This window comes from Chenopodium quinoa, unplaced genomic scaffold (assembly GCF_001683475.1).
Source record: "Chenopodium quinoa cultivar QQ74 unplaced genomic scaffold, ASM168347v1, whole genome shotgun sequence".
In the NCBI taxonomy this organism is placed as follows: domain Eukaryota; kingdom Viridiplantae; phylum Streptophyta; class Magnoliopsida; order Caryophyllales; family Amaranthaceae; genus Chenopodium; species Chenopodium quinoa.
In genome coordinates, this window is record NW_018745684.1 from 5,977,073 (window position 1) to 6,048,796 (window position 71,724).

Genomic DNA, 71,724 nt, shown 5'->3' on the forward strand with positions numbered 1-71,724 from the left:
TATTCTCATATATAAATGGAATTATTCTTTAGTTAATCAAAACAAAAGAATAGTGGTTCCTCACATTAGCAAATGGGGTTATATTTTTCAATTTTTCTTGATATTACTTATATGATGAATTGTTTTACGGACAAAATGGGTTACTCACTCAGGCCTCGTTCACTTCACCTTATTTTTGCTTAACTGAAATTATTATTACTGAACTGAAATCATTTTTGCTGAACTTAAATTATTTTTACTGCACTGAAATTATTTTTACTGATTTTCTATTATATTTCTTCTTTAAAGTTACTAAATTTTACTGAACTGAACTTAATTTTGCTGAACTGAAATTATTTTTACTGAACTAAGCTTATTTTTACTGAACTGAAATTATTTTTACTTAATATTATTTTTTTAAGGTAAAGTGAACAGGATCTTACTCAGCTCTATGAATAAATAAAGTTACTCTTATTACTCCCTTTGTTTTTAAATACTTACTTCATTTCTACTTTTTGCACTATTTATTTGTCCTACTTTGACTAATGTTTTATTCATATATAAGAAAAAATTTAGTCTTGTGGGTGCTTGTTGGAATTGTCTCAATGAGTAGATTATTAATTTTCAATTGTTAGAATTTATACTTATTGATAATTAAAAATATTATTGATCAAAGATTAGCATCGGTATACATGCTCAAGAGAAATGGAGCAAGTATTTTAAAACGAAAGGAGTAACAAATATCATACTACCTCCACTTTTTTGTTGACACGTTTTAACTTTAGCATGCATTATTCACACTCTACTCTTAGACCATGTTCTGTGATTTATACATAATGAAAAATATACTTATGTGGGGTCTTGTTAGATTTGTCACAATATATATTTAAAAAATATTTTGCTTATCGATAGAACTTGTGCATTAGCATACGAGACTAAAGAAACATGTCAACTAAATAAATTTGGATGAAATCTATATTAAGGATTTTAATATCTATTCAATATATCTTTATACGCCTATTAAGTTGGCCACCATAAATTCTTAAATTATTTCCTTAGGAAAAAAAAAAAGGTAAGTTGGCTAGCTAAAACAAGGGGAGATCAAAAATAGGTCGGACTGAAGAGAATCAAGCCGGACTCTAAATGGAGAAACTAAAATTTTCAGTCTTCGGTTGTATCCGGTCCAAAATCCATGCAAAAATTGATCACATTTACGGTTTAATTTTAGGAAAAATTTATGGGGTTCATCCCACCTTTGGGCCATTCGTTTTTAATAATCCCATCTTTGGATTATTTTTTAATAATCTGACCTTTACCCCCAATTCTTTTTTAATGGTCCCAACCGGTCATGTAGCCTGTTATAACAGGTTACATGAGACGTGGCGGCCTGTGATTGGTCAAAATTTTTTTTTAAAAAAAAGTTAAATTTATTTAAAGAAAAAATTAAAAAAAAAAAATTAATTACAAACCAGCCTAAGCCACCACCCTTCCCAGCCAAAAACCACCATCTCCCTCTCCTATCCCACCGAAAACCACCGAACAACCACCACAGCCCCACCCCCTTCATATGAAACCACCGCAACCCCACTCCCCCTTCACCTGAAACCACCCCTTCCACTCCCAAATCCGACCACCCCACCCTCTTTCCCTCTCAAATCCGACCACCCCACCTTCTTCCCTTCTGAAATCCGACCACCCACCCCCTTCCCCTCCCAAATCAGACAACCCCACCCCCTTCCCCTCTGAAATCCGACCACCCCACTCCTTTTCCCTTTGAAATCCGAGCAGTCCACCCCCCTCCTTGCCGTCGTCGTCCACCGCAACCCTAAACCTTTGAAAAAAATCCGGTTTCGGGGTTAGGGTGATTTCCCGTTTCCGTTTGAGGTGGTTTCGGGGTATGGGAAGGGGGCTGCAGTTTCGAAGGATGGGAAGGGGCTGTGATTTACCGGCATGGGGGAGTGAGGGGGGTAGGGGTTCGTGATGGTTGCGTTCGGGTGGGGGGGTTTAGGGTGGTGGTTATAGTGGGGATGGGGCTGGGTTGCAAATGGGGGTTTGGGGTGGTGATAATGGCTGGGACTTGTGGAGGAGGTGGCTGGGACTTGTGGAGGAGGTGGCTGGGTTGTCGTTTTTTTGTTTTTTTTTTTTAATTTAAAATTTTAGACAAATTGTATAGTGACACGTGTATTTTAAACCAAAAAAAAAATATTTACCTCTTCAACCGGTTACTGGTCACCCAGGACCATTAAAAAAGAATTAGGGGTAAAGGTCGGATTATTAAAAAATAAACCAAAAGTGGGATTATTAAAAACGAACGGTTCAAAGGTGGGATTATTCCCATGAATTTTTCCTTAATTTTATGAAAAAAGAGCATGTATAATTCCCTATGCAAGAAATATTTTTATATACTACATATGGAGTAAATAAGTTATTTTATGTCCCCTAAAAAAAAAGTTATGTTATGCAATACGTTCAAATTAGGCATTAAAAAATCATTTACTTCTTACTTAGCCCGAATTTTGGACCATTTATATCAGTTTGGTCTAATTTTGTTCTGGCCCGGTCTTAAACTAGTGAATAACCCTAGTTAAAATGACATTAAATAACAATTATTTCAACACTTAAAATTTGTTAATTATATTGAATAAACTCAAATTATTAAAAAATTTAATTAATCTATAAAATCAACCATAAAACCAAACATTTAGATCATTCAAATTATTCGTATCTTTAACAGTAGTTTTTTAGGAGAAAAATCTAATTATTACAACAATTATTGAACCATAAATCTCATGAGGAAAAGGTATAGTTTATATATGTAACTAGTTTTATACCCCGGGCAACGCCTATTTTATTTTAAGATAATTTTTTTATCTATATGACTATATGCATGCTATAATTTAAAACGTATCATTGGTACACACAATGTTATGTAAAAGGTGCATATATATAACTTATGTGCGACTATTTTATTTCCCTAAAAAATCTTCAAACTTTGGCGGATCTTGATTTAATTTAATATTATTCGCAACGTCCTTAAAAAATTTATGAAGTACAATATAACAATTGGTTGTGAACTTTATATTATTAGTTGATTTAAATAATCTTAAATCATTTTAAATTACCTTTTAAAACAAATTTCATAATATAAAAGTAGACTTATAAGGTATTTATTGAAGGTTATAATTTATTTTGTACATAAGAAATGTTGGTAGTTTTTGTTCTTTTTTTTTTAAAAAAATAATCTAAAATTAAAAAATACATATTAAATTAAACTAAAAATAAATCATGATTATTAGTACCATTGCAACGTATGTTGCTTCCCCCAACTAACAAATTAAACCTTGTTGTGCTAAAAAATACCCAACATTCAAATTATAAATCCTCTTGAATCCTCTACTAGCCAAGCACTCCAATATCCTTCACCATATTGTCAATTTGTCAATCATCTTTAACTTAATAACCTACATTTTTCTTATTTAGATTTTATTTTGTTTGATATTTTGTTTAGTTGACTTAACACTATACATATCAATTCATCACATTAATGCTTATTTGACGTGTGCGACATGGTGAGAAGTTATGACTTTATTTAAATTGAATTTTATAATTTAATTTATACACTCCAAATTATTTTTATTGAACTTAAATTAAATATTTAATTATTATTTTTATTAATACACTCATAACTATTTTGAAAATATGTATAGTGATATTTAATTCATAATAATATAAATATTTAATTCATAACATAAAAATAATATTTAATTCATAACATAAAAATATCAAAAATTTTAATATTTTTATGTGATGAACTCATAATAATAAAAATATGTATAGTGATATTTTCAATAATTTATATATTTATATTATTTTTTTATTTATACACTCCAAATAATTTATACACTCCAAATAATAAAAATAATTTAAGTTCAATAAAAACTCCATACAACATTTTTTATCTTAAAAAAACTATCCAAAATTCAGTTACTTTGTATCATATGTATCACAATAATATCTATTTGTCGCCTACTTGACGCGACACTTGGCGAAAAACTGGAATGCTAAGTGTCGATGTCTCATGGCCTGGCTATGAGACCGACTTTATATATTAATGATATGATATGATGGTCAAAATCTTTAAAAGAAACACAATAACATTACTCTAACTTCAACTTGACATGATAACATAAAACTAAAAAATTACATGAAATAATGTTTTCACTTAAATAAATTTTGTTTAAATGTTTATAATTTATTTAATAAATTAAGATTATAAATTGTATTGAATTACATATTTTTTTTTCACCTAGGTTGTAATCAAGCTGAGAAACAACTCATTAGAGTAAATAGGTATATTTTCGTCTTATTCATATAATATATAGGGTAGTATTGTAATTAAACTCATTTATCCCTTTCTTCCCCTTCTTCCTCTTTCATTACAGTCATCCCACCTCAAACGCAACAACACACCACCACCATCTATGGTGGTTAAAAATTCTGCTGCGAAGAAGATGCTTCCCCTAAAGGATTGATATGACATATGACCCTACTTGACACTCTTTGTTACTAGGATTTTATTTTGTTTCGCTGCGAAACGACTTTTAGGGTTTGACATTAATGTTGAGGAAGGAAGAAAAAGAGGAGGCAACGTGGCCGGGAGGAAGCTAAGAATTGAAGAAGATCAGAGGACGAATGGATCGACAGGATCGATCGAAAGACGGAGAGATGGTGCTAGTTGTGATGGTTTTCGGGTGGTCGAGGTGACTGTGATGATGGTGGTGGCTTAATGGTGGAAGAAGGATTTGGTTTATTTTTATAAAAAATAAAACTAAAAAAAAAAATTTAAATAAAACATACACCCAAATCCACGTCATCACTATTTTTGTTAATCAGCTTGATGAACCGTTGGCTCGTACTTATGCATTATTTCTCAATTTTCCTATCATAACATAAAATTGAGTCATGATTCAATTTATGTTATCTTAGCTTTACCAAAAGGTTGCCATAAATTTAAACACATTGAAACTTTCTTATATAACTCACAAATTTATGTTAGTTTTTCTCCCAATAATACAACCTTTCAATTGTAACCTAGGTTTTTGTTTGTTTATACACTCCTTTATCTTCATCAAATTAATAAATTGTATAGCAAAATCACTCCAAATTAATAAGTTTTTATAAGGTTAATCTACGATGTACATGATGTGTGCCATATTTTCATGACACCAAAAATTTATGCACGTGACCCACACACGAAATGACAATTAAGGAAAACAAGTATATTCAAAAAAAGTAAAATCAAGTAGTAATCTTATTTGTGGACACAATATAACTTATTTTTTCTTTCAAAAATATAATTATAACCAATTTTTGCATTGAATTGAAGCTTTGAAAATGATATATCGGCTAGCTAGCTACTTTTCTTCCATAGGGTAGATAGCAAAGTTTGTTATATGTCTGACTTCTAAAGTTCATATCAGTAATTTATAGAGTGGCTTAAAGGCCAACAAAAAATGTAAAACCAATTTAAAACAACTAGATATTTTCTTGAACCATTAATTACGATCAAATAACACAGGTGTCTCCACCACTCACCTCTAAATTAGCCAAAGTGTCTGATTATTATCATTTCATCATGATATCCCTTCTCTTTTTTATCTCCTTCCTCCTCCAATTAAGATCCTAAAAAAAATTGTTGTTCTAGGGGCTACTGCCAACTTTTCTGTCCATGGTACGCCCCTAATTTATTTTTTTATTACTCTACTAGTTATTTAATAAACCTCCATTTTCTTTCTATTAGCTTAGAGAGTTTTTCCATCTAATTTTTAACCATAGATCAGATTTAGGCCTTGTTTAGTTCATCTTATTTTAACTTATTTCAGAAAAAATAAGTTCAGATCAGATCAGATCAGAAAAAATAAGTTCAGATTAGATCATTGTTTTATGTGTAGTTTTTAATCGCTAAGTATCTTTAAATTCGTAATGAAAAAAATTGTGAAAATTACATATTAATAAAATACACATTATTACGAATCTAACAAGATTCCAATTGATATATTTTTTTCTTGTAGATTATCGTAAAGTTTGGTCAAATCAGACAATCAGATCAGATCAGACCAGACCAGATCAGATCAGATAAGTTCAGATCAGACCAGATTAGATCAGATATTAGACCTAGTCAGACTAGTTCAGATCAGCAAAAATAAGGTGAACCAAACAAGCACTTATACCTCTCTTTTTGAGAGTTGAGGCTATGAAAAATGATGATGGGGCGAGTATATTGTTACATACTTACTCTGTGGAACTTTCAAATGTCAAATGTTTAGGGATTAATTTGGGAAAATATGTAAACAAATATTAATGAAGGAAAAATAAAACTTGTACATATTTATGAGGACAAACATGTAAATGCACATTTTAAATGGTATAATTGGCACTACACTATTTATAAGAGTAATCTTGTACTTTTTATAAGGCATGGATAGGAATATTATTGGCAGAGTTATGTTGGGGCATGGTGGGTTAAAGTTATAATTTTGTGATTAAAAAAATGATGTTTAAGAAACATATAGTTTAATTATAAATTGGATTGTTTAATGTAATTTAAATTGTAATTATATATTCGTTTGACAAAATCAAATTGTTTCATCTATTCGGTTGTTGTATGTGTTATCGTAGGTTCTTTATTATTCTTTTCATCGCGTACCGTGTGTTATTGGACGTTTCCCTTATTTTTATTTTTTTTATTTTTTTTTTCCATAAAAGATGGTTCATAAAAAAAAAAAAAAAATCCAAGTTTATAGCTAACAATTTGCATAATATTATTATTATTTTTTTTTACGGAAAACGGTCAAAACAATATTATTACTTAAAGCGAAGTGTCCAAATCACCCATTACAATAAGATTTATATCATTAGGAAAACTCTAAGATCAGCAAAAGAAGAGCTTAATTTGGCTAGAGCATGGGCCACACCGTTACCACTTCGCTTGACAAAGGAGAAAGAACACGAGATGCATAATATCAAATTGAAGAGATTGATTCTTATATATACACCTAGATGCAAATTACACCCAATTTAATCTAATCTAATCTAATATTATATTATATCACTATCATATAAAGCCGGTCTCGCAGGGAGGCCACGAGGACAACGACACTTGACATTCCTGTTTTTCGCCAAGTGTCGTGCCATGTAACCGATAAATAGAAATTATTGTGACACATATGATACTTAGTAAATGAATTTTGGATAATTTTTCTTAAGATAAAAATATTGTATAGAGATTTATTATCAATATACTTCTAATATTTCATGTATACAAAATTAATCACAACTTTTAATAAATATTTTATAACTCGATTCTATTTCCATCATAATTCTACCAAAATAAGTAAACAAGTTATGCCTCCCTTTCTCTCTTCTCTCCCCTCCCTCTTCTAGGATTTTAATTTTTTTTGGCCGTTTAGGCCGGAAATAGTCTAATTTCTTCGGACCCTTTTTCTTTGATTTAATTCACTTATTTGTTATTTGTTTTGTATTGTTTTGCTTTGTTTTGTTCTCTCCGTTTGTGAGAGTCTGTCCCAATTTTTTGGGTTTTTTCCAATTTTCTGGGATTTTGATTCTCATCTATGGATGAGAATTTTATTTTTAGGATTTTGATAATAATTGAGAAGGTGATTTGATTTGGATTCATATGGGTTTAGGGTTCGTCATCAACTCTACGATCAAAACATCAACGCGGATTGCGAAGGTCTCTACTTGAAAAGATGCAAAGAAATCGAAAATCACTGCTCGCGTTAAGTTTGAAGCGGTGGAGTGTGAGCTATGCCCGATATGCAAAATAGTTATGATTTTGATTGTAAAATTTATGTTATTTTCTCTAGATCTGTGGTTTACAAATCTTTATTATTATTGTAGATGTTGTATGGCTATTTATTAATGATAATATACTTCTTCTTGTCAAAAAAAAAAAAAATATTTCCATCATAAAATCCATTTTAAAAAGTTCTTTAAAATAAAATTCATTTATAATATATTTAATTTATTTTAAAAAATAAATTACACTATTTGAAAAAATAATTTAAATTCATTACAAATAATTTCAAGTCAATAATAACATAGATATCTATTCGCAAACAAAACTACAAAAAGTACACTATTATTTAATTATATAAGTGATATAACATCATATGTCTAAATATCCTACATTATCAAAATGGGTTTATTTGACCATATTTAGCATTCAAGTAAAATGGTTTATACTGAAATTTTATCAACAATCTGGAAATTGCCCGGGCACAAACCTAGTATATATATATATATATATATATATATATATATATAAAAGGGAGTTTTTTTCCCGAGTTTTTAGAGAGCCACGTAGGATTTAATTTTTTTACGCGCCATGTGGATTATAGATTTTAGTTGTAGCCAATTAGATAATAGATTATTAATTTCTTTTAGAATTAAATAATTCAAATGCCACGTAAACAAAATTGGCGAATGAGATTTTTAAGTTTAAATTAATTAAATATATAATATTATCTTTTGATATTAGGAATTTTATCTAAATATATAACAAATTTTAGCGCATAAATACAAAAATAAATTATTTTAAAAAATTCAAATTTAATTTTCTTAGCGCGCCATGTGGATTATAGATTTTAGTTGTAGCCAATTAAATAAGAGATCATTAATTTCTTTTAGAATTAAATAATTTAAATGTCACGTAAGCAAAATTGGCGAATGAGATTTTTAAGTTTAAACTAATTAAATATTTAATATTATCTTTTGATATTAGGAATTTTATCTAAATATATAACAAATTTTAGCACATAAATACAAAAAAAAAAAAATTACTTTAAAAAATTTAAACAAATCATGCATCACACAGATTTCATTTACTATATCATATCACTAATATATAAAGCCGGTCTCGCAGCCAGGCCACGAGACATCGACACTAGGCATTTCAGTTTTTCGCCAAGTGTCGAGTCACGTAACCAACAAATAGGTATTATTGTGACACATAGAATGATAAATGAGCGAATTTTGAATAGATTTTTAAAGAGAAAAATGTTGTATAATGTTTTATTATTGATATACTTCTAATATTTCATATACACAAAATTAATTATAACTTTTAATAAATATCTTATAACTCAGTACTATTTCCATCATAAAATTCATCTTAAAAAGTTCTTTAAAATGAGATCCATTTATAATATATTTTAATAAAAACAGAAAATCAATAAAAATAACTTTTAATAAGAAAAAATAATTTTAGTTTGGTAAAAATACTTTCAATTCATTAGAAATAATTTAAGTGCAATGTAAAAATATCAAGTTAATAATAACATTATATCGATTTACAAATAAAACTAAAAAAGTACACTATTATATAAATGTAAGTGATATGATATCGTATGTCTAAATATTTAACAATATCAAAAGGGGTTATATGATCGTAATTAACATTCAAGTTAAAAAGTTTAGGACAAATCGGGCATCGCTCGGGCACAAAACTAGTATATATAAAGGGGAGTTTTTTCCCGAGTTTTTAGAGAGCCACGTGGGATGGATTAAATTTCTTAACGCACCATGTAGGATTATACAAAAAAAAAAAAAAAAAAGAAAAGAAAAGAGATCTATAATTTCTTTTAGAATAAAATAATTCAAATGCCTCATAAGCAAAATTGGCGAGTAAGATTTTAAAGTTTAAATTAATTAAATATAAAATATTATATTTTGAGCTAGATTAGGAATTTAATCTAAATCTAATATATATATATATATATAAAATAGGCATTTTTCAAGAGCATTCGGCGGGCCACATAAGCTAAGGTATATTTTCGACCAATTAAAAATTAAATTTCTATTTTATTTTGGAATTAAAAAATTCGTTTGCCACCTAAACAAAAGTGACGAATGAGATTTAAGAGTTTTGCCACGTAAATAAAAACAACGAATATTGATTTATTAGGACTTAATATATTTAAAAAACTAAAAATTATCTTTTAAAATAATCATCTTTAATTTAGATATAGGATTTATATACCTACTATTATAAGATAAATTTTTGATAGTATTTATAATAAGAAATAAAAATTATTCCTTAATTATAATTAAATTAAAATTTGTGATATTTACCATTATAAATTGACTCATCATATGACACCAACAAAATTTCGTATCAATACAAACCAAACCAAGCAAATTTTGTGTCATTAATTTTGTGTCAGTTTTATTAGGTCATCAATGGCTGGGTAATTCTTAGCCTAATTTTTAAAACCCATGTTTAAATTTATATTTATGATTATTAATTAAATTGTGTTTATTTGGGATACTTAATGATTATATGTTTATGTTTTGTTTACTGAATTTTGTTTTTACATGCAGATCTAATTTAATCAGAGAATTATATTCGAGCAAAAATCTTTGGAATATCAAAGTACGATTTTCTCACCTGATGATCCTATTGGATGAGGAGGTATTATATCTTTATAAATCGTTTACATTTATTAAATCTTTTAATGAACCTTTTAGTTTTTATCAATTAATTTATGATTAAACCAATTTTTTTTTGTGATTTAGGTGGCTTAATTAAGTCATAAAATTAACTTAATTTTTTATTTTTAATTACAGAGTAATTACGTTCATGCCTCAATTAAAGTCAACTTTGTTCTACAATTTTATTCAAAATTGATTGAAGGAAAAGTTTACTTCATTAGATACTTTTCAGTCGTTACAAATAAGAAGCAATATTGTCAGCGACAACAAAATAATGATTCAATTTTCCAAAATACTATTGTTTGGCCGATTGGGGATGATATAAAAATTCCAATGCATAGATTTAATTTTGTATAATTACAATTTTTAGATTAATTTCACAACAATTATTCACTTTCTAGTAAATAATTTAATTTATTTTATAAGACTATAAAGATTAATTTTATATAACTTTTTTTTTTGCTAACATGTTTAATTTATCCACTTTTATCAGATGGAAGAGATATGGCTGTGAACAAAGTTGGTGATCCTTTGAAAAAAAATTTAATACAAATTTTCTTACATCGAAATATTACATCTAATAACTATTAATTTTAATGTTCTTATCAAAATATTTATTAGGGGAATAAATTACATAAAATTAATAAAAAATTATCCTTAAAAAACAATAGCAAAGTAATTAAAAATATTATGAGTTTGATCTAATTACAAATTTTTTTTTATGAGATTTTATGTATAAAAAATAGTGGGATATTAGGATTTAAATTATTAAAAAAAATAAAAATTATCTTATGAAATTAATGGTTTTATTTAAATACCCGATTAATAAGATGTTTTTTTCATAAAAAAAAAAATTAAACTTATAACGCAATAAAAAAAACTTTACCTTCTTTAAACATTTTATGTCTAAAAAATTGAAAAGACAGATAATTTGTTAGAGATCAAGAGATCATAAGAAATATACAAAATGATATATAGATTTGAGAGTTTAATTTCAAGGGTAAAAAGCAACAAATAATGATTTAGGATTTAAATTATTTTAAAAATAAAAATTATTACCTTTTCACATTATAGATTTTATCCTAATATGTAATCAATGAAATATCATATTTACAATTTTTTTTTCTTTTTTTGAAAGATATCATATTATTGTCATATAACTAACAACAACGAATAAAATACAAAACGACAATAAATTAAGTCGCATTATAAATTACATTAAAAAAATTATACTTTTGTAATTGGCAATATTATTTTAATTAAATTATTATTTTTTTTGTTTTTTTTGTCTGAAATTATTAAATTGTAAAATAAATCAAATAATTATAAAAAATATAAAAAAAATAAAAAAATAAAAAAACTTAGAGTATATAGGAAAATATCTTTTTTTGAGATATATGTATGAAAAATCGTGCATCGCACGGGGTTTGATCTAGTATATAATGAATGAGAGGAAATACACAATTTATTTTAAAATAAAAATATTAATTAATAATACGTATAGCAAATAAAATAATAAATATTATCACATAAATACAAAAAAATATTTGTTTTAAAAAATAATAAACAAACCGTGCATCGCACAGGCTTCATCTAGTATCAAATAAAGAGATACGAAATAGCTTTTTTTATACAACCGACTGGATTCAAAGTACACCCATTAATATTTCCTTTGCTCAATTTTGATAAAATTTTAATTAAAAAGGAATGAAGGTGGTAACATTTATTACTTTTAGAGAATGACTCTTTGTGAAGTATTGATTTCTATTTTTATAAATAATGTATTATTATTAATTGATACTCAAAATGTCATTGATGGGCGCCTGGACGGTGCATGGTGAATTGGTGACCTAATGTCTATAAAATCCTAGATCCGTCACTATATAGGAATATTATTACTTGCAATCAATGTAACAATTAGTGAATTAGCTTTCACTCCAGTTGGTGCACGAGCACCTACTTAGCACAACATGTATCCACCATTTGGCATATGAGGATGATATCAATGGCAGCAATCCATGATTGGCGTGGTCATGCTTTCTTAATCATAACTGTTAGGCTATGAATTAAAACTTAGGTGTTTGCTGGTAGTTGTGATGTTAATTTTCTGGTGTTTTTATCTTTATTTCCAAACGGTAGTAAGAGCAGCTACTTATATAGTTGCTGGATTTTCTCCTTAGGGAGCAGGATGTATTTCAACATTTTCTAGTTTATGAGTATTTCCCTTTCTGCTAAAAAAAAATAAAAAATATCCACCATTTGGCTAGTTAATTAGTGTAGAATTCTCATACAGGACAAGATAGTAGATTATTAACAAAATGGAACCGAATTAGGAGGTTCAAAAACTTCAAATGGAAAACAAACTAATTTAACTAGTAATTAAATGAAAAGATCACAATTTTCATGTATTATTTTGAAATTATTGTTGACAAGTTGGAGAGGTTGTTATATATATTCGAGTGTACCATACACCCATGAGTATTTGTTCTCATTTTGTTGATTGTTTTTCATTTTATCATCAAATGAAGAGTAATAACAAACCTTAGGTTAGTTGGATGTACGGTACACCCGGGTGTATATAACAAATTCTAAGTGTTTCCACTTGTGAAAAAGGTCTCTATATGTTCTGTAAAAGATAAGTCAAGATCAATGTCTAAATTTCATGCAATGTTAATTTGCATGAGTAGCACTATAGCAGAAATCATGCAAAAAGCTATAGTATTGAATAAGAAATTATGTTAATTATCAGAACATGTTCATCCAATTTAATCATTTTGCCTCCTAAAAATTGTTATCTTCAATCAAAAACTATGAAGATTAACCTATCACCCAAATAATTTAACATAATTTTGGTACTTTTTTGTTGGTCAAAAGGCAAAAACAAGTGTTTGCATTAATTGATCCTTTTGCTTTTTCCTTACTAAAATTTTAATAGACCCTAGAAATCATCACCCACTTGGGAAAGAAGCTGGTAACCTTCCAATCAAACTTCAGCAAAAGATGGAGAAATAAAGAAAGTAGTGAACACTTTAACGACTTATCTGTTAGAGCTTGGGAGTGGTTTTAGGAAACAGTTCCAAACATGGAACTGTTAATTTTTGTTATACAGGTTTTATTATATTACACGGAGATGATACACATATAACTATTGTATGTGGGCCAAACATACAATACCAATTAAATATTGTCAACTCACCATTAGCTAAAAAAATGGGAGGGAAAATTGGATGGGAATTTTTTTTGGTATTTGGCGCTATAATAAGAAGTAAGCGGGATATTCTATGGGGGAATTTCTTTCGCGCCATACTATCATGTTACTAAATAAATATTTTACGTTACTAAACAAATATTATTACATTATCAATAAATAAAAATTTGTTAGTATAGATAATAAAGTCCTAATCAGTATCATTAATGAAGAGAGATGTTTATTAGGTAAATTGAACAATATGTCATTAATTTGATGATATTTCATAGACTACAAATCAAAAAATAAATATTCAAACATACCAAAAAGCACAAATTTATAGTTTTATAACATACAAATTAAAGTTCATATGGAACTTAATTGCTAATAACTTGATTGAATTTACATATTCAAGATAATTTCGACTATTTTGTTAATAATTGTGCAGATGTATCACCACATCATTTACTACTCCCTCCGTCCCCGAAACTTCGACCCTTTTGGGTTGATTTCGCGGGTATTAAGAAGTTAAATTGGAAGTGTAAGAGTGTATGAGGAAACTAAGAAAAGTACATTGAAAAGGGAAATTTACATTGGAATTGCAAAAAAATAGAGAGAGAAAGTAATAAAAGTATATAGAAAAAGCAAAATTTGCATGGGGAAGCTAATTTTGCACAAATATTATTGCAAATTAAAGGGTATTAAAATGCAAATGGGATGAACATTTTGAGACTAAAATTAGGCCATAAGGGTCGAAGTTTCGGAGACAGAGGGAGTATATCATTTCATTTAATTCACAAGCGATGGAATTTCAACATATTAATCTTTTAAACAAATGCTTTAATACTTCTCTCACCATACATGAAGCTATTTCAAACAATAACACGAAATCAAAGTCACTATAAGTACTAACGATCTTATTGAGTTAGAATAAAGTGTTACATGGTTTATTTTAGAAATTTGAGGGTTTAACTCAAATAATTGAGAGTTTAAATCTAATCACTATGGGTTACGCACAATCAAATCACTATGTGCTTTTGACAACTTTCTTGAATCATAAAATGTTTTCAAAAAAGTATCATTTTTGCAAACGATAAAAACTTTCGGTTAATGTAGTTTTATTTTTTGTTACTCCCTCCGTCCCTTTATTCAAAGCCTACTTCTAATATTTATTATTACTCACATAATAAAGAGAAATAAACTTCTAATTTAGGGACGGAGGGAGTACTAATTTATGTGGACAATTATAAAATTCATACTAAGGGCAGTGGGAAAAAATATTGACATTAAAGGTTTAGGTTTAGGTTCAAACCCAATACCGAATTGGCAAAGTAACAATTTTATCAGTAGTCTAATAAGTAATCAAGAGTGCGGAATATTCACCATGTTATCATTTTGCGAAAACTATTACTTATATATTGTTCATTGCATCGTTGGTTATTGATCTTCTACTTACATATTAAACAGTTTTTGTTACCAATTATTTACTAACAAATTACAATATTGACTTCTTCCACTTTCGACGTTCTATTGCCTGGAATTATATTTCAGCCATTTTTGAAGTTTTTATGTTTCTTGATTCTTCTATATTATTAAGATAATTAATAATGTCATCATTAATTGATGATCTTATATCCCATGAATCTCGAATACTAATAATTAAGATGTTATCTTTCAACACTTTGAAAAAAAAAAAATCTGCATTCAATTTGAAGTATAATGGAGACGATACAAATTGAGGGGGAAAAAAAATTCAAATTAACCTTCAACGTATAATTGTCCATGTTCATTAGCTGGTTTATTAATTTTTTTGGTTTATAAAATTCATTGAATCATATGAATGAAGATTATTTTTTCTTACCTTTGCAAAAAAATTTTTAAAAAAAAAAAAATGAATGAAGATTATGAAACCCAGTATTTTGAAAAAAAAGAATAAGAAATCCAAACATTTGAAAAATTGAAGATCAATTAATTTGTAGAATATGAAGCCCATACATAATTGAAGTCGACATCAAGAAGGTGATGAGTTCTTGCAGGAAAAAAAAGGTTTCAATAGAGAAAGCTGAACATCAACGCAAAAGTTGAACAACCCAAATTAAATGAAAAAATTAACAGCAAAATATTTTTTTTTTTTTTTTTTTGGTAAAAAATTTTGGTACATTAAACATATAGGATATGACATGTTTATTTGAAATTCAAATTTTAATGTTTAAGAAATTCATTTGAATTCAAATGAATTATGAATATAAGTGGAAAATAAGGCCCAATTTATTGCCCAATTTATGAGTGTCATGTCAAGTTGTATGTGGGGCTCACATACAACAGTTGTATACTTGTATGTGTAGCCTTTTATATATTATACGCAATCCTAAGTATCATCGATAGATACATTTTCGAGAATATCAAGCAATGTTTGATCTAGTGGAAAGGTTAGCATTTTACATTTGGTTGTGAGATCAAATTACATTAGAGGGTCACTTTGAGGTGAGAATACCAATACCTTCCCACCCTCCCCAATCCTCACCAACCCTAATAACACTTCTAATGGGCCTTGCCCGCTAATTTTGATCGAATTGATTTGTAAGAGGTAAGGACTCCTTACCTACCCAAAAAAAATATTTTTAGAGCATTATCAATTTCGAAAATTACGACAAACTCACACACCAATTAGGATTATTATTACACTGTTATCGATATGAATATGTAATGCTCAAGACAATATAACAATTTTATGTTACATAGAATTAAAAAAAAAAAACAAAAAAAAAAAAGTACTAGCTAGCAAAATTTATATGAAGATATCAGTAACAATCTATAGTCACACCTAAGCAGCTTTAAAAATGCATGTCTTTATGTCAGAAATGCATGAGGATAAGCTAATTGAATCTGAGGGTGAGTGTCTGAATTGAGAGCAGCTGCATAATTTCATACGTCAGACATGCATATCAAGTTGTGGTTGTAAGTTTGTAACCTAAAGAGGTAAAAGAGATATGCCCTAATTGTACCTTTGGTAATTTGGATGTGCTCTAAATGTTATGCATGAATAGTTAAATACATATATGTAATGAGAATAACAGCTGTTGAATTGACTACCTTAATATTTTGATGATTGACTTACATAAAACAAACTCTGACTAATGATGTTTATGAGTCTTGGTTGAACAGAAAGATTCAGGTACAAAAGTACATGTTCCGGAGTAGGAACAAAAGAGTTTGGAAGACTTGACGAAAAATGCAAGCTTTCAAGATATCCTCGTAAACTCCATATACTTAGTATATTCTTGTACGTACTTAAGAAGCCTAAGTGTTGAAAGGAATTAATAGAGAAACTCGAAGTTCCTGAAGGAACCTGGAGTTCCCGAAGGAACTTGACGGATGACTTAGAAAAGTTTTTAAACGACAATTTTAAAACAGTTTTCAAAATCCTTAATTTAAGGAATAGATAAAATCAGTTGGAAAAGATTGAGATAAAATCAGTTTGAGAAGATTTATTTTATAAATAAATAAAACCTAAATAATTCTTTAATTTAAAAGATAAGTTTATTTCAAATTAATTAATTATCTAATTATTTTTTAAATAAATATTCATCTTTTTTAATAAATATTCTTTTAAACTGTTTTTGACTTGGTAAAATTCTGTTTGCTTAAATCAAGGATGCACGTTGAACTTGGGAGACAAGTTAGTGAAATCATGATCCTTAACTTCCTCAACTTACATCCTAACTTCCCAGTTAAGGTGAACGTGGGATTGAGGGGGAAGTGGGAACATGATTGAGGCTTGGATAATCTCCTTATAAAAAGAGTTTAACGTTGATGTTTGAAGGTGTGGAAAAACAATTTAAGTATTCTGAGCATAAGAGTTTCTAAGTGTTTAAAGAGAAGTTCCTTCCATCCATAAATCTCTTAAGTGCAATAGGGAAATCCTTGTAATTACTTTGTAATTGGGATTGGGGTTTGTGAGAGTTGTAAGTGTGTGGCTTGAGGGAGTTCATCACATTGTACAAGTGATTCAGAGTCGAATCACAGAGAGTGTGAAACTGCGATTGAGGGATCGTAGTAGGGATACTTGAGTTCCTCACGGAACTTGAGTCTAGACAGAATATTAGCGAGTGTATATCATCTTTACATAGTGAAAGTATTCATTGCCTATCTCGAGTGTCTTTTCTCTCTTAGTAGAAAGTTTAATTCCGCAAAATTTTATAAAGTCTACAATTCATCTCCCCTCTTGTAGTAGACGTTGTTCTAACAACAGCTAAGTACTTTCTCCAAGTATAAACATAGAAGGGTAACTTAAAGAGAAAAAACAATGTTTACAGGTTTTCATAGGTAAACGAATAACAGGTAAAGATAGTTGTGGGTTGTGTTGGATCATGCCTCGTACCAAGCTTGCGTATATTGTATTTACCCTTGGCTCATGATCATGTCAGAAACTTAAAGAAAGGTAGCCAAGGAATATCCCAATACCACTTACCATTATGTCATGTTGCCAAATTTTACTTATTTTAATTTACTTTATCAATGTGTTGTATTGTTTCCAAATATTTCACAAATTTGAACTAGGGCTCAATGCCTCAACATGCACAATGAGCCAATGACATTGTCAAGTCATGTCTAACTTAGATAGAGTGCCATATTTTTTAAAGTATGACCATAACCTACCTCAACCAATGCCATTTTTACAATATCCCAACATTTCTACGCAAAAATTTAGCATTTTGAGATCTCTCTGTAAATATTTAATATTATACTCTGAATAAAATAATTACTCCATATTACATAATACTTTCTCTGTTTCTTTTTACTTGCAACACACTTTTTAGGCACGCAGTTTTAGGATATAATTAGTGCATGTAAACAAGCGTTTTATCAAAAAAAATCTAACATGAGGATTAGAGTAGAGTTAGGTATCATGTGTAAAAATTATTTTGAATAACTTGTCCGTTTACATTATATAATCTCGATCTTAAAATGCATGCCACAAGGTTGTGTTGCAACTAATTAAAAACGGAGGAAGTATAATGTATACATAATTGCAACATCTATGAAATTATAGTTAAAAGTCCCTCCATTTCTTTTATATGTCCCTATTTGGACAACGCACATGTGTCAATACCCTTTAGCTAATATTCTTGAAGCAATCATCAATACAGATCAAACAGAACCTAATATCCCTCTAATTATGATTAGTTACAAGATTCGAAACAAGAACATAAAAAAGAAAGAGAAATGAGAGGAGTAAAATTTTAATGGCCCAATGGGCCTCAAAAGGTGAAAGCACAAAAGATCTACAAAGGGAGCTGTAATCTCTAACCACGTGACACATGCTTGTGACATGCTCCTCTACAGTTAATATATTTAATAGTTCAAAATTTTTCTTAAGAATGTTTAAACAGGGGAAGATTGAGCGCAAATCATCAGTAAATTTATACATGCTCCTCTACAATTAATATGCACCTCAGCTCTCAGGTGCATATTTCAAACCACTCTCCCTCCCAATTAAGCAAATCAATCGAGATCGATATCTCTACTAGCAGAGACTGGCTTGCAATAGAGACCATTTTAGGCTTGATTCATGTGGTGGCATATTGAGAAATTAAACCATTACTTTTCTTAGAAAAGGTGACAGCTTTTTTCCAAGCATCTTAAAATCAAGTATACGCTTTTTACCAATGAGCACGACGCCAAGACATATTCAGGATGCCATCCTCTTCTTGTGTCTAATTCAAAATTCTCATGTTAAGAGCTTCAAGGCCTTTAATCAATGACTGGCCACTAAATTATGGATATAAACTACAAAGTCAAGCCTAGACTATCAAACAGCTTTTTCGCCATTATCACCAGCAGAGTACAGAGATGATATGCAATAGGTAAGCTCACCAACAGGCAAAATTTATACAGATTAGCTGCTGTTGCATATTGCTTGGAGCTGTAAACGAGGACTACTCGCTCAAAAAGGACACTGCAATGCATCAGTTATCAGCACCCCAGCCATTTCCACATCTACTTAGAATTAATGTAATCAGAAGAAAAAAGAATCATCAGTTGCTATCTGGCTCACCTGCAGATCTCAGACTCCAACCTCCAGGTCCAGCCTTGCGCTCACCCCGCTTTCTCTTAATCTTAGAAGTCAAACAAGACTTTAATGTTGTTTTTTCCTGAATCACAGCATCTACAGTCCCGGAATCAGGCGCTAATCCATTGCCAGCTCCGAGACTTGAAATATGCTGCTCTTTATTTTCTAGATTATTATACTCGTCTATCGATTGGTCAATAACTCCAGAAGACACGTGCCCATCTTGCATTGCTCTGTTCTGTATATGCGTATCATCCAAAATCTGCTGATCAACAGCAAGAAGTATCAAATTGAAAGATTCGAGATTAAAGTCTGAAACCCAGAAGAGGGGAGGGAGGGGCAAAATAATTGAAGTTTTTTAAGGGAGTATAAAAACTTGAGTCACATACGTGTAGTGTTCTGCAAAATAAACTTTTTACGCACTAGACAAGGTATGAAAGAAACCTTACATTTTCACCTGACTCTAATATCTGTGGCTGCTGATGTATAGTAACATTTGCTGCAGAAAGTAACCCTACTGTGCTTTCTATAATATCAGGAATCTGAGTACCATCTCCATAATCAGAGACCAAACTCTCAGGCAAGTCCAGACCACCAATTTCAAAGTCTGTTATGTCATGAGGGATTTCAATGCCCCCAATAGACAAATTGTCTCCATCGCCAGCGGAGAAAGCAGGGCTTTGTGCAGCACTTGTCTGAGCATCGTAAGGTGCAAGAAGACTTAGGTTTTCTGAAGAGGAGAATTTCACACCATTTTTTAACATCACCGTATCAAAATGGGTTCTAAGCCTCTGAACTTTAGATTGCACTGTTTCAATCTGTCGGAGAATCTGTTCTATGGAATCCTCCCCATCTTTTAACCAATCATCATCCATGCTGAATTCTTCATTCTTAGGACATACATCTGAAAGCAGCATCATAAGAAAGTACAATTATATTTCCTTCCTAAAATAAAACATCAACACAAAATTATACGATGGTTGCTATCAAAAAGATAATCAACGGTAATGTGTAAGCAGAAACTTATTAAAATAAGTTGTTCATTACACATACCAGAAATGTACAATCAAAGTTGCACATTATTCACCAAATACAAGTGAAAAGCCAATTGGAATGTACCAGTGTTAACATATTCGCTATGCCCCTGCAAATTACAAATTCATTTGCCTTTACAGCTTCCTTGGTTACTTAGTGTTAGTCTTTTACTCCTATCAACGTTTTCTAACATGGAAGGTTTGACGCCTAGCTAGATACTTTTGTATTTTCTCTGACCTGAGTTTTACTTGCACTAGGATAGAAATACAGCTATCATCATGACAGAAAATGGACCCTGGGGAAATTCTGCCTTTCACAATTTCAACTCCAGTAGCATAAACAAACTATGAATAGATATCAGGAGAGCCTCACTAGCCACAAACATTAGACTATTCTGCGTGAAAAATAAATAAAAACTTGAGAAGCTTAGAAAGAAAGACAGCACAGCTTGCAAGCCACTCATAGTAATTTTGTATTTACTCCTTGTATTGCATGTAATGAAAGTAATTTTGCTGCCAAGACATGGGGCAAAAAGATGGAACACAAAATTTGCATGTTCATCAAAAGAGGATCATGTGCTGAGAATCACCAAGGCACCAAGTACTACTCACAAAGAAAGGAATATCCACAGCATGACAGCCAAAAGGTTTCCTAACTTGTTACCCACTTTTATAACCCAAAATTAGCAGTACTCCCGCAACAAGGAAGACATGATCTTTAAATTAAGAATCCTTGAACTACCTAGAAATCTAGCACTGAAAACATGAGAAGCCTCAGTCATCTCAGAATGCTGAGAAAAAACATCATGAGTAGGCAGTAGCAGCTTTGTTAAGTAAGCCTGCACACGTATTCTTATTGATTTACCAAATCTATTTCATATTCACATCCATCCTTTCTCACCTCAACTCCCAACTAGCTACAAGGATGAAAAAATGGGTTATATACCTATACCAAGTCTATAACCCTAATGACACATGGCATTCTTTTCATGCAACTACCATATTTTTTCTTTGTTTAATACTCCGTAATTTTTACTCCTCCCCATCTTCTCCTCTTCCTCTTTTCAGTTTCACAACCCCTTCCCCTTCCAATTTCCCTTTAATATATATATATATATACTACGTAATTACTTTATGCTTCCTCCGTTCTTTTTTAGTTGACATGTTTCTTTTATCACATTTGTCAATGCATAAATTCAACCATTAATATCTATAATCATCAAGATGTAAAAATAAGTTTTAAAAGTTGATTTTTGGAAATACACAATAAGTTGATTCGAACAAGATTCTGCATGACTATGTTATTTTTAATCTATAAATCACAAAACCTAGTCAAAGTAAAGTTTGTAAATAGTTTCACTAATAAAGAATTGAGGAAGAATATGTGATCCAAACAATTCATCTGCTCATCATCAATATGTATAGAATATAGATTTTATTCTTCTCTGTTTTTCTAATCACCAACCACACTAGCAACTCTGAAAGTTGAAGAATACTACATTCTTGAATTAAGGATTGCCAAGAAATCTATGCTTCATGGGCACTACAAATAAAGTTGGGTAATTAGGGATAGTTATTTTAGTTCCATTTTCATTAACATTCCCATATCTCATTTTATAATTTAGCTTTACATTGTTCCCACGACTTCCCACCACTATGTAGAAGTCAATCTTAACGAAAATTTATTTATGTGCTTTATTGTATTCTAAAATGATGATATATTATGCTCTTCACTTAATATATTTGGCAAAATGGCAAGTCAACCGATATACTTTTCCGTTAACAATTATTTGCAACGATTTGACATAAAGTAGAGAGGAAAAATGTCTAATCGTTGCAAATAATCGTTGCAAATAACTGTTAACGAAGGTAGTATGTCAGTGAGTAGCAAAGGCCACAAAACTAGCTTCTACAAAATTATTGCCTCCTCAATTGATCAATTCAAGAATTGCAACATGTGTCACGGTTTCCACCATAGTATTGAAGATTTCTACTACCAAAATAAAACACTCAAATGGGGCAAGGAAAAAGGCAAAACTATCTCAAAATAAGCAAGACATAAGTCATGCAAGCACACAAAAAAGACAGCTCATATAAATGTAAACCTGCAAATACATCATGCCAGAATTAATTTTTTTATTATACTTCCTCACTAAACCTTTTAACTTGCAACACTTCTCATTTCATGCTTGCACTGCATTACCTCAATCACAAACATCTTTAATTACAAGTAAAATTTATAAAATTTGATATTTTGTTTAGAATAATTCATGGCAAATCTAACCATATTCCACATGACCATGTTTCCTTTAATATATATTATAATTGTCAAAGCTAGTCAAAGTAGAGTATGTAAATAATGCATAAGTCAAAGTGATACAAGTAAAAATAAAAGGAGAAACATTAATTCAACTCTCGAGTAATTAAGTTTTCACATAAAATTCCCTTGTTTTTATTCTCTCTTAAAAGTAAATACTTTTCAATGCTATTGTAATACAAGTTGCCGTATCTTTTATTTTAAAATAAAAATTATGAGATTAGTCATAACTTAAATAAGGCTTGTTATAAAGCAGTGGAGCAAAAGAGTGTTTAAGGCTTTGGTTCAATCCTTATAACTTTGAAGCTGACTTGCTACACTAAGTTTTCTGGTCCTCCTGTTCACTTATGCTCCAATTTGCTTAAGCCATGAAAAAAAATCTAGGATAAAACTGACTTGGAGAGTTCTAAATTGGCCACACACAGTTTTAAAGTTTTTACTCCGCTAACAATCATAACCTAAGCACATATTAGATATTATTACTATATGCCTTTTTGCCTATAAAAATTTATACTAGCATTAAGATCTTGAATCTTTGATATGAGTATAAGATCCAAGCCATTTGTAATATGTAGAACTAAGAGCCCCCATCCCGACGGATGGAGGCATTGAGCAGCATGATGCGTTGTTAATTTACCCAGAAAAACAAAAATTGAGAATCATGCTTGGGTTGGATCCATCCGTCCAACCATATAAAAAATATATGAAAAAATGAAAAATCTCATGCTTGGGTTTCAGACATTGTGGGTGTCTGAAAGTCTGAAATAAACCAAAAAAAATACCTAGTAACCAACCTGAACAAACAAAACAGCTTCTTCACTCTGTGGAGAATCATGTATACTTCCTAACTCCTTTACCCCAAATATACACTCGCAAGCACAAACTTGAGCAAAGCATTCTAGCAAGGATTTCCGTTCACCTACTATTAAATAAAATCACTGAGAAGTAAAACACCTAACCAACAAATTGAAACTTGTCCTGTTGTTGATGCTTATTTGACAATAACACCCTAGCCATAATCATCTATAATCATGGCTCTTGACGCTGCAACATTTGTTTGTATAGCGTAACAATTTAACAGAAAATTTATTTTGGTAAGGAAGATCATTAACAGAAAATACCTAATGTACTTGATTACTTATAAAACCTTTCTCCCTAAAGAAGGAACGAGAAGCACAAAAGGGTGGTAAGGCCACAACATAGTTCTTACATCTTAATTGTATTAACATAGATTGATTTCAAATATTTAAACAATAAGAATGACATTGCTGATTAGTCAATAAAAAACGATAATCTTCCAGATAGATTCAACAATATGAAAAAAAACTTGAGAATATCCAGATAAAAGTAATCTTCCTCATAATGAGCATATACCCCTGAATAGACTTCTTTACTCAGATAGCGACTTGAATTTTATATTCTTTGAATTTTAACCAGACAAATTAAAGTTATGCTAGCTCATGATAAGTTAGAATTGGAGAAACAGCATAATGTCAAATCTTGATGGCACTCACATCTTTACTGAAATAGAAATTCTTACCTAGATTAACATCGTCGTCAGCAGCTGATATACCATCTTGATCAGACTTCTTATTTTCTGCATTAGACCAAATACTATCATGATAAATAAAGGGTGCTCACCGAGCGATCGTGTGGAATTATATCTTTAAAATTGTATACATAATATGATAATACTACTACAACCACAAGAGAAAATGTATACCTAAATATGAGAAAAGCTGGTGATGAGACATATAAGATGAGATATCAGTCACATTCTCCACAAGTTTCCGTTTTCTTCTTTTCATGGGTTTCTTCTTGTCTGAATGGTTGAAAAATGGAAACGATCTTGAACAAAAGTCTGATGTATATTGATGAAGTTCCAACATTTTTGTTTGTTCATTTGCTTCTAGCTCACGGGAGTATTTTAAGGCTTGAGACTCCAACTCTTTTATCCTTAGTTCGGCCCATTTGCACCTCCACATAATTGGGCGTACAAAATTCCTCCAATGAAGTGTCAACTTTCTTTTCCTGAAATGTTGTAGCAAAAGAAATCTATGTTACCGGGACTTTTCATTTCACCTTAAGTACCATTGTTGGATCTATGACTCCTAGACTTGGTTAGGATACTTGGAAACTTCAATTTGGACCAAGATTATGAAATCACAAAACAGCTAAAGAAAGACACTTGGACAATTTGGACCAAGATTATTTGAATAAAATGAAATTAAAGTCAATCATCTTGATGCTTCTTGCAAGATAACTTTAGTTTCCTTCATTCTATTCAAATTGCAACATTTGAAGTTTCACATGTGCCAATGCATTAAAAATTAGAAAGTTAATATTGAGACAAATCTAACAAGATGAAGTTTTTTATTACTACAAATACAAAAGATGGTGAAGATGGCCAAAGGAAAGTGATTGATTAGCATTATAGTCCAGAAGTTGCAATAAAAAAAGGAACAAGTGAAGTACAATATGAAGTATAAGAAAACATTACTAGAAAAGTAAAGTTGTTGTTCAACAAATCCAAGAAAAACCAACCTCATGGGGAAAACATTAGTATAACTGTCCAATGTATCAGCGAAACCAGTATCAACACGAAACTCCGACTCCACCTCAGCATCACTAGTTCCCGAAACATTGTCACTTCTCGAAGTAGTATCACCAAAAGAACTAGAATTCTCAGTAGCATCAGGATCCTCACTATCAGGCAGCCTGACGGCGGCATTCGAGTTCATAGGTTCAGTAATATCGGCATAAACTTCGCCACGACTAGTTTGCGGATTCTCAAGTTTCCCATCCAAAAAAGCCTCCATTTCACGCAGAGTATCCTCATAGCTCATACACCTCAAACTCTTACTCGGCATCCTCACAAAACCCCTCGATTTCTCCCGAGCTAGGACACTCATTATGATTATGATTCTTACAATAATTGCATCACTTTCTACCCCAAAATCACAACAATTATAAACAAAACACCCAAAAAATCCGAAATTCTTGAATCAAACTTGCATGTTTTGGTGTTCCAATTCAACAAGATCACAAACCTAAATACAAAATACAATCACAATTTCAATTTCAATTCCAGTTCAACGATACAAAAACAACAAAAGCAAGTAACAACAATCAAACAACAAACAATCACAAAATTAAAACAATTAAGATGAAAATTGACAAGAATGAAATTCAAAATTTAACAGGGGAGAAAGAGAGAGAGAAGATTGAATTGTAGCATGATTAACAATGGCGGCGAAGAAGAGAAGATAGAGGTAAGAGAGAGAAAGAAGAGAGAGAAAGAGGAGAGAGATTACCAGAGAAAAATGGTGGAGACTGTGAGAGTGTTCGCACGGCGGCTACAAGCGAGGGAAGAAGAAAGAGAGAAAAGTGAGGAAAATTCATTCGCAATATATAAATGAGGGAAAGTGAACGTTAAATCAAAGGATACTCTAGTCTTCTTTCTTTATTGTATAAAAAAAACCTAAAATAACATTAGGAGTCTAGGAATACTCCTGCTTAATTCTTCTTCTAGTACGAGGAGTCGAGTTGAGCGGTGGAAGGTTACGACTGGGCATGAAGCTAATCGAGTTGTTGATTGGTTAGATAGATTTGGTGTTTGCTCGAACGTAAGACCTGGTCATCATTTCAGCGTTCTTAAAGAGCTTAGAGTTATTATTTGTTTAGTTTATGGTCTCACGGTCACCAATGAGTTCAATCTCTATTATTATAACATTCACTAAATGATGTACTTTCATTTTTTAACAATTGCAAGTTGCAAAATAATTTCTTGGTGCGCTATTTGAGGATGTGAATTAAGCTATAAATGATATACTTTCAAAATGTAAACGGACAAATTAAGCCATAAAATTTCACTGTAACTACTTAACATTTTTTTTCTTCTTGGCGGTAAAATTATTTCAATTAATTTGTTTGTATACCTAATCTAATATATTCCTTAAGTGTGTGTCAAAAATGGTTTATTGCATGTAAATAAAAACGAAATAAAAATATATTGCAATCACATCCACTCTTTTTTTTTTTTGGCTTTGTCTAGCTTTGAAACCTTGAAACAATTTGTTAATGGCTTAAAAGTACATATTTCCATTGATTAATCTTTAAGGGTAATTGTCACACTCAATAATTGTTTATCCTAACATTGATATATTTAATCTTTTCTACTTTTTTTACAAGTGACTTGCAAGAAGAGATAGTTTTCATTGTCATTGTCTTGGCCAAAACTAGGGTTTTTCACTTTGTTTTCCAATAAAAAAGGTGTCTTCCAACTAACTATTAAGGAGTAATTCTTTCTTTAGGTAGATTATTATATTTTAACCTAGAGTAATTTGCCTCTTCTTTCTACGCTATGGTTTACCAATTTTTGAATATGCAATAAAATGATTTAATTGTATCAATTCTCTAAATCAAGATTGTGTAAGTCATGATCTTTAATTTTGATTCAAACTAACACTCTATCTATCAATTCCAATTCTCAATAATGATGTTGAATATTTAGGTTTTGGGGTCTAACCTTAATTTTAAATTTATCTTTTTAAATATAAACTAGAAGCTATGTCTTGATGTGCCTTCTTTCTAGCCACCGTCGAGAAGTTACCTTTTTATTTTTTTAAAAAAAAATTTACATGCTTATTTACCGTTTTTCGGAACAATTTTCCTAAATAATACTTAAATATGTCAAAATTCTTTACATATATCCATTTTACAAAGAAAATCCTCATATACTGTCCATGTCACAAAATCGACTATTTTTTTTTAATGGCTCGACAATAAACTTTAAATTAATGGATAATTCATTGATTCAATTGGCAATTCATTATGCCATAAACCACTATATCATCAATTAGCTAATTTGTGCTCAATCAATCACCAAAAATTATTTTCTTTCTAAAGAAAATGCTTATGTGGATAATACATGGAATATTTTGAAGAATCTAGCACAATTGAGGAAATTTTTTGAAGTTTTAAAGCATTATCCAAGGAAATCGTTCGATAATGCAGACAAATCACATAACCTATGATTTTGAATATCCCCGTTCTTTTAAGTCCGGTCCCTTTAACATCTCTTCATCTCCTCCAGTCTTTCTTTGGGAACACCTACTAATTGACCACATCCCATCTCTTCATTTCCTCAATATCATCTCTAATCATAAAATTGAGTACCAAATATCCCAATTCCTAAATTTTCAAAGATTTGATCAAAAAACCCTAATTTTTCAATCTTTTTATCACTTTGATTGCATATACCATGGCAACAAGAGGCGGTGCTGTCCCCTTCAGATCAAGGTAATTATGATCATTCATTCAATTTCAACATTATCTAGGTTTTTAATCGAATTACTTTCTATTGATTGAATTTCTAATTTGGGCTTCTTTTTTTTTTTTTTTTTTTTTTTGGGTGTGCAGTGATGGGTTGAGTACTCGGCAAGTGGGTAATTCAGATGAAGTACAAGTGCGAATTGTTGATCCAATGCATGCTGACCTTGATGATGAAATTACAGGGCTTAGATCTCAAGTTCACAAGCTCAGACATGTAATTCAGCTTTTTCATTCTTTCTTTTTTTAAGGTTTCATATTTGATAATTTTAAGTTCTTGAATTTTGATTTTGTCAATGCTGAATTTCGCAGTTTTAAATGTAATCTTAATATGGAAGTTGAGAAATTTATAGGGTTACTAGCTGGGATTAGTATAAGAAGCTAAATGATACTGATGGACGCGTGATTTTGTCATGATTAATTTGCGTAACATTTTGGGAAAGATATTTAGTTCTTAAACTTAACCCTATAGCAAAACCTGAATATATTGAAACTTTGAAAGGAATTTGACATGTAATGTGTATTGATTTTGCCCCATATGAGTGATTGTAAAAGAAAGATGGAATTAATAAAATGTAATTAATGCGTTCCGGTGAGTTTGTTTGAAACTTGCTGGATACCAATATATGGATTTTACAAGAAACATTTTGGCAGGAATTTGCATGTTTTGGGTCATTTTCTGTCAATTTGTTCTGTTCATCGCTTTCTGTTATCTATTCATTTGATTCGTTGTATTGGTCTTTGATGCATGATGTTGATGCAGGTAGCACAAGAGATTAACTCAGAGGCGAAGTTTCAGAGTGATTTTATGGATCAGCTGGTAATGCATCAGCACAATCTTCCAAATCTTAAGCAGTTTACCCTTGATCAAATATTTTGAATTTATTTGTGTTGTGCTGTGATATAACTACTTGTTGGCTCTTTTGGGCACATTACTGATTACTTCCCTAGACATAAACATTAGCATTAGTGTTTTAAGAAATTCTCCTCCTTGAAGGGTTTAAATGCATAACTAGTTTGAGATTACGATTATTAATTGAATATATATTGACATCATATTTCTGGTCTGAGCTGTTTATATTCATCCTTTCTGAGGATGCCATGCTAAATTGTTCATTATTGTATTTGTGTTAAGTTTCAGTAAGGTGTTAATAATGAGCAGTCATTATAAACCTAATAACGTTCCACCTTTTCTCCCTCCCTTTTTCTTGGAACTTCTTGTCTTTACCTGAAATGTCCATCAAGAACGGGATTTCGCTAATGTTGATGTGATCTATTGTTGATACTTGTATATGACTGCTCATTATTAACACCTTGTTTTGGAGCTAATTACTTTTGTACCAATGACTGCTCATAATATTTGACTTTCTTAACAATCATAGAACTGGTGCACCTTTCCGTGTATAGAAATAAACTCATGATACTTTGGATCTGTAAACTTTTGCAATTTATATGCATACGTCATTACGTGATTGCTTTATGTGACTTCTTTCAGCTAAACAAACTGTGCTTCATGAGAAAGGAAGTGGTGAAGTTTGCTATGATTCTTTGTATATTTTGGCTGTTTAGCAGTATGTATTTCCGTGCTTCTTGTGATACGTGTTTTTGTATGGTACAGCAAATGACCCTTATCCAAGTTCAAGCTAGTTTGAAGAACAACATGCGGAGATTAAACAGCAGCATTGTGAAAAGTGGTTCTAACCATGTACTGCACGTTGTTCTTTTTGCATTATTTTGTCTTTTCTTGGTTTACTTCTGGTCCAAATTTTCCCGACGTTGAGCAGCCATGAAGTCTTGCAGACTGCTTAGAGAACTTTCTACTGCACAACTTTCCCAATGGAGAAGATGGAGGTTTTAATTCCGTGCTATACTAGCTGCATATATGTGTTCGGGATTATGTTGCAGATCTGATGATATTGTGTTCAGTTGCTGTAGTGTGTTCAGTTTGTGTAGCAGTTGCTTGATCTTCTTCTGGGGTTGTAATTTATCTCAGTGCTTCTGAGTATCTGGTGTCTAGGCAGGCACTCTATATGGGTTATCTGGTCTGGTCCAGTCCAGTTGCAGTGTTGCACAAAACCATCTGAGTCGTTGCAGTGCTTAATTGCTCATATATTTGGTTTTATTAGCAGCAGTAGTCAGTACTTTCTTCTTGTTTGATACTCTTGTTAAAGCTATGGCCTTCTTGGGTATCTTTTTGAGATGTTTGTGATACAATGGCAACCTTGTAAATATTCATCTTTTTGGTAATGCAATAATATATTCAGTAGCCAAAGATACAAGTGATGTGCCAATTACCAAAATTCAATATATTGTGAGGCAAACCCACGTGTGGTTATGTAAATTTAAGTATGGTATGCTTTGTAAAATTTTAAGGCTTCTAAAGGGAGATTAGTGATGTATGAATAAATACATAACAAGGGACATGAGAGTCTTTTCACGTGGAATTTGAAAAATCCTAATCAACACTCCCGTTTTGCTTTTAATTTTTTTTTTTTTTAATTTTATTCTATAAAGATTGTAGAATAACTAAATCAAATTTGTTGTTTTATTCTAATTTTGATTTTAAGGCTCTTAATTCATTAAGAGAAATCGAGTTGTAAAATATTGAGTATCTACAAAAATAGGTGTTATGAAGTGATGCTTCCTCAGATATCCGGGAAACGATGTTGGGTCTGATGAACAAATTCAGTTATTTATAATCCTATTACGTTACTAAGCTCATCTAAGTCTCTCACCCTTGCCATATCACCCACTAACTAACGATGTTGGTTCTGACTAAGTTGTTTTAATTACAATTGATATTATTTTGTTTGTCTTGTATAATTGTATTCTAGTACCTTTAAGTCTAGTATGTTTAGTTTTCGTAATCGGAAAGAGCAAGAATTAGTGATAATTTGTTTAAGTGATATCCTTGAATTAATTAGTACTCTTAATTCATGTACCACTCTGTTAGTATTTACTATTTATTACGAACTAGTAATGTGATTATATCCACTTTCACAATAAATATGACTTTAGTCAATAATTAAAATTGTACAATCTTCCCTTCGATTAGACTACATCACATAGTATGATGACTTACATAAATCTTGCGCATATTAATTGTTATTAGGAATAACATATATGGAGTATATATATATACTTCTTCTGTTATTGAATTATATCCATTAATCTTATATGTGAATGATTGTTGAAAGACTTATATAAAATCTAAATCCCACACAAATTAGACCACTTAGTTTATTAAATATTGTTAGTAACACTACAAAGGCTCAATAGTTGGATTGTTTAAAGTTAAAAAGGTTGTTTTGTAAGGCTCGAATTTTGGGATGTTACAATTGGTACTCTAATGTATTTCAATGGAACTCTAAACTAACATATTGTAATTTTCAAGTGCATTTCATTCAGTGGTACCCTAATTACATTTAGTGGTACCCTAATTACATTTAATGGAACCCTAACGTCATTTAACAGTACCCAAATATTATTCAATGGTATAATAGTCATGAAATGGTCGGATCGTTTAATTTATAAGCAAATCATGGTTTTATATAAACTTGGTTTCAATATTAAGCATTTTATATAATCTTAGTTTTTAATTTTAATGGATGCAGTATGGACCCTCTTCATACTCAACATGAAATATTCCACTTGAAAGTGGGGGTAGATGAGATTTGAATCCGTGATCTTTGTATCACTCTGGCTTGGTGGCTCTGATATCATGTTAAAGGGTCACCTCAACCAAAAGCTTAAATTGATGGTTGAAGCCAAATAATATGTTTTATACTAATTAGTTCGTTACATAAGACTTATATAAATCTTAAATCATAATTGATTTTAGGATTGATATACACTGCAGTGGTACCCTAGTGTATTTCAAATATACCCTTGTAACTTTCAATCACAGTACCCTTCAATGGTACCCTAAAAAGGTTTAGTGGTACCCTTGTAGTCTTCAATGCAAACAAAAATTATTGTACAACTAATCATGGTTTCAATTTTAACCATTCAATAGTACTCTTGGTTTTCAATTTTAATGAACTTTCAATCGCACTACAACCTCTTCAGTTGTATCCTTTCATGGTTCATTAGTATTCTAAGGACATTGAGTAGTACTGCCCTTGTACTCTTCAATGCAAACATTTTTTTATTTCACAACTAATCATGTCAATGGATGTATGCACATCAGTGGTACTCTAATTGCATTCATTGCTACCCTAATGTTAATTAATGGAATCATAATATCAATCAGTGGTACACTAGGAGTGGTACTGATATTAATTTCAATGGTACCTTACCCTCCCTCAACGATACCCTTTTATCATTCTCTTGGTATAAATCACAATGGTTTTCTATAGAGAGTGAGGCCAGGGATATCTCATATGGTTAAAGCTTCCCTCCCGATTTTAGGATCGGAGATACTAAGATCGATTCTCATAACTCGTCCTTGTGGCTCTTTAAACACCGAAAATACAATGGTTTTCTATAAATTTTGTTTCAATAGCAATGACTTTCATAATATTGGGTTTTAATTATTGAATAACCATATCTTGATCGTTTTATAAAACCATAACATCTCTTGTTTCAATGTTAACTCAACTCTTACTGTTATAACATATTAGCTTAAATGAACCTATAGAATTCACATTTTAACATTTACCTCTCAAGTTATTACTTCATTCTTCTGTTTCTTTAATTTATACTTGCAACACACATTTTATCACAAGAAAAGTGGATCTCACATGATATAATACACTTTAAATGGGGTTAAGAGGTTGTTAAGAGTATAATCAAGTGGACCATGAGATTTAAATAAAGGTAATAACACACTTTTTACCATAAAAACTTTTTATAGTGTGCTGCAGTTATTATGACATTTCCATTTTAAGAAAGTGTTACAACTATATAACGAAACGAAGGAAGTACTTCTTAATTTCTTATTGAAACAAGCAACTCTTATTAAGTTGTCTGTGGTTAATGTAATTGAAATACAATGCATGGATGTATGTTATTACATAACATATATCGTATTTTTCTTAACGATACGTTGTTGTTACTTAATGGAACAATCTACAATTCAGTGATACAACATTAACTCTAGTAGAAAAATAAATTTTAATTCATATATGTGACCCAACACCTTTTAAATCCATATATACTTTGTATATAAATACTCTGCAACTAGACTATACAACAAATGACATTTCATTTATCAAATTAAACGAAAACCTTATATAATAAACAACATACATCCTCTAATTCATTTATTTATTTTTAAATAGGAATATACATCCTCTAATCTAAAAACATTAAGAAAAAATAAGAGGAAATTTTACAAATTTCACTTCTCTTAGCTTCGAATAAAGCTCCCAAAATTGTAGTAGGCAATCTCCAATGCAAAAGCATGAGAGATTTCTTTTAGTAACAAATGAAAAAACCATGATATTTTTTCAAAGCTCTGGTGATATCATTGATTTTGCATCATACGTAATACTAAAAGTGTTAATAAGAAATTTTTTATACATTACTATTGATGCTATGCCTAAAAAAAACTTACCAAAAAATTAAAGAAGAGAAATTATAGACAAACTCAATTACATTATATTAAATAAAGTGTTGATTGCGGCTAAAAAATTAAGCTTTAAATTAAATCCCTATAGAACAATAACTAATTAAATAGACATTCATTTAACAAAAATAAAGCTACTTGAATTGAGGAGATAGATTGACGAGAGAGGAGTAAATCTTTTTTTTTTTTTTTTTTTTTTTTTTGACAATAGCAGAGAGAGGAGTAAATCAGATTAAGAAAGAAAAGAGAAAAGATTAAAAAAAAAAATCATTTTCAGATTTTTTTTCACCTAATGGGCCTCACTGTTTTCCCATTTGTTTTTTTTTTAATTCAGTTGTGGGTTCCACACTGTCACCAAATTTTACTGTACAATTCTAGTTTTCCCTCCAATTCCTCATCCCGTTACACCAAAAGTTGCATTTTATTTACAATAATGCCATGTTATATATTTGGCCATACATCACAGACCTTGATTAATACTTCCTCATCTTTTGTTGTAGTTAACATCAAGTGCTTACTATTAGTGTTATATATATATATATATATATTGTTTGACAATATATTTCACGATAAAATTTGTTTTAGAAGTGGAAGTCAAATATCTACATTAGGTGCTTGCTATTATTTGACATATATTTCATGATAAAATATGTTTTTAATGCATTATTAAAAAAAAAAAAAAAACTATGGTCAACGTTAGTATATAAATAGTGAAAAAAGTCAAACGAGTTAATTATTAAGGGATGGTGGGAGTAACTATTAAGATAATTTGGGTCAATACCATTTAAGTGATTTCACCATGTTATCAGTCAATATGAGTCTAAATCAATGTCCATGTGACATGTGCTTTACCTAGTGGTTATCAAATACAAGTAATTTTCTTAAGTCAACAACTAGTCAACTACAACTACTTTGTAATATTTTGGTGCAGACAATGACTAATTACACGTTTAGTTCATAACATAATCTTTTCTTAGATACATCTATTTGTTCCAATGTAGTTCACGCATTTTATATTTGGACCCGAGCAATATCCCAAGTTATTACATACTCTTCAATTTTTTATTATCATTTGTTACATTTTTTTTTGCAATAAAAAAAATATAATATGACATAGAATAGCGGATAAGTCTATGGTTATTAATCTTGGGGTCATGGGTTTGAACCTTACATAGGGAGTATGATGTTATTCAAGACAAAATCAATCAAAATTATGTCACCAACATTAGTTTTATAAGACTTTGGTTGCTGGAAAATTATTCACTCCAGACGTTAAGGCCATCGCGGTGACAATAAACATAAACAGAGAGCAGAGATAAACCATCCTACTACTTCCAACAGCACAGTTTCCGATAAGAACTTCAACTACGATTAACATATAAAGACATCAAAGGATTTCAATGTAAAGCAGGTAAATTTTAAGAGAATTTACATCATTTTGGGCTAAACACAACACTACATCTAGTTATCTACTCGTTCATTTGGTTAGAATAATTCAGCTCCAGCCATTCCTTCACTTTCAAACCTTACCTCCATTCTATTCAGCATGCCCACTATTAATCGAAGTTAGTGAAACCTCATGCGTTCCATTCACACATGAAATACTTCTCTGAAAAACATATGCCTTCTTACAATTACTATCTGGCACTGGACTCAACGACCTGCTTACAAGTGTCATTTTTGCCTTCAACCTTCACGACATCCCTGTTTATTGTACATTGAGAATCGCCAATAGCAGTTGTTTGTTTACTAGAACCAACATCTGCACCAGGAGATGTTGCCTGACACTTATCTTTTGGCAAAAATTGGGAAATAGAAGCTCCATCTTCTTGGACTCTAGTCACTGATTTAGCATCCGGTTGTTGAATGCTTGCTGCCGTACAAGTTTTGTTTTCCATTTGTTGAGCAGTACTAATTCGCTCTGTAGTTACGACAGACGTGGCTCTCACTTTTGGAGGTTGAGACACTGGCAATACAGAGGGCCCTGATGCACTAAGTTTGGGCTGTTGAGCTCCTAGAGCATAGAATGCAGTTCCAGAACAAGTTGACGTTGTTGCTAACCCAGTGCAAACAATAGGAGTCTTGACTAGAGGAGGACTTCCCCCTCTAATGCGCACTACGTTTTTCGATTGTGCAGCCTTAAATAGAGACGCAGCATCCAAAGGACTACCAATGCGGGCTCCTGCAGCTTTTGCAGTAGCTTGAATAGAATCTGCACTGACAGTGGATTGTTGTGGAGGCTTTCTTTTAGGACAAAGCTTCGTCGAAGAGCCCATTGCTGTAGATTTCACAGATGATGCTGCACAAGGTTGCGGTGGGGATGGTGGCACAGTAACTTTCGTGACTGGCAAGTTCCTTTTGGATGCATTTATTTTAGCTGCATTATTACAATCATCATGTCCGTTACCAACTACAAAATGATAAAAGCCGTCAGCAAGATATGAACAGCAGAGCCATACATCTACTATGTAAAGTTACAAAGACAAGGCTACAAGAAAAGAAGGTAATAGGTGCACAGAAAGACTAGTTTTAAAATTTTACAATAATTTTGTTTGAGGCATAAAGAATGCCATGTGAGAATAGATGGAGCTGGTCTATCTTCTGGTAAAAATAACCTATTAATTTGCAGTTGGTGCACCAGATATGACAGTTCAAAACCCATAATAAAGCAAACTAATTTCCTTGTCTTCGATCCTTTAAATCCATTGTCTAAAGCGTTGACAAACTAATACTCAAGCATCCCAATCCCACTGCCCCATCTCCCCAGCAAATATTAAGGAAGACCAAACAGAGAAACAAGGAAGATTAATCTCAACAAAATTTAACTGAAAAGTGAATGACAAAGAAAAAATAAAATTGGTCTTTGGTGATTAACAACCTGAAATGCAGATTAATATCTCTCATTGTTAAAATATACAAAGTAATTTGTACCTTATTTGTTCTCTTCTCCTCTTAGTTGTTCTGTAAGTCTAGATTGCTTTCTACTATATTTCCAAACATCAACAAGCATCTAGTTATCTACAATTTGTTACATCTCTTCACAACATTGTTAATTATCATACATTTTTTTTTTCTTGCTATCTTCTTCTGCTATTCCAGTTATCAAACCACAGAAATAAGATCTCCAATGCTCAGTTGTCAGTCCATTATCGTGAAACAAAAACAAAAACAACAAGCACTCATACACAAAAATGCTACCCGTTACTACATGGAAGATCGAGAAAATGAAATCACCTAAGCTTGGATTTAGAATAACATAAAAAAGAAATAGAAAGGGGGAAAAAAAGTGGAGCGCATAATTTGATCTTTTCATATGTTTCAAGCAAAAAAATATAAAACCCCTTCACTTAAACACTTTACATCATTGATCAATCCCTTGGGGAGCAGGTAATCAGCATTGGAATTGAGCATGCTTAGCCAGGGTCAAAACATAAAAGGAACCTGTGAATTCAATGCCTATAAACTTGATGTAAAGAGTTATTTACCTGCAGGGCCAACAATAATTTCTTAAACAATGCTGCACAAAACAGCAATTTTCCATTTCCGAATGAAAAGTAAAAGATAAGCCTGGGAAAAGGTTTCATAAAATGTTCAAGTATATTTGATGGGGAGAAAGAAGAATCGATTCAACGAAAATACAGAAGTAAAGCGAAAAATAAGAAAGATGGCCAAACCTAGTGAAAAAGGAGACTTATATATAAGATATCAGTATGATTGCTGAAAATCTTATGTGTACATAATGTCAAGGCTTATAAACACGGGAAAATGATAAAGAGATAACTACAATAGTCCAAGGAAATCACTGGAAAATACATGATTCCCAAGCATCAAGCAAGTAAGATCTATATACTACAGCAAATATAATGCAAAAACGAGAACATACCAGTGGCAGCACCTGATGCTGGGCTATCCTTCAAAGCCATGTTAAGTGCATAACGAGTAGCCCTCTGTGCATCAGAAAGTTTTGAGTCTGCTGTGTTGGCTCCGTCAATATTCAAGCTCCCCTGTTTCTTCCTATTAGTATTTGCCCTCTGTATAAGCAAAAAAAATCAGCAATATAATTCTTGAAGCAGATATGTGCTTTATTTTTTAGGCAAGGAGTGGGTAAGAACACAAATTAAAAGCTAGTCAGCATTGCATCACCTAATCTACACACAAAGCAAACTTTGAGATCAAAATCAGATTTCAGTGACAATGTGAACCTCCGTTGCCGGGATTTGAACCCGGGAAACCTGGAATATACCCAGACATCATAACCGGACTAGATGACAACGGATCACAAAAGAAGTTGTTTGAGGCATTTCAGTACAAGTTAAGCAACGGAATCCATGCCAGTATTTAGCAAGGTTATCAACAGCTAACAAGAAACATAATATTTGCTAAGCTCCAATGAAAAACACTATTCTACTTTCCGTTTCATCACCTACTGGCTCCTTGGTGGCAATATAATTACCTCTTCTTCCCTCCTACCATCCCTATGTACTAAATTAGATATGTCATTCAGATTCAGTCTTTGATTAACTCCAGATCTATTGTCAGTGAAATAGCCATAAAAAGTCCAAGCCAGGGTAAAGATAAGGAAGAAAATGTTATTCTTTATCCAAAAGATGTTTATGCTCAAAACTACTGGGTTACATGCTATCAGTCCCACACTCCCACTGAAGAAACCTCACACGGTGCTACATATAGGTTCCATATTGCAAAGTACACTTATATCTAAACTGCATTAAAATGACTATGTCATTCTTTTTAAATAAAAAGGGAATAATTTTGCAACTTAGGGCTAATAGTAAAAAAAAAAAATGTAAAAAAAAAAAAATTGTAAATTGCATTATTAATTCATTACTATCAACACAAGGAAAAAAAATTTTAAACATTGCTAACATGATTTTGAAAAATATATAGACAAACAGGAGGGTGAAGTGAGTAGAAACCTGGGTTCGCTGTGCAGTATTACTCTCTCCCTTGAGTTCTCCTTTCTTAACAGAAGCAATTAGTACTATGTCTTCCTCCTCTGGGCATGGTTTTCTTTTCTTTTGATTGTTACATGTCAATCCATTTGCATTTAATCCTTCACCAATGATCCCAGCAGCTGGTGAAATTTTCCGAACTTGTGGATTTTCTATAGAAACCCTAGCCACCTCAATATTTGAGCTGTTGGACATACGAGACTTGTTGGCTGAGCCAGAGGTGAGAGCCTAAATCAAAAAGTAATCAGCATAAAAAAGGGGCTATACGAAAATAACTTGTGCATATGTATGGAAGTAGCATTACTAATAATGCCAAGCACAACTATTACATCAACACCTGATAATGGAGTGAATGAAATAGTATTAATACATGAACAAGTTAAAGCCTTGAAGAAATTAAGAACAGCATAGACTACAACAAGTGGGTAGTGCTGATTAAAATACACTTTTTTACATAACAACTAGACAAGGTGATAGTCACCACTTAACACTAGGAAGGGAAATTTTGATAAGTGGCAACACATTCTCAAACTGAGTCCACCTAGAGAGAGTGACTTTAAGATTTACTGTATATTTTCTTACAAAGAGCAACATGAAAACATAAAGCCATCATTTATTATGAGATAACTTTCACAAAACCGGTGCAAACTCTCATCTTGAAACACAGCCATAAAAATATAATAGAGTGAAAAGAAAGATATCTCCTTTTATCAGCTTGACACTCAGATATAGTCAACATAGGTAGTTATCTTAGGCATTCAGGCCGTGCCCTTTGGGAGAGGCGCCCAAACCAGTGTGTATTTCTGTAAATAGGCGAATTATAACATAATCCAATCAGTAATACTGTATAAAAATGATGCATGTCGAACCTTAACACAGTTAGAAGCCTCTGTAGCATCTGTAGTGCTGACAGGGGGACAAGCCTCCACTTCATATTCCAGGTCACTATCATCATCCTGCATGCAAGTTGCATCCACATTAAGCTATGCAAATTTTCATCTAAAAAGATTTAGTAGATACTTGTACATTTCCTGTACTATAAGCGCATGCCATGTCATGCATCACTTTATCCCATTTATAGATTTCTTCTTTTCGTTACAACAAATTTGCTGGAGATCTCGTGGCTGACACAAGGACTTCTTTTTCGTTGTTAAACAAATACACAGAATATGTACTTGTATGATACAAAATAATTTCTGGTACAAAAAAGTCATTATACCAAATCATTGAATTTTTCAAAAATAAGTGGATAAAACAACACCTATGGCTCTATGAGCATCCTCTATTATGATACAAAACAATCTCTGGTATAGTGGTACAAAAAAGTCATTATACCAAATCAGTGAATATTTTCAAAACCAAGTGGATGAAACAGCACATATGAGCATCCTCTATTAGAGGTTTTTTTTTTAAAAAAATAAAAATAAAAATTGCAACAACACATTAAGGAAACCTGGCCTTTTTTTTGGTAGGTTGTGTTATTTATTTCTTTCCCCATCGGACAAAAATGTTCTACCATTAATTTATACAAGGTACACAGTGATCTAAAATGTTAAATCTTAAAAGATACCTTCAAAATTCTAAACATTGGCCAAAGTTGTGCCTCAAAGACCATAATATATCAGAAGATACCATCCTTTTCACATGGAAGGCATAAACATCACACGGGAGGGAACACAATTCAAGACCGGCGACTTGGCGGTGCACATAAAAAGAAACAGACCAGCAAACTTTCAAGGGCATTGTGTGTTCAAGTCAAGCCAATTGCTTAATTTACCCCATTGAGGTAGATTATCTCTTATATAAATATGCAACCTTATTGCAAATGGCCGACATCTCCTCAAGGGCAATTTGGTTGTTAATAAGCTAAGGTGCTAATGGCAATGATTTTTATAAGTAACTTTGTGAAAAATATTTCATGCCAATATCCCCATGGTAATGCTAGTTCTTCCCCCAAATACTTCGTTTTCTTCACAAATTCCATTACCATCAATTACCATTGAAAAAGTGGTATAGAGATGATAATGAAAATTTGTGAAAAAAACATGTTTGTAGGTGGAGTTCCATTGACACAATAATGACCACAACATTTCCTTGCTATATTACTTACAAATCCCATTATTATTTCCACAATTTATGATCTCTTGACATCATTGTCTTTCCCATACACCTAATTACTACTCTAAACAAGGAAAATCAAGTCTACAAGATCAAAAACTCATACAATTTAGGACCATAATTCCACAAATTTAATCAAACTCTTCTTTTCATATACATAATTGATCGATCTCTCAATATATGTTCAATCAAAGAAAAACCGGAGCTAGTCTCATACCCCAATTACAATGACTCACAAATAAACACCACTTCATCTCCGTCAACAAAAATTAAAAACATAACACATTCCCACTTTAAGCTCAAAACGCACACTTAAAGGCCAAAACAACCAAGAATTAGAGACAAATAAATCAATCAAATTCGGAACAAACCAAAGGCGGTTCTTCCGGGCAAACATTCTCAATCAAGGGTTGACGATACGCCAAATGACGCCACAACATCTGATACTCTCTGGCACTCTTAATCCCGGTCTCCGTTTTCGCCATTAACGCCTGCCAATCAATCTTTACATCAACAACTTGCGCCATTTCCTTTAATAGCGCCAATAATGTACCCGCCGAGTACCTAATTAACACCATAATCAACAAATTGTGATTAAAATCACACAATTTCACACCATAATCAACAAAATTACATCACTGTCACACAAATTCACACCATAATCAACCAAATTACATCATTATCACACAACTTTAAACCGCAATCAACAAATTGAAACTATTCTAACACAAATTTCACAAAAAGATGAACAAAAACTATACCTCTGCAAGAGATTGCAAACATCTTCTTCAGTAATTGCGCCTTTTAGCTGCTTCGTCTGTAATTTATCAACCATGACTTGAAATTAGGTCAGAAACACGCGAAAAACGTGAATGTGAGAAGGAAGGTTAAGAATTGAGAGCAGAAATTAGGAAGATGGTAAATAAAACCCTAGAGTGAAGATTTGGGAAGAAAAGTGGTTGACAATGGCGGAATTTGTTGTGGAGAGATAGTGAAGAGTGGTGGAGAGAGAGAGAAAAGGAAGAGGGGAAAGTGTGTCTGATTGATGGTGACTGCGCGCTGTATAACAGAAATACACTGTACTACTGTAGACTTTTCTGTAGTTCATCTTCTCCATCCCTAATTATTTATTTATTTTTTTTATAATTTTCGGTGAGAAAAAACAAAAAAGACATAAAAATAAAAAAAAAAAATCGGGCTGGACCGGCCTATGCCTATAAAATAGTGTCAAGGATTTTCGGCTGATTTAATTAAATGGGTCGACATGACAAGATACGTAATATACATTTATTTAAACAAGTCGTGTTACGGTTGAGATTCTCAACATAATATTAACACGACTTGACCCGAATAAAAAAAAATCAATAAATATATTGAACAAAGTTAATATTTTTTCATATAACACATGAATCGAACACAAAAAAAGTAGGTTAGTATCAAGAGTTTTCGACACGTTTAATTGAATCGGTTAATACGACACAATACATTTATTAGATGAGTTGGGTTAGTACGTGTTGAGGCTCCTCAACCCATTTAATTTCGAATACGAACATGACATAATTGCCAACTCTACTCTTACATGCCAGTCAACCTATTTAGCCTTAAGTAGATTTATCAAAAACCCACCCGACCCGACCTGATCCAATTCAACCCGAAAGTAACACGATCCAGATTTCAACTTGTATGTACATAATGATTTAGCATGACTAAGGAGATGTTCCGATTTACTGAAAACAACTGAACTGAACTGATTGGAACTGATTGAGGCTGAATTGAAGTGAAATAAATTAGCAAAAGAAAAGAATTGAACTAGACTGATTGGAGCTGAACTGAACTGAACTGAAATTAAGCTAAACAGAACATGCATTAAACTTCAAACTAGACCCAACTAGCTAAACTTGACGCTTCCAAACCTGGCCCAAATGATACTCGAATTGACACTTCTAACCTTAAGAGTGGAGGAATGTGGCCATGTTAAACTAACACCTCTTATACATTTACATAAGTCAACACGCTAGAAAATGAATAAAGTCGGAATGATGATCATGTTTAAATGACACCTATTATCAGCTAATTAGTCCAACTATACAAATCAACACTTTAAAGAGAGGGAAAAGGTAAAAAAATCGGCTATTTCACCAAATGCCACTAATAAATTACGAAATTCACCAAATGCCATCCAACTTTTCAAAATTCACCAAATGCCACTGACAAACAGTATATTAACACCGCGTGCCATTAATGATGTTTGGACGTCAGTTGGCCGTTAAAGCAATTCTTATTTCATGAAATGCCATTGAGAAGTTTATATATTTCACCAAATGCCATTATTTTTAAGTATTTTTTTCACAAATGACCTGTGTTCATATAAAGTGTAACGACTAGTTTGGTTGACCTTTTTTGAAATTTTTTTTGGGCAAATATAGTTGTTGCACCCCATTTGCTATATATACAGTACACTAAAACTCTCATAGCAGATGTTTTTTGCAAAATCATGAGCTTCATGTCAAACACATCCTCTACAAAACATGAGTATGCGTATGTGAAGGTTCCAAATAAATTTTGCAATTGTGGTAGAAAATATGCAATTAGAAGCTCAGAGTCAACATCAAATCCACAAAGGCTGTATTATAAATGTGATGCATGTGATAGCTTCAAATGGTGCAAGGTTCTGATGCATGAAGAAGGTCAAAGCATGGAAAGTCAGAGCAGGGGAAGCTGTTATGCAAGGGATGGGTCAGGGCAAAGCAATGTACATGAAGAATTGAAACAGTTGAAGAAGAAAATCAAGCAACAGTAGAAAGTCCTCGATTGTATAATGAAATTAGGGGTACTGATGTGTGTAATAGTGATGATTGTAATGTTGAAGTAAACTATTGTATAATTGCAATGAAATTTAATAAAGAGTGAAGTTATATTATGTGTCCAAAATATTACATCCTGTTGAAATCATGTGCCCAAAAGATTGCTTCCTGTTTAATTACAATATTATAGTCAAAAGAAACTAGACAAAACAGCACACACAACACTATCAATGTTCAAAAATTACATGGAGAATCTGGGTGTGCGTTAAAAACAGGAGGAACTGTGCATTCAAGCTGCTCTCTTTGTTCTCTTCTTGGCTTGAGAGGAGGTGGCTGATGTGCTTGCTTCAGTTGTAGCTCTTTTTTTCCTTGATGCACAAGTCAGCTTGTTGTGCCCCAACTCACTGCATAAGCTGCACTTAACTGTTGCATGCCTCTTCCCTTTCCTTGCTTCATTTGGCCCTCTTTTTCTTTGCTTCTTTAGTCTCCCTACACCTCTTTTCACCAATGGTGGCAGTATGTCAGGCAGGTTCCTTGATGGCCATTGTGATGGGTCAGGCATATGGTGCATATGCTCTGCATAAGTCAACTTGTATGCCTTCCCTTTGAAACAGGGGGCTACAAAGTCTGCTGGTTGCAGCCTCTGGTGATAAATGACCCTTAGTACATGTTTTCATGGCAGTCCATAATGCTGCCACTTCCCACAACCACATGTTCCAGTGCTCAGCTTGATGGGAAAATGCACATGTTGGTCTCCCACCTCAAATTCATCCCCACCACAGGGAATAGCATAGCAAAACCTAGACTCATCTGATCTTGTTTGCAGAATCTTGTCTGCATACTCAGCCAGCTACATATCCCCCATGCTTAGTGCTTTGTCAAACCTTGACCCAATCCTCTTCATGCACCATTGTCTTATAGCTTCAAAATAGCATGCAATAACAATAATGTAAACAACATGGATGCAAGTTATCATTGTGTGTATAGCTTCAAAATAGTGTGCAAACAAAATAGTTTAAGTGAATACCTTCAAGTATTTTCAGAACAGGTAAATCTCTATATGGCTTGGTGCATGAGTTGAAAGACTCAACAAAATTTGTTGTGTTATGGTCACAACAGAGTGTAGGATGAAACTTATGCCTTGACCAGACCTCAGTGCAGCTCTCTAGGTACTCAATAGCCTTAGGATTGTACTCTTCAATCTTTTGCATTGCTTTGTTGAATACATACTCATTGTATGCATCAGCTGCTATCCAGAAAAGCTTATGAAAGGCTGAACCACTGAATCCATTAGCCTTGCAGTTCATGTACAGGTGCTGGAAACACACTCTTCTTGTTGCTCTAGGGAATGTTTCATAAATTGCTGTGTCAACCCCCTGCAAACAAAATAGTTTCATGACTGAGATTTCAACATAAGAAACTAAACAGTGAGTGACATGTAATACAACAATATCAAGGTGGATTACCTTTATTCTGTCAGAGATGAAGGTCCAATCATCTCTCCTACAACCTTCTTTCTCAAACAGGCACCTCAAATTCCTGAGAAAATAGCCCCAACTGTCAATACTCTTAGAACCCACCACTCCATATGCAATGAGAAAAATCTCATTGTTCCCATCAATCCCAACAACAGTTAACAAAATTCCCTTGAAATGTCCACTCAGGTGGGCTTCATCAATGCCAATGAATGGCCTGCAGCCTCTCAAGAATCCCCTTACTTGGGCAGCAAAAGAAAAGAAACATCCCTTGAACCTTGGGGGCTCAGTTTCAGTAGCCTCACCCCATGTCACCAGGGCATAACTACCTAGGTTGTTCTGCTTCACCATTTTAGCATACCTAGGCAACACTGAGTAGGCCTCCCCATAACCACCATGGATAATCTCCTTAGACATTGCCCTCACCTTGTACAAGAGTCTTTTCTTCACTTATAGCCTAAACCTTTCCATACAAAGTCTCTGCAAAGATCAACTGGTATGTCAGGATTAGCTTCAATGTCTGACTGAAGATGCCTACACAGCCACTGAGAACTCACAATTGGGTTTATTTCCAACCTCCCACATCTTCTATGCTCCCCTGTCAGAGACTTGATTGCCCAGCTGACCTTGTCTTTCATAGTGGAGGCATGAATCCTCCAGTTGCATGTGTCTATAGCACACCTTGCTATCAATCTTGTTGGGTCACTCTTTTCTACATAAATACCAAACCCTTCTTGTACACAGAAGTCCTTAAACACATCAAGAAATGACTGCCTGTCTCCAAATATCAACCATGGCTCTAATGTTATGGATCCAAACTCTTGATTGGTCCAAATTTTACCATTTTTATATGTTTTGTCCATTGTTGAACTGCCATCTAGGTTATCTTGAAACTGCTTATCTGGAATATCATCATGAAGGCCATCTATTTCTGTTTCATCCTCTAAGAAATCACAGATATCTGCCTCATCATCATCATCTTCACTACTAGATAGTATGTAGTCATCATCACCACTGTCACTACCAAACTCATCACTGTTATCTTCACTGACAGGAACATTTGCAGCACTGTTCCTTGTTTATCTCCTAAAACTAACACCAACCCCCTTACCCTTGCTGGAAGTAGTCTATTTTGACCTAAATCCCTCAGGTCTTGATCTACCCTTTTTTTGCTGGTGCAGATGGTGGAGGTGGGGGTTGATTTTGTACTGGTGTAGCCTATGGTGGTGGGACTGCTGTTGTTTCAGGGGAAGGTTCAGGGGAAGGTGGGGATGTATGTGGTTCATGGGTTGGAGGGGAAGGTTATGGTTTAGGAATTGGTGGGGAGGGTTGTGGTTGAGGAGGGGGTTGGGATCTTCTTTTTTTGGGTGTGGTTTTCTTTTTCCTAGGAGTGATTTTTTTCCTAGTAGATGTCTTCTTGGGCTGGTTCAAAGGAGAGGCTGGTTGAGAGTGTTTTGGTGGAGTTGAGGGTTGTGTACTTTGTTCTGGCTGAGGCTGTGATGCCCCAAGAAATACCTCATCAACTACTGGGGTTGCAAAAACTCTAACATACTCAACAACATTTGACTCCTCTGCATTAACAAAAGGAACCTCAACTGCAACTTGATACTGTTGCTGCTCCATAAGCTCCCTCTTGGCTTCCTGTTCTTCAGCCACCCTCTTGGCCTTTTCCTGTACTATTCTCTCCTTCTCAGCCTTTGCCTTAAGCCTTTTTTCCCAACTTGTTGCAGCATCCCTAAACACCAAACTAGGTCTACCATTCTCCTCTAAGAACACTTGTATTGTCTCCCTACCTTCATACCACTCCCACATTTTCAGCATTTGAGCATCCCTAGTTAACTCAAACTTCCTATTAGTTCTAGGTGGCATTACATACAAACTAAAGTATTTAGGGAGGATCACATTTTGCCTTTCAGAGTCCTCAAACATGTACTCATACAAGTCCATTAGACTTGTTCTGTCAGTATCCTCAATCATCACATCAAACCCCTGATCTTTGTACTGAACATCAAGCCACACTGAACTCATCCTATGAACAACAAATTACTTATTACTACAATGCACATCAACACACATCATTCATATCAACAAACACATATCAACACAAATATCTTGATCAACTCGCAAATTTAAATTTCAACCACCCACATACTATGATAAACACAAACCCTAACAGACCAAAACACACATTGACATATTCATACCCACAATTGCAGTTTTGAACATGATTTTTATCATTATTTCACAAAGGTCAATTCAAATACACACATTGCACTGATCATATCAGAAAACCCTAACCCTAACACAATTTTCGCAAAAATTAACAGAATCGAAAAGAGAAATGAAGATCGACGGATAGATTATTACCTTGCGTGCTATCTCCAAGCCCTCAAAAAAAATTCTGCATTCCCAACTATCTTCAAGTTCTTCAACTACTTGTGCGCGCTTTTGGGTTCGCCCAGAATCAAGAACACTAAAAGCTTCAAACTTGTTGCGAGGATTGTTGTGCAATGGTCCCAGTTTGCTTCTTCGTTGCCCAGAGATTTTAAGGTTTCAATTATGGTGAAATTTCGAAGAACAGGGGAGAAGTTATGGAAGAAGAAGGTCCAACCACAATTGAATAATGAAAAAAGAGAAGTCAGAGAGAGTCAACGTGCTAATGGTGCCATTAAACACTAAAAAGGGTAAAATGGTCTTTTCTCTTTGACGGTCAACTGAAGTCCAGACATCATCAATGGCACGCGGTGTTAATATACTGTTTGTCAGTGGCATTTGGTGAATTTTGAAAAGTTGGATGACATTTGGTGAATTTCGTAATTTGTCAGTGGTATTTGGTGAAATAGCCGGTAAAAAAATATTAAGTACCAAGCTCAAAAACTTTATATGGAATGTCCAAAACGACAAAAAAAGTTATATGAGTATTTAATATCTAAATGTCGAAGTATTCAAAACTTATTATTAAGCATATATATAAAAGATAGAGCATGTATTTGGTTAATCCGTTTCATTTTGAGTTCAGACTCATATAAAAGAGTGTTTTATGATTTATATCTCTCCATTAATCTAATATTACGAATAAAATTACTACATCCTGCTGGACTGCCCGATACCACCCTAATAATTTCTCAACAATATTGCTGGCAGGATCATTCTATAAGATTTTTCATGAGATTTTACAAATCAATTATATTAAGTGTTAAGAACAAGAAGAAGAGGATGATCATACCCTTATTTTTTTTTCCGTTGAAATACTCAGTAGTGATTATCACGTTTAGAGAAAATTATGTACAAGCAATATTAATACTATTATTCCTTATAAAATATATGTACATACTTCGTAGTATTTACATTTAACACCATAGTTACTAGGCTCGTTTCACAAAATATGTTTGTATACCTACATGCAACAATATGTGTTGACCAATACTTTTACCATCAATATGTATAAATTTCATTTTCATTTACGCCATAAAAAAAATAAAAATTAATTTTATACAAAGTTGTAATGCGGAGTATCGAATAATTGCATGAATAATTGCATTTATAGGGGTGTAAATAAACCGAGCCGATTAATAAACTACTCGGGTTCGAGCTCGGTTGAAGCTCGTTTATGTTCGTTTATTTGATAAATGAGCCGAGTTTGAACAAAATTTGAAGCTTGTTTATTAAATGAGCTTGAACACGAACATAGTTATGCTCGTTCAGATAAGTTCATGACTAACCCGTTTATTTACGTTAACGAACTACTTGTTTATTTATGTTCATGAATTATTGATGTATTCACGTTTGTTAATTTAATTCTTATAAGTTTATAATTAAGATTTAATTATTATGCGACTTTTGAGATTTTCAAATGTCAAAAGTACAAAGTTCGATTATTGTAAAAGTTCGTTTATTATTAAACTCGTTCATGAAACACTGTTTAATGAACGAGTTGTTCATGAACCGTTTGTGAACATATATTGTATTAAATGAGCTGAGTTTGAACAGATTTTTGAGCTCGCTTGAAAGCTCGGGATCGTGCTAGAACCCGCCTAAGTTAAATGAACTGAACATAAACAAGGTAGTACTCGGCTCGGCTCGACTCATTTACACCCCTATGCATTTATATTAATCCAACAAAACTTATGTATTTTTTTTTATTGCGGAGTACGGAGTACAAAGTAAAATATAATAATATAAAATCATATTATTGCTGTTTAAGGAAACAAGAATTGAAAATTTATTAATTAACCAAATGTAACAAACAATTCAAGATGGCCGGTATGAATATTAATTACTCCATACGTTATTGCATTTTTATTTACACCAAATGTAAGTTTGTAACCCTTTAAGACAACTTTGTTATCGAAAAGCTCTTTTATGGCTTCTTTTGCTGTTACTTTTTCTTTTTAATGGGATTCTTTTGGTGTACTGGAAAGCAAAGCACCTAAGCAAAATTAGTTAAATACTCAAAAGTCTCCAAAGAAGTAAATCAAGAAAAAAAATAAAAAATACTAACATCCAAAATAAAATAATCAAAATGGAGCACAATGAAGCTCAGAAAACTGTACATTGCATCTAGCTAGACTAAGCTATTTCCTCATGCGGATGCAGTTGTCCGTTTTGACATATCATAATAATAATGTGACAACTAAATCTAAACAGAGGTGTCGTAATGTATACCTACCTCTAAAGAACACAACAAACATATGGATATCTCGAGGGAGAAGAAGAACTAAACGGCGCCATAGCCGGAGTCGCAGCTGCAGCTAGCACTATGAACATCACCATCTTGAGCAGGTTGTGTGCTAAGACAACAACACACAAGACCTAACATCATCATAAACGCCCAAGCTGTTGCCAATGCTTGAATGAAGTTTATGTACTGCTCTTCCATTATAATTTGCTGTTACAAACTTCTGATCATTATATTACATAATCTCTCAAAATATTCTTAATAATAATATCATATAGTACAATTTGGAATGATATTTAATTAATTTACTTAGCTTTTGCTTTTATATTTCTCTCTGTTTTATTATATTCTTCAGCTGGTTTATTTGTGTGCGCAGAAGAAAAGAGTTGTAAGTTATGGTAGGTTTTATTACATGGGCCCATTAAAGAGAATAGAGATGATCGAGCACATGGGATTAAGGATGATTAACAAGGGCCAGGCTGTGTTACGTTAAGGGTAACACAACTATAATAATGTTTATGTCACTTTTATGAATATAATGAGTTTGGCTAAAAGTCTAATGCTTTTACTAAAATATTTGTTTTTCAATAGTCGAACCATTTGAGGGAGGTCGATACATAAATACTTTTTGGGTGGAAATAAAAGATAAATTTTGTACCATCAGAGGATAAGGTGGTAAAATGTATGTGGTTTTACAAAAGTGAGTCAAACATCTATAACACCTTACAATAAGAAGCAAGTCAAAATTTAAGGAATATTATTTAATTTCTAAAATTTAAGAAATTTTAAGAAGCAAGTCAAAATATCGATGGAATTGGATGATTTTAATCGTCATTGAGATGAGAATATCTAAAATTACAAATTGAGATAAATGTTGTTTATAGTGTTGTATTTTGGTGACTTGATGAGCTATATCAAACAGAAAATGTGTGCTAGGACATCAAGTTAGATAATCATTAAATTGAGAATTGTTGGGTTCAAAAAGTTGACAAATTTGTAATTATATATAGTGTCAAGTTTATGTTAATGAAAGGAATTCATCTTAATTGATCTTGACTATGTCACCTTCAATTAATGAAATGTTTTAGGAAGTTCAAGATGACATTTTCAAAACAATTGAATTTTCTCTTTCTAAAGACAATTGGATTTTCTCTTTCCTTTAAAAGCAAAGTTTTGGAATCAAATGAATTGTGATCCTCGCACAACCACGCAAAAGATGCTCCTCAATCAATTGAAAGACAAGACTTGCTTGCTGGCTGCCCATAAATTTCCCATTCAAGCATAGGTTTTTTATGACTTTATCCATACACACTGACTGACCTTTTTTCTTTATGTGCCAAGAAAAAGTTTGGCAATGAACACATGCAAATAGAGGTGGGCAGCGTGTCGGACCGGGCCACCGCAGGCTGTGCCTCGCCTTGCCTGGTGGCTCGTGTTGGCCGTGCCGGGCCATGTCAGGCCACCATTTGGCACACCCCAGTCCACGGGACAACACGGCCCACGTGCCGGGCCGGGCCACCCAGTTTTTTTTTTTTTTTTTTTTTTTAAATCAATATGTATTTTTTTGAACAACTTTTAAAATGAGTATATTTAAATAATTTTATTAATTTATATTTATATATTTATATTATTATTGTTCTTTTTATTATTATAGTTCTTTTACTCTTTATTATTATTTATGTTATTTTTATTATTAATCTATTATAATTAATTTTATTTTTTGTTATTATACATATTTATTATTATTTAGCAAAAAGCAACAATGCATATAATTAAAAAATTTACAAGTGCGATAACACAAAAATTGATGAATAACTTATTTTATTATACGCCGGTACGATAAATCGATAATACAATAACTTTTTTTTTTTTTTTTTTGAGAAGTAGAGACTAGAGATTATAAGAGAGTAGAAATTAGAAAATACGAGAATTAGAGAATAAGAGATTTGAGAATAGATGAGTTGATGAATTGTGGAAAAAAATCTGGATGAAGAAATGAAGTATTTATAGGAAATTTGATAAATTAGCCATTAAATTGTGAAAACTAGTCGCTAAAAACTAGTTGTTGGAATTATAGCCGTTTTATGGTTGTTGGAAGCAGCGAAATGTAGCCGTTATGCACGGGTCGTGCCTGGCGTGCTTGGCGTGCCGTATGCCATGCTTGGCGTGAAGCGTGCCGTGTTGGGCCGTGCCGTCGGACCATCCTGCGAGCCAAATCACAGTGCCCGTGCCATGCTCGTATCGATTTTTCAAAATTGTGTTCACGGCACGACCCACGGGCCACTTCTCGATCACCGTACCGCTGGCGGGCTCGTGCCGGCCATCACCGTGTCGTGGGCCAGCACGGCCCATGCCCACCTCTACATGCAAATATGTATCAAAATTCAATAACCAAAAGTCTGAAACAATTATTAATTGTTTTGGACTTTTGTTGATAAACACATCAAATCTTAAACTTCCACATTTGTAGTCAAATCATCTCTCTTAGCAAATTGGGTATATGAATATATATATCCGTGCTAATTCACAGGTTCACTCTAGTAATAAGGGGAAAAAAAGGCTAAATCTTGAAAATGAAGACCTTTTACTGCCATTAAATTTCACCATCCCATAACTCCTCCACGCTTTTGTAAGGGCCGGTTTCATGAATTGCAAAATCTCCTCGCAGCAGCCTTCGCTGTAATTAGCACAAGAAGCATATAAATAATAATCGAAGGACTATACTACAAGAAAAAAGTATGCAAAATATAAAGCTTTGTGTGTGCCTTCTTAATATGTGCTCTTCTAGAGTAAACATTTTTCAGAGGTTAACTGACCTGTGGGATGGTATTAAACTTGGAGAAGAGCTCTGATGGAATCGACCAGTCAAAAACACTGAAATTCTCTTTGATCCGTGAGTCCTTTACACTCTTAGCAAGGATACTATGACCACTCTGGATTCCCCAGCGAAGGGCTACTTGTGCAGGTGTTTTGTTTAGCTTCTCAGCAATTTCAATCACTACTGGTTCTTTCAAGACATCCCCATTGATCCAGTTCCCTGGAGATCCCAACGGACTATAGGCCTGCCAGAAACTCATGTTTTAGATTCTCTCCATCAAATCGGCCAAACATATAAGCGGTAAAGGAAGATCGAAGCAAACAGCCTCACAGACTAGGAATACAATACAGTTAGGGTTAAACAGCTTGATTTAAGAATATAAACCAAATACAAGTTCACAGCATGCTCCTTCAATTAATCAGATGACTATCAAATCTATTATATTGACATCTTATAGTTTGAAATTCCTATTGCGTACTTGCATTACACTTTACCTTGAAATTAAAGTTTCATCACACCCATAAAAATGTATGGGTGGCATTAATCAGATGATCTACAATAGTCTTCAATTCTAGGTAACAGTTTGGGAATATTCTTAGCTCGAATTGCACTAGGCAAAACTTTGAAGTTGATAAAAAATAGATATATTGTTTCAGAAATCAAGTGTGAAAGTTTCAAGTCGACTTTGATTGCTTTGGATAAAAGGAGTTAGTGAATTTCAATTTAATAACTAAAATTTTAGAACACATAATTTTGAATGTGGAATATAGCTGTAAGATGAGGACATTACAGTCAGGTGAACACCAGCAGAATTGCACAGATTGTGAAGGGCCGGCTGCTGCCAGACTGGGTGGCATTCAACCTGGTTCACAGCAGGAGGAACCTTAGCATACCCAAGCAAATCTTCCAGCTTCTTGGTGGAGAAGTTGCTCACTCCAATGGCACGTGCCTGACCAGAAGCATATAAACCCTCCATTGCAGCCCATGTTTCAGGAAGGCACAAAGGAACCAAAACATCAGCGCTAAATCCCTGCGAGCCTGGTTTAGTGCGAATTGGCCAGTGAATCTGCATTGTACAGTAGCACTAACTCAAATCGCCATAATTGCAAGATGAGCAAGAAGAACAATTGGATATCAACCAATAACAAAATGAATTCTAATGAAGCTCAATTAGAAAATGAAGCCCTTACATTCCTACTATATAGACACATAACAATAAGGGTTTAGTAGGTGGTAAATGACTTGTCTTTTAGCACAATATATTTCTCAATCACAATTTTGAGTAGTGAGGCATACAAGATACAAATCAATGTAGTCAAGCTGCAGGTCCTTGAGAGTCTTGCTCAAAGCCTTGGAGACATCTTCAGGAGCATGGTCACTGCACCTGCAGAATTCCACAACAGCCAAACTTTTGCATGAGAAAGCTGATATAGTAATTGAATTTCATGGTGCATACAGTATAAATATAAGCATGTTTGATTCATCTTTTTTTAAACGGACCAGATCAACCAATTTCAGCAACTATAAATAAATAAATCATTACAGAAAAGACAACAGTAGCAATATTAATAGCAATACAACTATGCAAGTGTACAACAACAACAAGAACAGTAACATTGAATTCAGATTTAGAATCACACCAGATTAATTTATAATAGGCAAACAAGAATCACTGAAGGGTTTCCATACCAATAGGGCAATCACAGTATAACAACTGCTTGAGAAAAATAATCTTTTTCTTCACGTTCTCAGGGTTAAAACACTTACCAGAGCTTTGATGTGATCCAGAGTTCCTCACGTTTCACTACTCCACTGTCAAATAACTCTTTTAGGGCCTTGCCTACCTTTAAAAACATCCTTAATCAAATTTGTCTATACAGTAATAATCGTCAACTATTCAAAACGAATGCCAGTCATAGCCCAAAACAAAAATGCTATATACTTACTAAGGAATAAAAGTATAACATCCTAAGGTATAAATTGCACATCTATTTCAGGAACTACGGATTGCCAGAAAAATATAAGTTCAGTGTAGCTGGAACTGAATAAGATTAAATTAAATAAAGAAGCATACCCTTTTACTGAAAAATTGAAATATTTACCTCTTGCTCATTTCCATAAACAGCAGCACAGTCAATATGCCTATAACCAGCCTGCAAAAAGGAGTATCATAGATATGGTGAAAATAGAAAATTTCATCACAACTATGAATAAAAATTTGCTGGTGCATTCTGGTAACATATGCATTTTATCAGCACAAAAGAGAGTGAAAACCAACAGACCTTAACAGCTTGAACAACAGCTTGGCCAACTTCACCACGAGAAGCTTTCCAGGTACCAAGACCAACCGATGGAATCTTAGTGCCAGTATTCAATTCAAAATGGGTTGGCCCATTTACAGTTTCAGCAGCCATCTGTTATAGAATTAAAAAATTTAGATATACAGGAATGACAAAGAAGTAAATTTTGGGAGGATTAATTTGGAGCTATTAAACCATCAAATGGGAGTTGTTTGAGCAGCTGGACACTCCCACCATAAGAAAATTAAAGTTAAATTCACTAAATAATACTCCTCATTCCACCTCTCCCTTTTTCTCTTCTATATACATAGCAGTTCCCCTTCCTAACAAACTCACTTGATTCGTCTCCAAACAAATCCTAACAAACTTATTATGCACTATCAACATTACCCCTTTCTCTATACCCAATGAATTACACCATCTTTTGAATTCCTTGCCTTGTTGAAATAATCAACCACAAAATGGGAATTGGAAAATTTGTGTAAAAAATTCAACACACAAAACCCCAAATTGGGAATCATACAATACAGGGGTACATAAACCAGCCAATAGTCCAACAAGCCAAATGTACAACTCATATACATATAACGCAAGAAAGTAATGAAACTAGTTGCAAAAATATAAATAAATAATATGAAGTATTCCCTCCCTATAACATAGACCATCTCCGGAATCCTCAAAAACCAGTGTTATCCCCATTGAGTTTTCATCAAAATATTCATCACAAGCCCACCATAAATTTAAAAATTGAAGCACAGAAACTTAGCACAAACACATAAATGCCAGCTTTGTTAAGTAATCAACACTCATCATATGTGAATATGACTTTAATGATCCAGAAAATAATGCTTTATGTATTATTCAAACAAACCTATTGCATTGGGAAAATCACTCACAGAGTCACAGGAGCTAAAACACTTTGTTCCATACATAGCTGACTAACAATCCTCCATTGAGATCAAACCTCACCCCTCTTTTATCATCTAGAACTCGATTTACCTAACGACACCATGCTCTCAATTAAAAACACTCAGCCATCATGTAACACCCTCATAACATCATTTTCAGATACCCAACTCATAACACAGTCCAAATAAAAATGATCAATTCCTCTCTCGTAAACTGAATCAATTCTCATCATGGGTTAACAAACCAAATTCACCGAAGGGACATTCCCAATGATCAAGGACTAGGTCTAACTCGCCTAAACCCGCCTAACAAAAACCAAACCTAACTCCCAATCAGAATTCACATTCAACCCAAAACAACTCATCCAGCTCAATTACGTTCCTAGTTCACCCTATGTTACTCAAACTCTTCCCATTACCTCACGTACGATTCAAACATGGGTATAAGTACATGACACTTCAACCCTCCATTTTTTTAAAAACAAAATCATGAAAAAACTTCACAAAATAGCTGCATCAGACACTAGTACACGTACCCGTCTCAAACATAGGTACCCAAATCCAAGGTTCACTCATTCTCATCGGACCACTAAAATTACCAAGAATTACATATTTACATGCAAATTCAACCAATAATTTTGATAACAGATATTAAAAACAGACAAATAACATTCAAAATCAATAACGTTACCAACATCCAAAAACCAATATCATCAACACACAAATCACAATCAATAACCATAATGCACAATCACACACATACACCATTCCAGAATTTCAGACAACTCTAAAATCCATAAGATTACGCATAATTGATCACATGGTAAATCAGAAATTCCAGCAAAAATAAAGTGTAATGAAAAAATTTGATAAAGTGGAAAAGATGAAGTTTAGAGAAGAGGAACAAACCGAAGGAGAAGAAGAGGAAAATAGGGGAGACGGTGGCGTAACGGCGGTGTTCCGGCGGCGAGAAACGGAGCGAATTTTCCGGTGAAAAAAGGGTGTAAAACTGAAAAGAGTTTTTCCCGGTTGATGAAACTGTTTTTGAATAGGATTCCTCGAGAATAGTACATACGTGGTTTGTAATTATTGATTTGATTGGGATTTTTGTTAGGCTACTATAGAATCACTTTTTTTAGCGCTTGATTTTGTATTTTCATGTAGTGGAATTGTGTGGTTGGGTACAGGGGTGTACAAAAATTGGCCCGGACCTGAAACCGGATCTGAACCGGACCGGACCTGACCCGGACCTGTTGATTCAAGTCCGGTCCCGGTTCTTAAAAATCCAGGTTCCCGGTCCCGGTCCGGACCCGGTCCAAACCCGGGGTTTTCAGGTCCGGACCTGAAACCCGGGAAAATCGTAATTAAAAAAAAAAATGAAAACCAAACTCTGAAAAATTGAAACTGAGTTTTCGTGGACTTATTTGTATTTTCGGTGGACTCATTTGTATTTTTGGTGTTTGAGAATCGGGACTTTATAGACTTTATGTAGTTTTGTAATTGATAATTTTGGTTTGTATGTAATTATTAAATTATGCAACAGGTCTAAAAATCACAAAACAGGTCCATATGCAGGTCCAACAGGTTTTGTATTAAAAAAAAAACGAAAAAGACACAAAACAGGTCCATTCAGGTCCAAACCCGGACCGAACCTGATTTTTCAGGTCTGGCCCGGAACCGGACCTGTTAATTCAGGTCCGGTCCCCGGTCCTCATAATTACCCAATTCAGGTCCCCGGTCCAAACAGGTCCGGTCCAGGTCCGGTCCGGTTTTGGACCGGTGTACACCCCTAGTTGGGTAATACTCGTACTCTTTAAGGAAAATGATACACGTAACTGTTTATGTCAAATTTCGCCTAAGGGCGACCTAAGGCTAGGACGTTCGGCGACCTAAGCCTAAAAATTGACCATAACAATTTGCCCATAATTGTTGACTTGATCGTGGGTAACTCAAGGGAACACTTCTAACTTCCCATTACCCCGCTAAAAATTTGAATCCAACTGCCATAACCTCACCCACCTTCTGCATAAATAACCGTGCCTTTTTCCCACTTCTACACACTTCCAATTTTCTTGAAATTTTCTCTTTCCAAAAAAAATCCCCAAATTGATTTCTTGAATTTCTTCGGTGCTTCAAGCTTGCGGATTCCAACCGACTTTGACAGGTAATTCTTACTCTTGCCTTCAATTTCTTTTCTCTTTGTAGCCAGCTTATGCCTAGCAAGTCGAATTTATCTCAAAGAACTAGATTTTCGTTTAGGGTTTTGGAAAGAGGTGAGAGTAAAGTTGTTGGTGATATGGCGGACAATGATGATCCTCCTAGTGATTTTGTGGAGGAAGATGTGGCATCCTCTGTTGCCTTGGCGGGGATGTCAGAGTGTACAGTAGTGCAGGTTCCTTCCAAGACAAAGAGGCCGGAAGATTTCCCTTTCAGGACACATTGTAATGTACGAGTACCCTTTTAAATTGGGGTACGACTTTCACTTTGGTTCCTTGTCGCGAACCTTGATGGGAGTCTTGGAAGTCCATGACAGGTGAGCCTCAATTTTGGAGGATAACTCACATCATCCAAAAGGTGACTAAAGATTGGAGCGAATCTTTCGACCTGTCAGATCTAGTTCATGCCTATAAATAGCAAATCACTAAGAAGAATAGGTGTACCTTAGTACTGAAGAGGGGTAATCCTGCTTTGGTGGAGAGAGCTGGGAAGGTGTATAATCACGGTTGGAAGTCACGTTACTTGTTTACTGACAAGGAATCTTTGGGAGAAGAAGCTAGCTGGATGCGTTGTGGTTGGCGCGACGGAGGTATTCCTTATATCTCTCGTCGCTTCTTTAATTTGGTTTGTTAACGTGTGTTCTTATGGCTTGCTTTGTTGCAGAAATTGACGTAGTTGTCGGGACTCTTAGGAGAAGAAGTCTGTGCAAAGTGGAGGTTGTGCTAAGCATCGTTAAAGAGGATCGGACATTTGTGCGCCCTGTCATAGTTAAGGGGGTCGAAGAAGAAGAAGGCGACGAGCAGGAGATGGCATCTGGTAAGTCGATCGCGCCTTACTTTTACTTTGTTTGTGTTGCATTTAGCCTTGACTTGCACCTCTCTTCTTAGAGACACAATCTGGTAAGACTAAGAGGACAGTGATGTCCTTTGAAGAAATGGTGGCACGCGCGTCCAAGAAGAAGAAACAGTCTTCTTCTGAAGAGGAGGAGGTTAGGGTGTTGTATATTAGGCCCCTTCAAATACGTAGCTCCCCTTGTGGCAAGGAAATTCCACCCAAAGCTTCTAAGGACGCTGATTACGTGGTGAAGGTGCCTACTGATTTTCTCTCAGGCGCTGCTATGTCATCTTCCCTCTAGCCTGCCGCTGAGAGGTTGTTGTTTCCTGGTGCGGAGAAGTGTTTGGAGAAGATGACCCCTGCTAGCATTGTTAGTAAGGCAGTGTCACTCTAACTTAATGTAACATCTTCTCTGCGTTGCTTTGATTTTTGACTACTTGGTGCTTTGTCGCGCGATTTTTTTGATTGTCTCTGTTTTGCAGGCTTTGCAAGATATGTTGGTTGTACGTGGACACTTCATCTCTAGTGAGAAAGAGGTGAACGGGCTTCGCGCTACTGTTGGTACTATTAGGCATCAACTTCGCGTTGCCGAAGGGGAGGCGACCAAGCTGAAGAAGTCTTTGGGAGAGAGGGAGAAGCAGGTTTCTGGGCTGAATGCTTCGCTGGAGGAGAAAGGCAAACAGGTCTCTGAACTAGAGGCATCCTTGGCTGAAGTTCGTGAAGATGCGCAGAATTCTAAGTGTCTCGACCAACTGACTGCTTGTGCCAAACTGTTGAAGCGTTTCCTTGACGGTCGTTTGACCACTAAGGATGCTCGGAAGGAGGTGGACATCTTTCTAGCATCTCTTGGCACTGAGGCTGATTTAGCTTATGATGTCGAGGCTCCTGAAGAGGATGTCAACTCCACATCAGATTCTCAAGAGAAGGTCGATGATGCAGCTCCTGGTGCTAAGACCGTTGACACTACTGTCGAGATTGTTGCTGAAGTCGCTGCTAGGGTTGATGCTTCTGCTGGTGATGAAGTTAATGCTGATGATGCTTAACAGTTGTTATCTCTGCCTTTTGTTGAATTGTTGAATCTTCTTATGTCTTGAACTGTTTCTGTTTTCATGTACTCTTTACTGATTGTCGTGGGACGATCAGGTTATGTTTTGCTTTCTAAGTACTTTGAACAATCTGTTTATTTTGTGGCTTTTGCTGGCTGTAGCGTGACAGCCAGTCTTTATTTTATGAATCCTGCAAGAACTTTGTGCTATGCATATAAAAAATGTCTTGCGTTTTATTGCTTTAGATATCATGCGTACAACCTTAGTAAGATAAGTACAAGCTTTTGACAAAATGTGAAATTTTTTTCTAAGTGCGAATTTTTATGAATCGTACTTTCAGCTGATACACTTGTAACTTCGATTCTTAGGCAAAATTTTTTTAAAATACTTAAGTGCTTGTTCATGGGTATTGCCCCCAATATCTGGTGTCGTACGTCAGTTGGCCAAACTCGACGTCGATAGTGAGATATTCCTTTGCCATGGCAGTGAATTGTCTCGGGTTGCGACTGACGTTCTGTCGTGTCTCGTCCAATTCTAGTGTTTGGAGCCCTTGCGTTTTCTGCAAAACAGGCATTAGGACTTGGTCGTTGGCGTTTTTGCCAACGGCCCTCCGATGCCTAAGACAGTACTCGTTGTCCAAGATATAAAATTAAATTGAAAATGAACTTTAAGACTTAAGATCGGGCGTTTGTGCCTTGGATCTTTACCTGAAGTGGTAAAGTTTAAAATGTGTTGCGTTCCAACTTCGGGGAACGACCTTACCTTCCTTGGACGTAAGCCTGTATGCCCCTTTAGCCTTGATTTAATTATTGATTTTGGGTTTTGTGATGATTTTTATGATGTTTGATTTTAAGTATGATGTATATAAATTTTTAGATTAGGTTTTGAATTAAAAAGCCCCAAATTATAAACCCTAGGTTTCTAAGTTTATGTATATTGATGGAAATTGTTTATGGGTGATATAAATTATTGAAATAAGTGTTTTAAAACACAATTACAGCAATTTTAGATGATTTAATAAAGCTGGAATTTTTATATATAAGCTGTAATTATGTTTCTTGAAAGGATTTTTAATTACCCATTAATTGGGAATAAAAGTAAGGGTTTTATATTAAATTTTAGCTTGTTTTAGAGGGTTTATGAGTGATTTAAGGAGTGTATATATTGCTGGAAATTTGTGTGGAATTGGTAATAATGCCTCTTTGTAATTTTGGTTTGTAGGAGATTTCCAAGTGAGTGATTTTATTTTGTCGTGGCGATTTTGAGATCATATTCAAGGTACGTTCGAGTACTTGGTAATTATTTGAATATGTGGAAGCATGCTAGGCTTTGATAAATTAATTCCAAGTAGTAGCATGATAGGTGTTGGTTGGAATTTGTTGATTGGATTGATGTTGGTAAATGATTTGTGAGGTATGAATTATTTATGATGAATTGGTGATTGGAATTAAATATGTTGGCATGTTGGATATGAACCACACTTTTATTATTATCATGATGGAAGGCATGTTTAATTGAACTAAATGTTTAATTTGGTTTGGAATATGAAAAGGAAATATTATTATGGTTCATATAAGTTTTATTGATGCTATAAGCATGAGAAAGGAGCTATTTAAGTGTCTATGTATACGAGGATTAAATTATATTTTGATGCCTAAGCGCATTTAAGCTGTTCTAAACACCGAGGGATAGGATTTGTGGTGCTTTATGCGCTTAAGGTGTTATTTAACACCGAGGTAGTTTAAAAAGGATTCAACATTAAATTTATGTGGTCACTAATTATTCAAGAATTAAATTGGTATGTTTGATTGCTTGAATGAATTATAATGTTTGATTGTGTTATGGTTTGAGAGTCATCACCAAGTATAATACATATGTAAATAACGTAAAGTGAAAGAGATTACGCACCAAAACTCTTGGAATGTATATACCTCGAGTATGAACATATGGGGGGAGTTATGCGACTTTATATTTGACCATAACTTCTAGTGGGAGTACAGGACGCTGTATATTCCTTTTTATTATGCACAGGAATTCCGCCACTTACGAGTGGTTCTTTTATACTGGCACGATTAGTTCCCGTGTTAGTACCCCTTTATTGGGGCAGGTTAGGGGGAAACCCGTTCGATGCGTAATCAAATTAAATGAACATTGGTAATAGTCTAGTTAAATGTTGGATGTCTTGTATGCTTGTTTATAGGTGCAACAAGGTAAGTTGTGTGATAATAGGATGAAAGCATGATAGTGTGTTTTATTACGCTTATATACTCAGCATTGCTGATTGTGTGTTGTATGCTTTATTGGGGCAGGTTAGGGGGAAACCCGTTCGATGCGTAATCAAATTAAATGAACATTGGTATTAGTCTAGTTAAATGTTGGATGTCTTGTATGCTTGTTTACAGGTGCAACAAGGTAAGTTGTGTGATAATAGGATGAAAGCATGATAGGTGTTTATTACGCTTATATACTCAGCATTGCTGATTGTGTGTTGTATGTTTGTTTGGTCTTGTCTTTATGTTGGCCCTACGATGACCCATTTCTAATGGCGAGTAGTGGGGACAAGTAGAGAGAGATTTTTCAGGTGATAAAGCATTTTCATGATGGGCATGAGTGAAGAGCGAATCATGCTTAGTTTCCATAGGAATATGATGTGTTTTATTTGCTTTGAATATTATTTATTTTATTATGCTTATGAGACTAACGTAAAGGTTTTCAGTATTGTTTGGTTTTTAAAGGCCTACAAAAGTTCCAAGTTGTAGGTTGACTTTGTTTGACTTCGTTTAATTTTGGTTTGACTTTACTTTCTTTTGGTTTTACATTTTAAGATTGACTTGTTTTGGATAGTTTTAAAAGATAGTCTTCCGCTGTGTATCTTTGATATTTGCCTTAGCAGTTTTCACGGTGGCGGTTTTGTCTTAGATTTTCCTATTTCGCATTTTAAAAAGAGCAAAATAGGTATTTTAAAGGAAATGAATTTCTAGGGTGTTACATTCTGGGAGTTGTCTTGTTTGCCCAGAGGACCGATGAGAGTTCTTCAGTCCACTTTCCTTTGGCTGCCTTAAGCCGCTTCTTTAATGATTGTCTTGTTGCTTGACTCAGCTTGGCCATTGGCTTGTGGGTATCTTGGTGTGGACGTGCAGAGTTTGATATTCCATTTCTCGCAGAATCGTCTTGTCTTGTCACTTATGAATTGTGACCCATTGCCACAGACGATCTCGGAGGGGATTTCAAACCTGCAAATTATGTTATTCCATAGAAATGAAATGACTTCTTTGTCACGTACCTCAGTGACGAGTCGACCTCGATCCATTTTGAGATTTAGTCCGTTGTGCGAACATGAAGACCTTCTGTCCAAGAGCAGCTAGTAGCTTTCCCACTATGTCCATCCCCCATTTCATGAAGGGCCATGGGCACAACGTAGGATGTAGCATCTCTGTTAGCTTGTGCGTTAGTCCTACGTAGCGTTGGCAACTGTCGCACTTCGCCACATAAGCTTCTGCATCTTTCATTATTGTTGGCCAGTAATCGATTCGTAAGAGCTTGGTTGCTAAGCTGCGGCCCCCAAAGTGGTTTCTGCATTCTCCATCGTGATGCTCCTGTAAAGCTTCTTGTCGCTTGTGGCCGACGAGGCATCTTTGCAAAAGACCTGTGGAAGACAATTTGAACAGCACGTCATGTAATATAGTATATCTAGACGCTTTATACCTGAGTTGTCTTGCAAGATATTGTCTTTCAAGTATCTAATTATTGGAGTCGTCCAATTGGGGGTTGCATCTATCGTCATTACGTCTGGAATCTGGGATGTGTCGACTGACGGTTTCTACAGGTGGACTAACGGGATGATGCTGAAGGGCGACTTTCTGAGTGCCGACCCTAGGTTGGCTAGGGCGTCAACTTGAGTATTTTTGTCTCTTGGGACTTGCTTGATCGTGAATGGGTTGAATTGCTTTGCTTTCCTGTTGGCAATTTCTAAGTAGGCCGTCATTTTGTAGCCTTTGGCTGCGAATTCTCCATTCAGTTGACTGACGATGAATAGAGAGTCACTGTACACGTTCAAACCAGTTGCTTTTAGGTCTGACGCGACGGTCATGCCTGCAATTAGTGCCTCATACTCTGCTTCGTTGTTTGTTGCCTTAAAGGCGCAGCTGATGGATTGTACGATCATGTCCCCTTGTGGCGATTTTAACACAACGCCTAGCTCGGCGCCTCTCTGGTTCGATGAGCCATCACAAAACATCGTCCAAACTGCTTCTTAGCATGCACTGTTATTTCTTTTAGTTCTTGAGCAGCTAGTGGTTCCAACTCCGGGCTGAAATCTTCCACAAAATCTGCCAGTGCCTGCGACTTTATTGTCGTCCTAAGCAAGTACTTGATGTCATACCCGCTTAAGGCGACGCTCCACTTTCCCATTATACTTGTTAACTCTGGTTTACGCAAGACAGACTTGATGGGGAAGTTAGTTCGCACCACCACTGGGTGGGTTTCAAAATAATGACGCAACTGTTGTGGTTAAAGTAAGTACTAATTTTTTAAGAGATGAATACCTGGTCTCTGCGTCAAGCAGAGACTTAGTGGCGTAGTAGACAGGTAGCTGTTGGTTGTCGTCCTCCCTTGCAAGGACTGCACTGACGGACGTCATGCTTACTGCTAGGTACAATTGCAACGTCTCATGTTCTTTAGGATTGGAAAGGAGTAACGTGATGCCATGTATTGCTTTATGTCCTGCAAAGCTTTTTCATGTTTTTCTGTCCATTCGAATCCTTTGTTCTTCCTTAGGACGTCATAGAACTGGCGACATTTGTCGAACGACTTGGATATGAACCTGTTTAATGTTACGACGCGTCTTGTTAGCTTTTGAGTTTCCTTGACGTTCCTTGGGGATTAAATGTTGACTATGGCTTTGATTTGATCAGGACTAGCTTCGATACCTCTCTGGGTCATGATGTACCCCAAAATTTTTCCTGTAGAGACTCCAAAAGAACATTTAGTAGGGTTTAATTTCATACCGTACTGTCTTAGGACGTCGAAGGATTGCTTGAGGTGTCCGATGTGGTCATCGCCTTTCTTTAACTTGACTAGCATGTCGTCGATGTACACCTCCATTGTATCTCATAACTGGTTTTTGAAAATCTTATTGACGAGCCTCTGGTATGTCGCTCCTGCGTTCTTCAAGCCAAATGGCATGACTTTGTAGCAATAGATTCCTTTTTCCATCATGAAGGTTGTCTTCTCTTGATCATCTGGATGCATTAGTATTTGGTTGTAACCTGAATATGCGTCCATGAAGGTGAGCAAATCATGCTCAGCAGTTGCGTCGACCATTGTGTCGAGGGGGAATGGATCTTTTGGGCATGCTTTGTTTAAGTCGGTGAAGTCTATGCACACTCTCCATTTCCCATTCTTTTTGCTGAATACCACGACGTTTGCTAGCCTATCGGGGTATTTGGCTTCTCTTATTTTTCCTGTTTCGATCAGCTTTTGTACTTCGTCGTTGATCACTTGATTTCTTTCTGGTGCAAATTTTCGTCGCTTCTGCTTGACTGGTCGATGGTCGGGGTCGACGTTTAGCTTGTGAGTGATCACGTCGGGGCTAATATCTGTCATATCTTCATGCGACCAAGCAAAGCAATCTGCGTTAGCTTTAAGAAATTCAATGAGTTCAGACCTTATACCTGGGTCGAGCGACGCCCCAATTTGGACGATATGCTCTGGTTTACTGGGATCCAGTGTCACTTCATCGATTGCTTGCTTGTCGGGCTGTTCTGACGCTAGTCCTTGCTGTAATTGCTATACCGTCCTCTTGGATGACTATCTTAGTGATTGTCTATAATACCCTGGAGATTTCCTTCCTTTTAAATACTCCTTTTACTCTAACTAAAACCCTTTAAGGAAATAACCAAAGTATTACCGCCACCATGATAACGGCTAAGGCTAGTTTTCAGAGTCTCACATCGGAAGTCTAAAACAAAAACCAACTTTTAAAAAAAATAAAACTTGAGTTCACAACCTCAAAAAAAAAAAGTAGAATAAAACATTCACAAGTTGGAACCAATTCAAAACATATGACCCTTCTTAAAACCAATTAAAAACAAGCATAATATATTGTTAGTCCATAACAAATCAATAATTCAAAAACATTAAAACTAAGAAACATAACAAGTAACTCTCTGCACTCTATCCCATCATGCTCTTCATGCTTCAAGTACCTGTTACTTCTTCATTATTTCAACTCTCTACTCACCATAAAAATGGGTCATAGCAGGGCCAATCCAAAGGAAAGCCAAACACAAACAACAAAGTACGAATCAGCAAAGCTGAGTACATATGCACCACACTAACATGAATATCTTAGCATCAAAATAAAAATAATTAAAACATGTTCTCCACACAATCACAAGTCAACTTACCTTTGACTCATAACTAGCAATATTAATTATTAATAATAATTTTTGGACTACGCATCGAACGGGTTTCCTTCCTTGAAATAGCCCATTTGAATATTGAGCTTCCAATTAGGGAGCTATCCCAATTGGCACTTACTATGTCACACTCGGTGACGGAATTCCAGCGCATAAATAATAAAAGAAAGTACAGCATCCTGTACCCCTGTAGAAGCTATAGTTAAATATAAAACCCCATAACCCCCCCATATGTTCATACTCAAGGTATATACGTTCCAAGAGTTTTGGTGCGTATGCTCTTACACTTTACGTGATTTACAAATTTAACTTGTGATAACTCAAACCAATCAAACAAGAATAAACATAAGAACAATCAATGCATACTTCCAATTCATTCTTGAATTAATTACTAAGCACATACTATTTATTTTAATTAAGGTTCCTTGCCTAGTTTTGTGCACAAAATTGCACGATTACTACCTTGGTGCATAAAACGCACTACTAAACTTCCTTGACTCAAACTCAACTGACTTGAGTGAGTAAATAAATAAACTAACTTCTTGACTCAACACCAATAATAAATGGGTGAGAAATAAATTCATGAGTCATGCTCAATAATTCTAACTTTAGCTCTTTAATTTATATATAAGCCTTGCTTATTAAATACATGCCTTCTTGATACTTGAAAATAAAACATACTTCCATGATTCATACATATTCAACTTGTATCATGCCTCAAATAACATATTCACATGCTTGCAAAACAATTCATGTCATCCAACACCAATTCCAAGCATATAATTAACCAAATATGATACTAATTCATCACTTAAATCATACTTTACGATCCTAGCATGATACCACGCATACACAAATATTCTTGTGCACATACGTACTTTGAATAATGCCTAAACTTGGCCACACTCGCTAGAAATCACATAGCTCGAAGCTTCCTACAAATAAGAATACATAACTATAATTAATCCACTATTCAAACAAATTTCCAACAACTATAATACACTCTAAACCTTACTAATTAATCCAATTTAATGACATAAAAGCCATAAAACCTTTTCTTTAAGTGGGTACTTCAAATCCTTTCAAAAAGATTAATTTTTATGACTTAAATAAAATTTCAGCATACTTATTTCATGTAAAACATCACTAATAGACTAGAAAATCATATTTAAATCATTAAAACCTTTTCCCTTTTTATGGGTAATCAAAACCCTAACTCAATAATTAAAAAGTAGTGTGCATAGATAAATTTCAACATTAATTTGAGGGCTTTAAACTCATTAAAAACATGTTTAAACCACTAATTAAACAACAACAACAACAACCTAGAATCAAACCCTAACCATAAACATTAAATTCCCAAATTTTAGGGTTTGTAAATTGGGGTTTTTGATTGAATAAAAAATCTGAAAATTATGTAAATAATTTAACAACATCAAATACCCAAAATCAATACCAAAACATTATCAAAATTATCATACTTTAATTTAATAAAAAACAATAGAATTAAATTAGGAAGAGAAAAGAGTTTTTTTTTTTTTTTTTTTTTTTTTTTAATAATAATAATACCAAAACACCAAAAACAAAAGGAGAGAGAAGGAGAGGGTGGCCGGCGGTGCTGCCGGCTGTTGTTGCTGCCGCCGGTGGCTGCCAGCGTGAGGGGAAAAGAAGAGGGAGACAGAGGCGTGGGGAAGGAGAGGGAAAATAAGAGGAAAAAAAGAGAGGAAAAATAAGGAGAAAGAGGAGAGAGAAAATAAAGAGAAAACCTTTGGAATTTTTTGTGAAATCTGACAATTATGATTTTAGAGTGAAAAATCTTGAGGTCTTGAAGTATTATACTCCCCTTTTAAAACAAAAACTCATAATTACAAAACTGTAATTACTAAATCATACCCCCCATTGACTTCTTCCTTTGGGGCCAACTTGTTGGTCTTTTAAGTGTCCTCAATTCCCCAACAAGTTGCTCCAACTATTAAAATAAAGATGACCCAATTCAAAACACTTTTATTGCCTCAATTAATGACCCATATTATTTTATGCACGCTTACATAATATTTAAATAATTAATTTCTTTTAAAATGAAATGAATCATTTGAATTTATAAAAATAAATAAAATAAAATAAAATATTATAAAAATACGGAGTATTACATTGTCGGGGCTTTAGGAGGCTGTTGGCACTGCTGGGGCGACGTCTCTTTGTCATTTGACTTGCCTTTTCCCATCAACTCCTTTAGATGACCTTTTTTCAAGAGGAAAGCTATTTCTCTTCTCAAGGCATTGCAATCTTCGGTACGATGGCCATGATCGCTATGGTAGTCGCACCACTTGGATTTGTCTTTGCTTTCATCTGACTTGTCGCTCTTCCTGGGCCAACGGGCGACAACACCTAAGGAATGCAAGGCATTCACCACGGCCCCGATGTCGACGTGGAATCCATATTCGATAATGTTGGGGTATGCGTCGGCATCTCGCTTCTTGGACCTGTCAACAGAGCTTTGTGCATCGTTAGCTTTATTAACGTTATTGACGTTGTTTACCTGATTTGGCCTGTCATAAGGTCTACGACGCCAGTTTTCTTTCTATTGGATCGTCTGTCGACTTTTTCATTGCTAGGAACGGGGGAAGGCTTGACGCCTTTCTTGATCGCGATGTCATCCTCTAGTCGCATCTGAGCTAGGGCGCGAGTCCTGGCTTCTTCGAAGGTTGTGCAAGGATACTTGGTCAGCTCTTTGTATAAGTTCCGAGTCTAGCGACAGTCCTCTCTTGAAGGCTTCTATGGCCGTTCGGACGTCATATCCCTTGATGCCGATCATTTCCTTGTTGAATCTGCTGAAGTACGACTTGATGGAATCGCCGCTGGTTTGGACGACGCATTATAGGTCGCTCGTCTGCTTTTCAACTTTGCAACTGTTGTTAAACTTGCTATAGAACCTGTTACACGAAGTTTGAAAATTCGTAATGGAACCACGTTTGTGTTAAATATTTAGAGTGTTGATGGTTGCCCGATCGCGACCATGAAGGAGCGCCCGCGTACCTCTACTCTCATCCTAAACCGCGTACCTCTCTGGAATTTGGATCTTTGGAAGGGTAAGGTTGGCGCGCTCGCGCGTCTGGTGGCGCGCCCGCGTGTCCTAGTGGCGCGCCTAAACCGCGCCCCCTTCTGCCTTCCTGTGGAAATTTCGCATATCTGATGAGGAGCGCCCGCTCCACTTTGTGGCGTGCCCACGCCTCTTGGTGGAGCGCTCGCGCCACCCTGTTTTACGGTTTTCCTGACGGTTAAGTCTTTATTAAAGGCTTGATTTCGTAAAAGCTTTGACACAGAAGAAATTAATCTGTATCTCTCCAAAGGAATTCTCCACAATTTTCTCTCAAACTTCTTGCAAATTTTTGTGAGAAATCTCTTCCAATTAATCCAAATTTGTGAATTAGTCATCTTCAATTCGTTTCTTAGTGCAAAGAACAATTGGTTGTCTTTTGTATCTCAAAGAGTATTTCCGGATTGAACCCAAGCACCATTGTGGGGGAAATTAAACTCTTTAGGAAAGTGTTCACACGCCTAAGATAGTGTATCAAGGATCGAGACTCAAGTGGTCATTGTATTTCTCATGTTCATGTTCATTTTCTAAAGCTTGGAGTTGAGGCAAGTGCAATATCTTTCACATTAGTGTTTTCTTCTGTAATTTCAGAATTACATTGTATATTTGGTGCTTGGATTGTAATACTTTGGTTAGTATTTGGATTGTTGTATAATTTGATATTAATTATACACTGTTTAGGTTTTGTTCCCACAATATTAAGTAATTCTTATTGACTTGAATTACTGAAAACCTAACAGTTTGATATCACACATCCATTCAAGGGCAGGCCCTGTAAGGGTAGCTCTAAAAGATTTGCAGAGGACTGGCTCGAGCAGGTTGCGGGGGATGAAATACTGCCACATCCTTTGCTTGTAGTGATTGACATGCTCCAACGGGCAGGTGCTTCCATCATAGAGCATCGCTGGAGGAGGAATATTTAGCCTTCTAGGGATGTCGGCCATTGCTACCTCATCCACGAAGGGAGACGCAGCGAAACCATTAGGTTCTTCTGTCACGGTCGGGACTGGCGCACCGGGCAATCTCTTCAGCAGGCGGAGCAACTTGGCGTTGTGAGCCTCGATCTTGTTCAGCCTCTAAGCCGTCTGATCTGCTTCGTCGTCATCCTGTTAATTAGTGCGCTCGGCTTCATCTTCCTCGTCATCACCACCTGATTCATCTGCAGAGTCCAAGTTCATCATAGTAGGGATGTTGTTGGTGTTGCGGCGCCGACTCGACGTATTGCTGCGGACGCAGTCCAATTCTTTCCTAAGGGTGTCGTCGGTCTTCTGGCTTTCTTCGGCGAGTCGTGCGTTCTCCGCTTTCTGCTGCGCGAGCTCCTTTTGAGTCTTGCGGATTTCTTCCATGAGCTGATCAATGGTCATGTTTCCTCTTGAAGAACCCATGGATGCTGGATGGCCTGTTAAAAGGGGAGGTTTTTTAGAACTTTTGAATGGAAATCTAGTCGCCGACCCCACGATGGGCGCCAAATTGTTTATGCCAAATTTCGCCTAGGGGCGACCTATGGCTGGGACGTTCGACGGCTAAAGGATTGGCTATAGAAAACGAATAAACTTAAGATAAAAACGATAAAGGGACAAGGTATTTTGATGATGCAGAAAACCCGAATGTGGGAAAAACTGCGGGTGGATGCAAGACCATCGTTCCACTATGAGTAATTTTGGATACAATTGAGTATGAGAGCTTTAAGATGAGAGTAGAGTGCGTAAGAAAATGTACCCACTGACTACGATGACTATGCTATTTATAATATCAGCTAAGATGCCTAACCCTAGCTAATAATGCCGTTAGAGGCTGCTAACAACTTCCCTAGAATGTAGGACAACTGTTGCTAGACTTAGTCTTGGACCCATCCCTTCGTGGAGAGTCTTTCTGGATAGGATTTTAATTATTTTCGATGAATGTGTTGCTGGGAAATAGCTGCAGTGTTATCGTGGGCCTTGGTCAACCCCTTATCTCTCGCTGAGTTAGTTACGTGGTCGTCTGTCGTCTTTTGTCATCGTGCGACAGGTCGTGCCTAAAAATTGACCATAACAAT

At 34.2% G+C, this 71,724-nt stretch overlaps 6 protein-coding genes across 10 annotated transcripts; 2 read left to right on the forward strand and 4 right to left on the reverse strand.

Annotated features, from left to right (window-relative positions):
* Nucleotides 1–18,895: 18,895 nt before the first annotated feature.
* Nucleotides 18,896–26,564, reverse strand: LOC110717640. Of its 2 annotated transcripts, none has more exons than XM_021896391.1 (7): nt 26,417–26,564; nt 25,647–26,152; nt 24,826–25,133; nt 24,643–24,699; nt 20,201–20,655; nt 19,737–20,016; nt 18,896–19,637 (listed from the first exon to the last, which is right to left on the reverse strand). In XM_021896391.1, exons 2-7 carry the CDS (start codon nt 26,012–26,014, stop codon nt 19,618–19,620), a joined length of 1,488 nt encoding a protein of 495 aa, XP_021752083.1. In that variant the 5' UTR covers nt 26,015–26,152; nt 26,417–26,564; the 3' UTR covers nt 18,896–19,617. The 2 variants fall into 2 exon arrangements, with proteins under 2 accessions (XP_021752083.1, XP_021752084.1); XM_021896392.1 differs by having other exon boundaries at nt 19,737–20,013; nt 26,417–26,563.
* Nucleotides 26,565–28,011: 1,447 nt separating this feature from the next.
* LOC110717808 (bet1-like protein At4g14600) lies at nt 28,012–30,699 on the forward strand. Its single transcript, XM_021896587.1, has 4 exons — nt 28,012–28,403; nt 28,524–28,650; nt 29,197–29,253; nt 30,052–30,699. The coding sequence occupies exons 1-4, from the start codon at nt 28,366–28,368 to the stop codon at nt 30,211–30,213; spliced, it is 384 nt and encodes a 127-aa protein (XP_021752279.1). The 5' UTR covers nt 28,012–28,365; the 3' UTR covers nt 30,214–30,699.
* A 4,649-nt stretch (nt 30,700–35,348) lies between these two features.
* Nucleotides 35,349–42,380, reverse strand: LOC110717663. Of its 2 annotated transcripts, none has more exons than XM_021896420.1 (6): nt 41,852–42,380; nt 41,462–41,654; nt 39,842–39,928; nt 38,937–39,200; nt 37,886–38,033; nt 35,349–36,412 (listed from the first exon to the last, which is right to left on the reverse strand). In XM_021896420.1, exons 1-6 carry the CDS (start codon nt 41,923–41,925, stop codon nt 35,640–35,642), a joined length of 1,539 nt encoding a protein of 512 aa, XP_021752112.1. In that variant the 5' UTR covers nt 41,926–42,380; the 3' UTR covers nt 35,349–35,639. The 2 variants fall into 2 exon arrangements, with proteins under 2 accessions (XP_021752112.1, XP_021752113.1); XM_021896421.1 differs by having other exon boundaries at nt 35,349–36,379; nt 41,852–42,378.
* Nucleotides 42,381–44,183: 1,803 nt separating this feature from the next.
* On the reverse strand, nt 44,184–45,786 carry LOC110717995. Its single transcript, XM_021896797.1, has 4 exons — nt 45,361–45,786; nt 44,922–45,270; nt 44,655–44,728; nt 44,184–44,537 (listed from the first exon to the last, which is right to left on the reverse strand). The coding sequence occupies exons 1-4, from the start codon at nt 45,784–45,786 to the stop codon at nt 44,184–44,186; spliced, it is 1,203 nt and encodes a 400-aa protein (XP_021752489.1).
* Nucleotides 45,787–52,447: 6,661 nt separating this feature from the next.
* On the reverse strand, nt 52,448–57,191 carry LOC110717695 (NADPH-dependent aldo-keto reductase, chloroplastic-like). Its single transcript, XM_021896459.1, has 8 exons — nt 56,983–57,191; nt 55,148–55,279; nt 54,968–55,018; nt 54,633–54,709; nt 54,162–54,249; nt 53,656–53,931; nt 52,864–53,109; nt 52,448–52,724 (listed from the first exon to the last, which is right to left on the reverse strand). The coding sequence occupies exons 2-8, from the start codon at nt 55,277–55,279 to the stop codon at nt 52,641–52,643; spliced, it is 954 nt and encodes a 317-aa protein (XP_021752151.1). The 5' UTR covers nt 56,983–57,191; the 3' UTR covers nt 52,448–52,640.
* An 811-nt stretch (nt 57,192–58,002) lies between these two features.
* On the forward strand, nt 58,003–60,376 carry LOC110718189. 3 transcript variants are annotated; one of them, XM_021896999.1, is made up of 4 exons: nt 58,003–58,237; nt 58,333–58,879; nt 58,954–59,106; nt 59,178–60,376. In XM_021896999.1, the coding sequence occupies exon 4, from the start codon at nt 59,619–59,621 to the stop codon at nt 60,165–60,167; it is 549 nt and encodes a 182-aa protein (XP_021752691.1). In that variant the 5' UTR covers nt 58,003–58,237; nt 58,333–58,879; nt 58,954–59,106; nt 59,178–59,618; the 3' UTR covers nt 60,168–60,376. The 3 variants fall into 3 exon arrangements, with proteins under 3 accessions (XP_021752691.1, XP_021752693.1, XP_021752692.1); XM_021897001.1 differs by lacking the exon at nt 58,333–58,879; XM_021897000.1 differs by lacking the exon at nt 58,003–58,237 and having other exon boundaries at nt 58,267–58,879.
* Nucleotides 60,377–71,724: the final 11,348 nt, after the last annotated feature.

Excerpts from the sequence above, each read along its gene's own strand:
- LOC110717640 (XM_021896391.1), bottom strand. The coding sequence starts at position 26,014 with ATGAGTGTCCTAGCTCGGGAGAAATCGAGGGGTTTTGTGAGGATGCCG. Across the intron at positions 20,656-24,642 it reads TGACGACGATGTTAATCTAG|ATGTATGTCCTAAGAATGAA; the intron begins GTAAGAATTTCT and ends TGCTGCTTTCAG. Across the intron at positions 20,017-20,200 it reads TATTAGAGTCAGGTGAAAAT|CAGATTTTGGATGATACGCA; the intron begins GTAAGGTTTCTT and ends GCTGTTGATCAG.
- LOC110717695 (XM_021896459.1), bottom strand. The coding sequence starts at position 55,279 with ATGGCTGCTGAAACTGTAAATGGGCCAACCCATTTTGAATTGAATACT. Across the intron at positions 54,710-54,967 it reads TTTATGGAAATGAGCAAGAG|GTAGGCAAGGCCCTAAAAGA; the intron begins GTAAATATTTCA and ends ATGTTTTTAAAG. Across the intron at positions 54,250-54,632 it reads TGGATCACATCAAAGCTCTG|GTGCAGTGACCATGCTCCTG; the intron begins GTAAGTGTTTTA and ends GGAATTCTGCAG.
- LOC110717995 (XM_021896797.1), bottom strand. The coding sequence starts at position 45,786 with ATGTCTAAGGAGATTATCCATGGTGGTTATGGGGAGGCCTACTCAGTG. Across the intron at positions 44,729-44,921 it reads TGTTCTGAAAATACTTGAAG|ACAAGATTCTGCAAACAAGA; the intron begins GTATTCACTTAA and ends CTGAGTATGCAG. Across the intron at positions 44,538-44,654 it reads GTGGTGGGGATGAATTTGAG|AGGCTGCAACCAGCAGACTT; the intron begins GTGGGAGACCAA and ends ATTTATCACCAG.
- LOC110717808 (XM_021896587.1), top strand. The coding sequence starts at position 28,366 with ATGGCAACAAGAGGCGGTGCTGTCCCCTTCAGATCAAG. Across the intron at positions 28,404-28,523 it reads GCTGTCCCCTTCAGATCAAG|TGATGGGTTGAGTACTCGGC; the intron begins GTAATTATGATC and ends TTGGGTGTGCAG. Across the intron at positions 28,651-29,196 it reads AAGTTCACAAGCTCAGACAT|GTAGCACAAGAGATTAACTC; the intron begins GTAATTCAGCTT and ends ATGTTGATGCAG.
- LOC110718189 (XM_021896999.1), top strand. The coding sequence starts at position 59,619 with ATGTTGGTTGTACGTGGACACTTCATCTCTAGTGAGAAAGAGGTGAAC.
- LOC110717663 (XM_021896420.1), bottom strand. The coding sequence starts at position 41,925 with ATGGTTGATAAATTACAGACGAAGCAGCTAAAAGGCGCAATTACTGAA. Across the intron at positions 41,655-41,851 it reads GTTTGCAATCTCTTGCAGAG|GTACTCGGCGGGTACATTAT; the intron begins GTATAGTTTTTG and ends GGTGTTAATTAG. Across the intron at positions 39,929-41,461 it reads GCCCGGAAGAACCGCCTTTG|GATGATGATAGTGACCTGGA; the intron begins GTTTGTTCCGAA and ends ACTTGCATGCAG.